The 72,089-nt window shown below is 38.3% G+C and overlaps 1 protein-coding gene across 1 annotated transcript; it reads left to right on the forward strand.

Annotated features, from left to right (window-relative positions):
• The first annotated feature begins 15,518 nt into the window (after window positions 1-15,518).
• Window positions 15,519-52,378, forward strand: LCA5 (LCA5, lebercilin). The gene is made up of 9 exons (XM_023755192.1): window positions 15,519-15,636; window positions 16,353-16,377; window positions 30,295-30,673; window positions 35,453-35,982; window positions 42,974-43,111; window positions 44,161-44,257; window positions 45,008-45,147; window positions 48,076-48,208; window positions 49,617-52,378. Exons 3-9 carry the CDS (start codon window positions 30,484-30,486, stop codon window positions 50,447-50,449), a joined length of 2,061 nt encoding a protein of 686 aa, XP_023610960.1. The 5' UTR covers window positions 15,519-15,636; window positions 16,353-16,377; window positions 30,295-30,483; the 3' UTR covers window positions 50,450-52,378.
• Window positions 52,379-72,089: the final 19,711 nt, after the last annotated feature.

Here is a 72,089-nt window from a genome sequence, read left to right on the forward strand (position 1 = left end):
TGGGAGCCGTGTGTCTGTGGGAGTGAACGGAATGGGAGGGATGGCTAGCATGTCTAGTATGAGTGGTGGGTGGGGAATGAAATTGATCCATATCACTGACTCTTGGTCAACATTATTTTAAAGAAGAAAAAACCAAAACTTAACATTTTTGCAATACCAGCTTGTGATTTATGCTTACTCCAAGTGGAAATCAGGATTGAATAAAAGACTTAAAGGTTCATTATTTTTGAACACAAATATTCATCTGGGATGTAACAACTAAGTTGAGTAAATTATAACAAACAATTTGCGGCTTTTCTCGAGTTAGTTCTATTATAGGATGTACTTAAGCAGTAAGTATATTTAGAGTAAAGAAGTTGAATTATGTTAAATGTTACTCTTACACCACATCACATTGAACAGTTTGGAAGCATGTTGAAAAACATACTTTTTTTTTGTAAAACTCAATATAGGAGCCGTGTCTACAATTATAAAATGAAACATTTGGCATGTTTGTTAATTCTAGTTTTATTTAATAACTTCCAAGGCATGTAAGTTTAAGCTTTTTTTTTTTTTTAAGTTAATGGGGAAATTTTGAGACGCAATACCAATATTTTAGGATTTTGGTCTTGGTGTTTGTATGAAATTCCGAGGCCTTGATTTAAATCTTTCATTGTACTGTGATTTCCTTTTAGATGTATTGCGCTAAGTGAAACTTGTCAAATAAATTTCCCTTTTAAAAACTGCAAAAAAAAAAAAAATGCACAGAGACAGATGCCATGGTCATGACATTGAAGTACAAGTAAGACAGGTTTGTTGGAGGCACTAATAGTTGAGGCTGCTGTGCAGGAACACCTGTTGCAGTAACCAGCTACTTTCTGATAATATTCTGCACTAGCCACACCACATGTAGCAACCATTCTGTAGACGAGCTCAACAGCCTGCATGGCCATAACTCCTTGACCAAGTAGGAATGGCAGTGAGGAGATCATGAAGCTAACTGTAAGGTCATGTCTGACCTGTGGTTAGACATGACCAGTGAGTACAAAACCAAGAAGCAAGCTGCTCCAGGTACAATATGTCCTAATGGGGGAGGGCTCACTTGTGATCTCCGCAGTGGTCAGATTTTTATCTGGTTGTGATAAGGGTAGGGGTGGATATGCAGGTAGCATACAGAAAAACCTAGATAAGCAGGAGTGACTCAATAAACTCCATGGCTGGTCAAACTTTCCATTCCAGTGTACATTCAAAATTTATTCTTTTCTGAAGTTGGTGTCAACCTCCTCTGTTCAGTTCCAACTTTCTTCCTGTTAGCAGTAGCTCCAAGGTCCAGCCTTCCCTGGTGGCCTCTTTGATTCTCCTCTCTTCAGCTAAATAGTATATGTGAAATACTTTACTGAAAACCCATGGTGATGACATTTTCTTAATGTTTGTTTTTCTATTTATAGTAGCAATGAAGATAGGAAACTTGCAAACTATAGAATTGTAGGAAACCAAAACAAAAGTTGTCCGTAGTTCTTATTCAAAAACATCCACTATCGACACTTTAGTGTATTTCTTTACACTTTCTTCTTACTAAGCACTTTAAATTAGTTTTTATTAAAGCAATATAAAAACTCAGAAAACCTTTTAAGTTATACAAATGTATCTAAGACTCCTTGCCCCTCCCCCCACACCTATGCCAAGTCTCACTCCCCAGAAATAAAAGGTTTAAATTTTCATCAGTAGCCACTGAATGTTTTTAAGGGATTTTTATTTGTTTATGGTGGTTACTCTCTAGCCTCCAATAATATATTTCATTACTATTTCTTGACTTATTGATTTTAGATGGTATTCATCAACTTGTTACGAAAGATGAGGAAATGAGAACACAGATATTCTTCCACCTGCCTCCTTCCTGATTTTTGTTATATTTTTTTAATTGTGGAAGTTTATAATGTTGATATTGTCTCATGACTTTAAGTTGCTGCTGTATGCTGTGTTTATAGACAGAGTCTGGAAATATAAACCCTGGGGAAGAGAGGGAGAGGGAGGTGGGGAGGAGCCAACTGCCTCCTCACTCCTTTAGTTAATGACGCTGTATCCCAAACTGATGTTTGCTGATGTTGTCTCTGAACTTGTACTATCTCTGGGCATCCTTTAGAGGAGTCCTCTTACCTATGAAGTTTTAGGCTGTGGTTTTCCATTCCTTTAATTGCTCCTTCAGTCTGATCCTATTTCGTTTCCATCTTCCAGAATTTTCTTAACAATTTCCTCAACTGCTATATCCATTCCATACTCCCATCCCTTAATGCTATGCTTTTAATCCTTAAACTTTTTTCCCCCCATTTCATTTATGGCCTTTCTGTTATTTCACAGGGACTTTGGGTTGGGCATGTGTTCAGTTCACCACTTCTAAACACTAGTAATAATTTCCCCCATATGGCAGTTGTTTGGTTTCAGCTATCTTATTATGAGCCTGATATCTTACTGATTGGATTAATTAATTCAGATCTTAATAAAACCAATGCTATAAGATCACATCGATATTTATTCAGATGCCAGGGACCTGAGCTCCTCCTTCTCCTTTGTCTCTGTCTTCTACTGTAGGCCCTGCCTCCTGTGTTTCTTCAGTTACATTAGTGATTTTCAACCTGTGTGCCTTAAGAATTTTTAAAACATGCAATACCTAACTGTTTAGTCAGGGGCATTGACCTCTTTTCCCTTAGATTGTCAAATAAAAAAAAATGACAACAGCCAACACATAGCCATCTGACGTAAACGATTCAGAGTGCTCGGCATAAAGCAGAGAATGAAATAGAAACAAACCCCATACTGCGGTGCTTATATTCTGGAAGGCAGGGATACGCTGTATCCTGTAGGGCTACAGCTATCAGCAGCACACATCTGGCCAACACAAGAAGGATAAAACGAGCAATGCTGCTGGCTTAGTAAACAGATCATTAAAACTCCTGGCTGGCTTATCAATGCCCCAAACTGTCTCGTAATGAATCACTGGGAAGTCAGAATCTCTTTGTCTGTAGAGCGGTGGCTATTTACTAATACCAATAATCACATTAAAGGAAGAAATAAATATTATAATACTTTTTAAAAAAAATTTGAGAACAATGCCAGTGTCCTACAATAGAGTAATGGTTAAATAAATTATGACATATCTGTAAAATGGAAATATGAGACTATTATAAATGATATTTATGAAGATTTCTTAAGAGAAAATTGTTAAGTGAAAAATCACAGTATTAAATTATATATATAGTTTGGCTTTGTGTAATAATTGAGCTGTTTCAGTTTAGTGGAGTATTAATAAAAATAGTATTTTTTAAAATTTATTATTATTATTTTTTTTGCCAATGGTTATTTTCAACTGTGCTCTGTTGAATTCCAGGTTAACATCTTGGACAGATTCCACACCTTTCTGGTTACTTTCAGGTTTCGAAGTGTAGCCTAGTTTTAAAACTTCACTCTCGCCCTGACCAGTTTGGCTCAGTGGATAGAGCGTCGGCCTGTGGACTGAAAGGTCCCAGGTTCGATTCCAGTCAAGAGCATGTACCTTGGTTGCAGCACATCCCCAGTAGGAAGTGTGCAGGAAGCAGCTGATAGATGTTTCTCTCTCATCGATGTTTCTAACTCTCTATCCCTCTCCCTTCCTCTCTGTAAAAAAATCAATAAAATATATTTAAAAAACAAAAAAACAAAAAACAAACAAACAAAGAACTTCACTCTCATTTCTGATTCCATTGCCTTTCCTTCCCCATGTGGTAGAAGTAGGGGAGGTAGTGCAGCTGGCCATGGTGGAGGGGTCAGTGGTGGGGAGGCCTCACTGGCCTCCCTCTGGGGTAACAGGTGCATGTCTGATGCCAGGGCCCTAGAGGAGGAGATGGCCTCCAGGAGGTGGAGTGTGGTTCCCTTGGAATAATGCTCAGATTTGCCAGGCCCCTCTGTTGCTGTGAGGAAGAGAGTAGACTTCCCTCAGGTCGACCAGCAGTTCACCCGCCCAGCTTCTTCTTCCCAGCATCCTCCTGGACAGCCCCATGCTCTTCTGCTTCTCCTCTAACTCCCCAGTCCTTCACATGGAATCATAAAACCTCAGATGTCCTTGCCATATTTTTTAAGGTCATGGTGAACCAGATTGGGGGTAGGAGCCCTCGTCTTCTTGTAGGTATATTATTTCTTTAAGCCTTATTGGCAGTGGTTGTTCTACTCCCACCTTCAGAAACTTTTAGAGTAGACATGCACATTGGTCTGTATGGATGCCCCACGAACAATGGAACACTCTCCCAAGAATTGCTTTAAACGCTTTATTCCAATGGCAGCACAAAGTTACAAAGGGGCTGCACCTCAGCAGGCATCAGTCAGGGAGTGAGATGCCAGTCCCCTGATCTTCGAGGCACTTTATGAATCTCTATGAATTCTCCTGGATTTCTTCCCCTTACTCCCACACACCTAGTCTTCCCTCTGCTAAGGTGAGGGCAAAAAGAGGAGTTTCCTAGGGTGTGGTTGATAGTGGTAAGGTTGGTTGTGCACTTTTTAATAAGCCCTGGCAGGAGGTTTTGAGTACTAATTCTTTATGGCTCCTTAGAGAATGGTCTCAACTTTGGGCAGCGGCCACTATTCTGGAGCAACAGGAATAATCCCACATCACATTCCACTTAGCAAAGATGGAAAAGGGAAAGGCTAGAGGCATTTTAAGTTGAATAATTTTTACCCCACTATTTGTATTGTTTAATTTATATTATCTGGGGGAAAAGTCTTCTTAAGTCATCCAACTATTACGGTTTTTCTAAATGTCTTGCGGTCTACCCGGCTTTGTTCCCAGTTATGATTTTGCTGTTTTAGATTGGATCAAGGCACATGAAATGACCACCCTGTTCTCCTTACCCTGCGACCTGGCAGATGCCATGACATCAGGCTCACTCTTGTTCTGTTGCTAAGAGCAGGCAACTGGCCACTATGCCCTTGATAAGAAGAAAGAGAGTGCAGTGGGGCCAAGCAAGCCGAGTGGCTCCTGCTTCCTGCTGTTGGATTTCTTACCTGAGCCTACACAGCCAGATCCTTCCTTCTTGTCTTAGATCCAACAGTGAATTGCATGGTTCCTGGTACGCAGCTACAGCCCGGACTTGCCACAGGTCCTGCTTTGCCTCTCAATTTTCAGAAAAGACATTCCTGTGCATGTCAGCTTCACTAAACTCTAATGCCAGGATCTGACCCATCACTAGCTTCTGTCTGTGTCAGTTCACCAAGGCTAACAACAGCCGTAAACAGCAATGTTTTAAAAATCATGGTAAAAATATACATAAGTATACATAAAATTTACCATTTTAACCATTTTTGTGTAAAATTCAGTGGCATTAAATTGTTCTATGACCATCACCACTGTCCATTTCTGGAAGATATCATCATCCCAAACAAAAATTCTGTATCTGTTAGACAATAACATCCCATTCCCCCCCTTCAGTCACTAGTTACCTTTATTCCAAATTTTGTCTTTATGAGTTTGCCTATTCTGGATATTTCATATAATATTATTTTCCCCCAAGGTTTACTAATCAGTAATTATTGAGTGCCCAGACTTTTGAAGCAGGAAAACAGAGATAATAGTTAAGGAAAGTATCTAAATTTATGTCCCTCACAACCCCTGACCCTAGAAAGAGATGCAGGGTTTTGGCTGTTGACTGTAGCACACTGTAGAGTACTGGGCTTCCCATGACTACCACCTTCATGATCTTTGTTATTTGTTTGTATCACTGATAGTATTAATTATGTCACTATTTAATTAAGGAAACTTTATATCACTGGAAAGTCAGTGTTGTTTATAAATGAAAAGAAACTGAAAGTTGATGGAATTTAAACATAGTTATTACATTTTAGCTAGATACTGTTGCATGCAAAGTTTTTTATACAAAAGTCTGCTCTTTAAAAAAAAATTGCCCAGCCAGTGTGGTTCAGTGGTTAAGCGTCAACTCAGGAACCAGAGGTCGCTGGTTCAATTCCTGGTTAGGGCACATGCCTGGGTTGCAGGCTCAATCCCCAGTGGGGAGCATGCAGGATGCAGATGATTAATGATGTTCCTCTCTCATTTATGTTTCTATCTCTCTAGCCCTTTTCCTTCCTCTCTTTCTAAAAATCAATAAAAATGTTAATAAAAAATTCAATGAAAACATTAAAAAAAGATTTTAAAAATTAGCAAGCATTAGCAATGTGCTAAAGACTGCCACCAGGCTGAGATTTTCTCTTTCCTGAATTTAGAAAGATTGGGATCCAGTTATTTACTACTATGTCTATAGGCCACTAAAATGATTTCAGGTACCACTAGTGTTAAGTTGGCGACACTACTTTCATAATTTTTGTCATGTTTTCCCTTGTGTTATCTGGGTCCTGCATGCTTTACTTAGCCTAACACAAGTTACTTATATAGCTGTAGTGAGAAGGAAATTTAAATATTTAAATTTTATAATTTCTTTTCCTTTGGAATCATATTTCTGAAATTAGTTTCTTATTGATTTAACTATCAAGAAAAAATTTTCAGATGCTGAAATCAGGGATTATTTTAATGTACCAAGGCATTAAAGATTTTTTTTTTTTTTTAAAAAAAAGGGGGGGGGGAGAAAGGAAAAGCATTTTACTTCCCTTTTAATAATTCAAGATTTCACTGAACTGAAAGTATTAAGGAAAAAAGTCACCTGAGTAATAAAGCATGCATCATTTTAATGGATTAAAGTTCAAATCACTGCAAAGCAGCTTATTTTTTATCCATCACCATGGATACAAAAGGACAGCTGAAGTGCACGCATCTGACATCACAAGCACGCCCAGGCAGGCCTGGGAGGAGAGCGTGCAGCCCCACAAAGGACAAGAAGAAAAGCAGTGACGGGAGGGGAGGGAGAGGCAGAGGGAACGGTCATTGTTAAGAGGATGAATCAGAAGTTCAGTTGGGAGGATTAAATAGGAGGAGGCACGAGGCCAACGGGGAAGCTTGGAGACTAGCAGTTGTTTACATCGACCCTTTAATGCTCCTTAGACTGAAATAGAACCAGAGGGAGACCGAGAGAGAAGGTATATCATCAGGTCACTCGCTACTCAAATGGCATTTGCCATGGTTTCTTTTTATGTTCTCCTTATTTGATGTTTAGGTTTTGATTTTAACGCATGTCCTAAAGCTTTGGCCTGCTTGGCTCACCTAATTTTAAAAATCAATCCCCAAAGTGGCTAAAGCCTCCAAGTAACAGCTTGAGAGAATCAAAGGAGCCAGTACCCACCGGACAATAGAAAGTCGCAAATATTGAGAAAAATGGCTATTTTAGGTAGCATGTTCTTCTTCATGAGCAGACACAATTTTTACTTTAGTTTTTTTTTAAATTTTGTGTTAATTTAAAATTCTGTTTCCTATCAAAGGCAGTGCATTTATTCCCAGGCTGCTGTGTGTGTATAAATACCCAGACTCTGCCGGGTTCGGGGGTAGCCTGGAAAAGGATTAACAGCCGGCTCTCTAGGGAGAGCCCTGATTTGTAGCATTTGCTGATTTCTGTGGTATAAACATTCTCACCACACCTGATTTCCAGCTGCAAGCCTGATGTCAACTGGCTTGTAGGGTTTTTGAAAGTGTAACAGTTGGTACCAGCGAGCTCTTAAACAGTGACTGGGTTCTGTGCCAGCTTTGACACCAACTAGTGGTGGGACCTTGAGCACCACGGTTGTTAAAATTGCACATTGGTTTGTCTTGATGGCTTGAGAGTGGATTCTTGGGGGGCTGCTCGGGAAGTGGGTATTTGGGATATTCTCAGCTCTTAGGGTTCTACCCTTTCACATCCACTTAAACTTTGCAGGGCCACCCTAACCCTTTCAAGGAGTATTTTAGATTTCTGTGTAAGGCACTGTTTGAAGAGAAGCTTCTATGATGAAGGGGGCTGGAGGGGGGGGGATCCGAAAACCACTTGAATAATTCATCTTAAAGACCCCCTTTTATTGATAAAAATTCATGATCTATGGAAACTAAAAATCAAAGGAACCAGTACCCACCGGACAATAGAAAGTGGTAAATATTGAGAAAAATTGGTGAGTCAAACACCAATATACTGATGTCTGTGGACAGTAGTGGACTTACAATGGTACTTTCTCTTTCTTGGTTAAAACTTAAACTAAACACTGGCTGAGAGAGTCAACTAGGCCTGAATAGAATTGTATCCACAGGATCAAAGGCATGTTTTTCAGATGAGAGAGAAGGATCTTAGAGACAATTTCCTTCAAGGGGTTTCAAATATGCCCAAAGGGTTCATCAGCGCCCCCTTGGAATATGCGTCGTGTGTGTGTGTGTGTGTGTATGTGTGTGTGTGTAACACGTGTGTACACTAAACAGGTTGTAATCCTCTTTTCAACCTTCCCATTGCCATCCCCTCAACAGAGAAACAGCTCTTATGTTTTAAATATGCCTCCGATGTTTTAAACAGTGAGCTTCTCTATACGATTTCATTTGTGGAAAGACTTCGCTGGGGTGGAGGGTGGGAGAAGTAAGCAAAGTGCCATTGGCTTTGTTTAACAAACCAGAAACCAAGCTTTAACCAAGTAGAATGCCTTGTCCCATGACCAGAAAGAGGCAGTCACGTCTGGAATTCAGGTCTCTAGGTTTTCAGACCGTCACTTCCCTTTTCAGAAGCGTGGCTACCTGAGACCACTGCTGCCTATAATACGCCTCAGGGTACGTGATCTAACCCTGTATTGTCAAATAGGGCAGCCACAACTCATATGTGAGTATTGAGTACTTGAAACGCGGCAGGTCTGAATTGAGATGTGTTGTGACTATAAAACATACACCATGTTCAAAGTGTTAGTTTAAAAAAAAGTGAAATATTTCATTGATAATTTTTAAAATATTGATTATGTGTTGAAAAGATAATATTTCAGATATGTTAAACAAAATATATTGTAAAAATTAATTTCACTTTTTAAACCTTTTTTAATGTGACTGTTAGATAATTTAAAATTAAATATGTGGTTGATATTATACTGGGCAATTCCCATTAGGCAAATCTGATTTAACCTCAGGGTCAGTCTCTTCTCCTATTAAAAGGGGAAAATATCTGCTTTTCCAGTTTCTCAAGGTTGTTTTAAAATCAAATGAGGTAATCTTGTGAAAGTGCTCTGGCAAGTGCTACACAAATATAAGGTCGTACTTCCAGGCATTTTAATCCTTGTTTGGTCACCTACAGGGTTACTTGCTCCCTGGAAGGTGCTAAAACTGTTATGGAGTTTTTCTTTTGCTGTTGTTTTATATGGTTTTTGTGTGTATGTGTGCTGGGGGAGAGGGGTAAAATAATAATGTAGGCTACAAACCTAATAATGAGCACATTTATTCAGTCCTCTCATTTCTATTCCATGTGTGTGCTGAGTCCATCAACTCATTAGCTTCAGTACTGAGCCCTACATATGCTACTTACATACAGTGAAGACCTCAGCTTGAGTCATAGACCTCAGAATCCTCCTGGGAAAGAACTTTTCCAAGGGGGAAAGAGTCAAGCACAACTATCTCAATGGAGAGCTCTCAGAGAAGACAGTGTCTGACGATAGCACAGTGACCATTATTCAAATCCATTCAAATCAGTTCTAGTTGGGTGCTAGAAGGGGTCAATGGGGAAAAGGGGGACATCTGTAATACTTTCAAAAATAAAGATAACTTTTTAAAAAGTGCTATCGACTGGATGGCTTAAACAACAGAAATTTACTTCTCCACAGTTCTGGAGGCTGGCAAGTCCAAGATCAAGATGCTGGCAGACCTGGTAAGAGGACCCACCTCAGGTTCACAGATGGCTTTTGTCTTACTGCATCCTCACGTAGCAGAGGGCAAGAGCTCGCTCTCTGGCCTCGCATAAGGACAGTAACCCCATTCCTGAGGGCTTTACCCTCATGACCTAATTACCCTCCCAAAGCCCCATCTCCTAATACCATCACACTGGGGATTGGATTTCAGCATATGAATTTGGGGGGACACAAACATTCAGTCTATAACAGCAAGTGTCAATTCACTGGGTCCCATCTAACAGTAAGATACAGGGTGGAACTAAAGTAGGTTTGCACTTGTATGTGAAACACAGTTTATTCTTGTATTATTATTTATTAATCATTGCTTGTTACTGGTCCCTTTCCTGAAAAGGTCTTGGCTGACCTTTCTGCTTCTAGTCTCACCCTGCATGATGCCACTGGGATAAGCTTTCTGAAATGCAGGTCAAATCATATCAGTCCTCTGTTCAATTCATCAATCACCACATATGGTTTGGGGATTAAATGTAAACTTCTTAAAAAGGCATTTAAATATCTAGCCTTTGCCCCCTCTCTGGCCATATCTCTGGCCACTCCCTCTCCTGGAGCACCCCCATCTTTCCCCATTATGTCTTCCCTAAACCTTACTAATGCCTGCATACATACAGATTTGTTTCTATCTTCTATATCTTGCTGTTGTTTATACAGTTTTTATGTGTATGTGTTGGGGGAGAGGTATCTTTCATGTAACATGAACTCTAATTCAGGAGTTACTTCCACCGGGCTGGCGTGGCTCAGTGGCTGAGTGTCCACCAATGAACCAGGTGGTCATGATTTGATTACTGGTCAGGGCACATGCCCAGGTTGCAGGCTCGATCCCCAGGAGCGGGCATGCTGGAGGCAGTCAATCCATGATTCTCATCATTGATGTTTCTGTCTCTCTCTCCCTTTCATTTGCACCTGGGACATACTTTTATAATCACCCTTTTTACACAGTACCTACAATCAGATAAACTCATCTTTCTTATTCATTGGACAGTAAGGGGCTGGAAGACAAGAACTTCATTTTTTATCTCTGTATTCCCCGAGGGCACCTAATAAGTACTCAATATGTATTTAATGAATGAACAAAGGTTTCCAACTTATAAATTTTCCATTGCAATTCTGCTATACCATTGTCTTGTTTTCACTGGAGAAATAGATGGCTATTTTATTACGCTAGAACACCAAAGTAGTAAAAACACTTTTTTCTTTACCTCGAATATTTATTGTCAATTAACAATACAGTCAGAATCTCCTGTGAATTATGTTCAGTTGAGAACAGGCAATTGTCTACTAAGAAAATTATATTGACATTCTTACTTTCAAATCTAACAATGTGAATACTAACAGAATTATGGTTTCATTCAGTGCTTTCCCACTGAGATAGCATTTGATCTGTAGATCAATTTGTTTAAAGATGTAATTGTGGAGTAACAAAATCTGAAAACATGTATTAAAAACATGCTCAGCCCTAGCCGGTTTTGCTCAGTGGATAGAGCGTCGGCCTGTGAACTGAAGGGTCCCAGGTTTGATTCCGGTCAAGGGCACATGCCTGGGTTGAGGGTTTGATCCCGTGTGGGGCGTGCAAGAGGCAGCCGATCAATGATTCTCTCTCATCGTTGGTGTTTCTATCTCTCTCTCCCTCTCCTTTCCTCTCTGAAATCAAATATATATATATTAAAAAAAACTTGCTCAAACCAACTTTTGGTTTAGTTCTTTTTATGCAAAATGAAAGCAAAAGCCCTGAAAATTCCAATAAACTCCATGAAATAGCGGTACATTAATGATTCACTAATTATGAAAGAAGAAAAATACTAGTATACATCTCAATGGTTTTGTTTCTTTCTCCACTAACAAAATAATTAACTTGTAAATTTCATCAAATGACCAAAGAAGACTTACCCTTTAAACAGAATGATAAAAGTATCAGCTTTCTGTACTGCAAAGGCAAATAATAACAGTTGGACTAAACTTGTTTTTTTGTTTGTTTTTAAATACATTTGTTAATTTTTTACAGAGAGGAAGGGAGAGGGATAGAGTTAGAAACATCGATGAGAGAGAACCATCGCTCCAGATACTGTTTAGAAGTTATTATGCCAGGGCTGGCCAGCAGACCCTGAGTGACAAATGAATGGATTACTCCGACACGTTTGCTATGAAAGAGAGGCTAAGGGACGTCCTGGTTATAGCAACCAGGCAGCCCCGATTGCCTGCCTTGTTAGCCTTTTATTGTAACAGCAGTTGGAGACAAAGTTTATCTTTAAGATACAATCAGTAGGGGAAGTAATCTTGGGAGAACACATGTGTTTGTAGTGTCCTTTAAGCAATGGCATCCAAAGATTAAGATTAAGGGTTCCAGTAAACACCCGGGGGTCTGCACATGAGCAGACTTGTTTGGGAAGGTCAAGGAATAATTAGGGACACCGCCTTTGACACTCCCTTAAGTCCCCCCTAAGTCAGAATTCTGATAAACAGGGCAGGCGGCCTTCCACACACTTACCTTTTCTCAAAATGTCCAACCAAGTCTCTTGAGCTCCCCAACATTATTATATGCTGACAATCTACTATTTACCTGGAATTTATTGTTAAATTTAAAATTTTCTAACAATATGGACACCAAGAAGTTAGATTTAAAATTTCTGAATTTTGTAATACTTATCATATATTTAGGTAAAATATATAAAATTGTGACAGTACTATTCTTTTTTGTTTGATTTTTAAGAATGGCATTAAATGAGCATTAGCTAAGGATATGGTTATTTATAGTATGTTCCTTTTAAATTATAATCATTGTAATTTCTGGATTGTCTACATCCAGAAAGTCTACTTATTATTACTTTGCCTATTAACTTTATGAAACTTCTAACAAATTATTCAAACTCTTTAATTTTTCCATATGGAAAATAGGAATAATTCTATTGGTAAGCATTTCTAGGAAAATTTTAATATTATCTGTATTATGCCAAATAGCATAAAACAAGGCAATCAAAGTTCTGTAGAAAATAATTAGCAAATAATAAATCTAATAATATTACAATATTAATGTAAGCCCAGGAATATTAAAAATATAGCTCCAAAATGTTTAATGATTGTTAGTATAATTTCTGTCATAAATATCATCTTTAAAAACAATAGTAAACCTGATTCCTGTTTAATATAATTTCAAGTAATCTTATATAATAAAAGGCTAATATGCAAATTGACCACATGGCAGAATGACCAGTTGCTATGACACACACTGACCACCAGGGGGCAGACGCTCAATGCAGGAGCTGACCTTGATGGTCAGTACACTCCCACAGGGGGAGCACTGCTCAGCCAGAAGCCCTGAGCTGGGCTCACAGCTGGCAAGCACAGCAGCGGTGGCGGGAGACTCTCCTGACTCCTCAGCAGCACTAAGGGTGTCCGACTGATGGCTTAGGCCCTCTCCCAGGAGGGAGAGGGCCCAGGAGGGAGAGGGCCTAATCTGTCCGTCGGACATCCCCCAAGGGCTCCTGGACTGCGAGAGGGCACAGGCAGGGCTGAGGGACCCTCCCCCAAGTGCACGAATTTCGTGTACCGGGTCTCTAGTAGTAATATAAAAATGTGGTTTTATTGGCCTTCCTTTTTTATTGAAAAAGGTGAATCCTATGTAGTATGTAGGGAAATGAAATGGCAAATGCTGTAATTTTAGAAAATTCTATGAAAATGTTTATAGTTTAATTATGTAAAATTCATATAAAAACTTGAAACTTATCTCATATTTTGCATAAACTTTTAAAAATAGTTCAATAAACTAGTTTTTACTTCTGTAGGTTTATAATTCTTTTGGTCTTGTTTCTTAATATATATATATTTTTATTGATTTCAGAGAGGAAGGAAGGAAAGAGAGATAGAAACATCAGAGAGAATCACTGAACCTGGCTGCCTCCTGCATGCCCCACACTGGGGATCGAGAGCCTGGGACCCTTCAGTCTGCAGGCCGACGCTCTATCCACTGAGCAAACTAGCAAAGGCTTTTTTTTTTAAGGTCAAATAAGTTGGTAGTCACTGTTATTCCAAATATGATAGAGTGAAAAGATATTGAAAATGTGTTACATACAATTAGATACTGTTTTAGAGACTACAGACCTTTTAAATACTTTATGGCTTTCCAGCAACTCTATTAACCTGTAGGTAAAACACATTAAAGGTATTAAATTTGAAACCAGGAATTGAGTGGAGGCAGGTTTGAATCTTGGCCCTACCACTTACTACTTTAGTATCTTGTGGTAGATTCTTTAACCTCCCTGAATGTTTTCTCAGGTATAATAATAAGTAACTATCTGTCATGAGTGATGATGGAATGAGATTATACTGACTAGCACCTGTGAGTGAATAAATTAGTTTCATTCTCAACTGACCTTGAGTGTTAACAACCCCCATTTGACTCTGGAGCGATATATTTTTTCACCTAAATACAACATGTTTCTTGACTCTTTATAGCAACTTCTTTTAAAGTAACCCACTGAGGCATTTATTATTTCAGAGGGAGTCAATAACCAGTGGGCTATTTTTAGAAGAGCATTAGCAGATTTAAACAAACTGGGAAAAGTACCTCAGTGCCGTTTTAGGGATGACTCATTTATTTTTCACTAACAGATAGTTGCTATAGTCTACCGAAAATTACATTTAATTTTGGTATTATTTAGGTGGGTTAGTCTGAAAGTCGAAGTAAAATATATTGAAATAGTGCAAAGTTGAGAAAACGAGGTCAAACAAGAGACGGAATGACCATAGTCAAGGTCAGAAGACTGATTAGAACGCATTTATTTGCCTTGATAAATTAGATTCTCTGCAGATGGAGGCAAAACCCAGTTCTGGAGAAATTAACAATGGCAAGAAAGGGGAATACCGTGTTAAACCATCTTCTTGACAATCAGAAAGGCTTAACCTAACCTTCACCGAAGAGATGATTTTCGACCTCCTGCAATCAATCAATGCAGTTTAAATGCACTGTCATGTTTTAAAGGGAAAGATACGTCATGCAACAGCTCTGAACAGGTTATTGGCACGCACCACAGATGTTTCCTTTTACAAATTTGTGTGCAAATGTTTCGAATGTCCTCCCACCTCAAACCTGTTCCAAAACCTAAAAACCACTTTCAAGCCAAATTCCCATGATCTAGAGGCAAGAGTATTAATGCACTAACTCCGCATGCTCCTGAAAATCAGCAATTTCAGGGCTCAGACCAAGAAGTAACTAGCTAGCTACGTATTTGTTTCCAATGTCTTCCGAATTTAAAGCCAGTCGACTTCCGAAAGGGGTTCGAGACTCGTGTTAACGTTTCGGTTGCGCAGTCTCCAATTTCCACGATTCACGAACCCCGGGCCCGCCGCGCGCGGCAACCTGCTCCCCGAAGCCGAGGCCCAGGATGCTCGCCTCGGAGTCTCGCTCGGCTCAGTTTAAAGGGCCGCAGGCTCCCTACGCTGAGCAGAGGCGCGAAATACCTCCCCGCTCTCGGTCGCCGCTAAAGCCAGAGCGGTTCAACCAATGGCCGCCCTCTCCTGTACGCCTCGTCCCGCCTCCCAGCTCCACCGAAGCCAATAGAGTGGCCACCTGGCAGCAGAGACCAATGGAAAGCCTGGGCGAGCATCATTGGCTGCGGCCCTCCCGCAGTGGCGTCTGGGCCTCCGCCCCCGTTACCCTGGAGCCGAAGTCGCCACGCCGCCGCCACCCAGGAGCTGCCGGCCCCGCCCTCCTCCGGTGTTCAAACCTCCCGCACCCGCCGCCCTCCGAGCCCGCCCCGCAGCCTCCGCCGCTGCCGCAGGGGCCAGGAGCCCACTCTCCGGCGTCCCGACGCTGAGGCCCCGGCGGGGGTGGGTCCCCAGAGAGAAGGCAAGGAGGTGGGACGCCGCGAGGGGGGGCAGGGCGGGTGGAGGGGGGGCTTTGCGGTGGGCGCGGAGACCGGGAGGAGTTGCGGGTACCGGGTGGGACTGGCGTGTGCGGGAGCTAGCGGTTCAGCGTGAGAGTGGGAGCGTGCTGGTAGAGTTGTTAAAGCGGGAGGAGTGAGAGGATTAGGGGCGCCGGAGGATTTGGGGGCGCGGGGAGAAGGAAGTCCTGGGAAAATAAGTGAAATGCCCGGCGCTGGGAGAGCGCCTGGAGGAGGGGAGGCTGACCCACAGGTACGGGATGAGGAACACAGGAGGCGGGGCTGCAGAAGGGTGGTTTTATTTGTTGGGTTCTAGAAGAGACGGAAGGAATTGCAGGAAATGTCGAGAAGGGTTAGGCGTTGTTTTTAAGACCCTAGAGGCCTGTGGAGATTGAAGATGGGAAAGGAGGCTGTGAGGCTTTTGGGGACTCTGGGTTCCAATAAATAAGAGATTAAGACTATGGTCAGAGTGGGAAGGTTCTTAAAGAGTGTGTGTGTGTGGGGGGGTGGGGGGGGCGGGGATTTACACTTCTTTTAGGGATGGAATGAGAGGAGGAAAGAGGGTTGGCCAAAAAAAAAAGTGGGCCTTCTTGGCATAGGCATTTATGTTGGCAGGACCAAGGAGTGAGAGATGCTAAAGGTTAAATTATTTTATGTTTTAATGTTATGTATCTAACATTTTTTTTTCAGTTGCCACGCAAGAAAATACAAACAGGTGAAGTTAATATATTTTATCTAACCCCAAACATGTAACAAACATAAAAGAGGTTATTAGATATTTTATGTTCTTTTTTTATGTACTGAGTTTTCAGAATCCCATGTGTATTTTGCACTGACGGCATATCTCAGTTCTGACTAGTTACAGTTCAGGTGCTCAGGAGCCACTGTACTGGACAGCACAGTTGTAAACTATCTGCAGTTGAATTATATGCCGTGGTGTGTGTCAGGAAGGAAACCAGTGCCCAGTCTCACATGAGTCGGCCAACAGCAAGCCATCCCCCACCTGCAAGTACTCTCAGCGGGGCTACTGGCCTGTGGAGCTCCTTGCAGATACATGAGGCTCTGTGCTGTGGCTGCTGGTGGTGTGGCCTCCATCGTGCCCACAGTGCTCCCTCCCGGAGTTTCCACAATCCTCACCCTCCTGAGCTCACTACATGTATTGTGAAAAGGAACACGGGCCTGGGAAACGAGAACATTGGTAGAGACTGAAATCCCTCTGGCATGGCTGGAGAAAAGGCTTGCCCAGGTGCGATGAGTAATCCAGCAGATACCCCCAGAGTAGCCCGGAGGTGAAGCCGCATTTCTCCCTAGATGTGGTCAGGAGCGGCCTGATTACTGGAAGCCAGCAGCTGTATGCCTTTTACTTTTGCACATGCTGCTTCCTCTTACTGCAATAAGGTCGTCTTCCCTCACCAACTGCCTTCTTTTACCAACCTCATCTACCATCCCACCTCCCTAAAACATAAACCTACTACCCAAATCATACTTGTGCTTAATCTCTGCTAGTACCTAAAGACTCCATTGAGTCCTTACTGCCTCTGGAAACCTTTCCAAACTCCCTTCTGTCCTCTAATCTTAGTTTTGAGTTTTCTTAGTCCCCTTTACTTCCCTTTATCATTAGTACTTACACTCTTATGTTACCTTTCTCTTCTTGGCTGGGAGTTTATTAATGGTAGGGGATCACTTGTGTCTTTTTTTTGTATCCCCAGCTCCATCCTTAATTCAGTACCTGACAGTAGGTGTTCAGTAAATATTTCATGAATGAGTGAATATTCTGTAATGTTTTCATTTGATTGACTAAACTTTAGGAATATGTACTATAGTTAAGAGGCTTTAATTTGACCCATTGTTTCAATGAAGTTAAGATGCTTTAATTATTTAAGAGGCTAATTATGCCTTAAATTTTAAGTCTAGCATTTACTGTGATCTGACCAAGAGTCTAGGAGACCATATTTAAAATCTAAGCATAGTTTGATTTTAAAGCAAGAGTAGCGTCATGAAAATAAATGTAGAATAAGGAAATGCTTTAGGAATATTCTGGAACATAGGTAGAGGAATGTAAAAATTTACTTGGTGTTATTAATTTCTAATCATTTTTCTCCTTTGTGGGAGAGAAGCAATTGCAATTTTAATGCAGCAATATTGTTTTTATTTTTATCTTTGGTTATTTTTCTTTTGGGGGAGAGCGATCTCCTTATTTATGTTTTTCGCTCTTTATTTTTATTATACTCACCTCGTTGCCTGTTGTGTGAGCTCTTTTGCTGGCAGCAGAGGTAGCCAGGCAGCAATGTTTTATACAAAGAAGCTGAACACAGAGAAATGACAAGGAACAGTTACTTGATTTTATACAAGTTTTTTTTTTCCCTCTCGAAACTAAACTTTTCCCTTTTTTATTGTTGACTCCATTACAGATGTCCTTCATCTCCCCCATTCCTCCTTTGCCTCCCTTCACCCTGCCCCCTCACCTCCTAGGTCAGTGATGGTGAACCTTTTGAGCTCAGCGTATTAGCATTTTGAAAAACCCTAACCTAACTCTGGTGCTGTGTCACATGTAGAAATTTTTTGATATTTGCGACCATAGTAAAACAAAGACTTATATTTTTGATATTTATTTTATATATTTAAATGCCATTTAACAAAGAAAAATCAACCAAAAAAATGAGTTCGCGTGTCAGAGGTGTCACAGGTTCGCCATCACTGTCCTAGGCCTTCACCATTTCATTGTCTGAGTTATGCATATATGCATATACATTCTTTGGCTATTATAAATACACTACTATGAACATTGGGGTGTATATATTCTTTCTGATTGGCGTTTTAGGATATATACCCAGAAGTGGTATCATTGGATCAAAAAGCAGTTCCATTTTTAATTTTGGGGGCAAACTCCATAACAGTTTTCCACAGTGGCTGAACCAGTCTGCATTCCCACCAAATCAACAAACAATAAGTGCTGGAGAGGATGTGGAGAAGATGGGCATTTTGGACTCTGTAGATTTATATCCTGAGTCATTTGAAACTGTGTATAAAAGGAGGCATTCTGATACTGAAGGAGCTTAATTTTTTTATGACCTGTTTTGTATGACCTATACTATTTGGGACATTTTTTAGGAAGAAAGTTTGTTTTTGGATGAAAAATGCCAAGTGTTAGATTTAATGTTTCCTAGCATTATCATGATAGCACTCTTGGCCATTTTTAGAAAATAAACACATCTTAGGAATTTAAATTGGGTAAGACTTACAGTTTTTCAGGGGTTTTCGTTGTTGTTGTTGTTGCTGCTTTTGTCTAGTTACCCCTGTACAGATAGGGAAAACAGATGAACAACTGTTAACCAATTCATTCTTGGTCACAAAGAATTAGTTTAAATTAGTTTGAAAACTATACATGGAATATAAATCTTCAAAGTTTTATTAATCTAACTTGTAAGAAAAAAATAATTTTATTTAGTTAACATATTGTGACTAGTTTATATTAGTTAAATAGAAGTTATTTTTGTAACTATAAGTGAAATTTATTTTGTCTGAAGCCCTATTAGGTCATCTTAGTTATTTAAAATTAACTCAATAATAATATTCCAACTTTACTGTGGTAATGGTTCTGAGCAAAACTTTTTTATTTTCTAACTTTTCTCTTGGGAATTTTAGAGATTTAATGAAGCTTTATGGCAATTATTTGAAAGAGAGAAGATATAACATTTCCTTTAAAGCAGAAAGGCAAATTTTATACAATGAAATTAGTAATATTCTATTTGGAATAGCATTACAGAATAATCTTTTATTCCTCAAAAAAATTAGTAAATGGTGTTGTAGTTACCATAGTGAACTAGACAGAAAAGATTTCTATTCTCATGATTCTTATATTTAGTGGGAGAGACAATAAATGTAAGATTATTTTCAATAGTAACAGGGTCTATGAAGAAAAATAGTAATAAGATAGTGACTGGACTCACTCTAATAGAACAGTCATGGGGGCCATCGTTGAGAAGGTGGCATTTGGGCTGTGAACAGGATAAAGAGAAGGACCCATCTTTGTGAAGTTCTAGGTAAATAAAGGATGCAGCAGCTACAAAGTCTGTGAGTTGGCATAAGCTTGGCATCTTTGAGGCACACAAGGAGGCCGCTTGACTGAAAAAGCTGATTGGGGGAAGAGTTGCATGAGGCAAGAATGAAGAAGTAGGCAGCAAGGTCTAGACCTTATAGGAATTTTCAAGTTCTATTAAGGAATATTTCAGGTTCGATTTAATGACTGTAGGAAGCCATTAAAGCAGGGGTCCTCAGACTACGGCCCGCGGGCCACATGCAAATACAAATATTGTATTTGTTCCCGTTTTGTTTTTTTACTTCAAAATAAGATATGTGCAGTGTGCATAGGAATTTGTTCATAGTTTTTTTTAAAATTATAGTCCGGCCCTCCAACGGTCTGAGGGACAGTGAACTGGCCCCCTGTTTAAAAAGTTTGAGGACCCCTGCATTAAAGGGTATTAAACAGGAGAGCATTGCCAGTTGATAATTGTATCAAATGGTGTTTTTCTAACTGGGGAAGCAAAGATGAAAGCAGACTATCAATTAGGAGATTGTTGCAGAAGTTCAAGTGAGAAAAAGATGGTGGCTTGGACTAAGTTAGTAGCATGGAGACGGTATGAAATAATCAAATTTGGAATATATTTGGAGATAAAAACCACCTGGTTTTACAAATAGTTTGGATGTGGAATATGAACTTAAGAAGGAATCCAGAATGATCATTAAATTTTCAACACAAGTAATTTAGTAAGTGAGGGTGCCATTTAATAAGATCAGAAAAGCAGGAAAGAGTGGTGGTAGAAGGGATGTGGATCATAATTTTGGCTTTGGGCATGTAAGTGTGAAGTGACTTTTAGATGGAGTTGTCAGTTGGAAGGAGGATATATGAATCTGAAAGTCGGGATAAAAGAAGTCTAGATGACATTACCTAAGGGGAGAGTATAGATAAAAAGTACCAATATGTCATGCCTTGTGCATTTCAACATTTAGAGATCAGGAATAGGAGGCAGATTTCACAAGGGGATTGAGAGCAGACAGCCAGTGACATAGTAAGAAAACCAGGGAAGCAGATGGCTATGGAAACTAAGCAAGAAAATAGTGTTTTAGGAAGGGAGGAATGATTAGTTGTGTCAAATGCTGTGAGGTCAGGGTCGAATAGGACAGAAAATTGGCTATTGGATTTAGCCAAGATGAAAGTCATGGTCTATTTTAACAAAAGGTATTTCAGTGGGGATGAAAACCTGACTAGTAGGGATTCAGAAGAAAATGGTTGGAAAAGAAGTAGAGATATTCTAGATTATAGATTATTCTTAAAAATTTAATTGGAAACTGGAGTTGAGAAATTGGGTTGTAAATGCAGTAGGACATGGAGTCAAGTGACAGCTTTATTAGAGCCTCTTTGTTGGCAGAAAGGATCCTGTAGAGAGGACACAATTGCAGGAGCACAATTTTTGAGATGGTGAGGTGGTGTGGGGAAGAAGACTCATGAGAGGTTTAGCTCTAAAAAGGAGCAGAAATGCTTCTTCAGTTTTAGCAAGGAGAGGACTACATTATGGGATAGTTGCAGATGGAGGTGGCTTCACAGGTGAGGTAATTCTCATATGATTGTTGATAGTGAAATATTGAATAGGTCACACCCAATTAAGATTCAGAAAACTTGTAGTCCATTTCAAGTTTTACTAACTTGGTTCTGAGATCTTAGATAAACTGTGATCTTGGGTAAGTCACTTTGTCTGTGGGCCTTAATTTCCTTAATCTATATAAAGAAAGGGATGATGCCCCAGAGTTCACCTGCGCTAAATTGTTATGTAATCTTATTAAGCTATTGTACTTTGTGTTTATAAGTTTATAAGAAACAGTAGTAGTTATTCTAATAGTTACATTATCTCATCTTTGTCTTTCTTTCAGTCTAATATTTCATGTCTTTTTTTTTTAACTTGTTAACTTGTGTTTGCCTATTTGCTTGTTTAAACTGTTTTTTTTCTGACAGCACTGTCAGCCATACAACGATGTTTTTTATAAGGACTAAGGACAACATTTTTAAAAGTGACTTTTCAAAAGTGCCTAAGTTTCTATTCTCTAGGAAGGCTTTGATCTTTGGGTTGCTATCTTTTCTAAGGAATACTACTTGTTTGTTGTCATGAAGAATTGTTCTCCATCACTGCGTCTAGTCCATCCTTTTTTTCTAGACAATTTTTATTTTTATTAAATCTTTATTGTTGAAAGTATTATATATATCCACTTTTTTCTCCTATTGACCCCTTCTAGCCTGCCCTTGCCCCCCACCCCAGGCCTAGACAATTTTTAAATGTGTAAATATTTTCTTTCATGACTGCAGGCCAGTTTACACATTTTTAAAATATTAGTGTTTAATGGAATTGCTGATTTCATATCCAATAACTAATTATAATAAATAATTAGATGGATTGCCACACACTAAAAACACTACAAAGTTAAATCTAAATTTGTTTGCTTACTTTCAAAAAATATTTTTTACTAAGAAATATTTCAAACATACAGAAGTAGATATGTTACAGTAGTGAAGCCATGTGTCTCTGTCACCTAGTTTACATATCTATTAACTCACTAGTGGCCCAGTGCACAAAATTCATGCACATTACAAGGGAATTAGAGGAAATATTGTAATATTGCTATTAGAAAATCAATAAAATGTATGTGAAAATCTTCCACCTGTCAGAGTCTGGGCACACCGTGGAACCCAGAGTCAAGTCCCTGCCCACACGTGCCTTAAAATCCCACAAGACCCAGACCTGGCTGGCCCCACCCTCATTGGGCGAGATCCAGACCTGGCCAGCCCCATGCCTGTCAAGCCCCGCCAGGTGTGTGTGGGGGGGTGCAGCCTCAGGTCCCCTGGCCCAGTGCCGTGCTGGGGGTGCAGCCTCAGGTCCCCCAGCCTGGCGCCAGGCGGGGGACACAGCCTCAGGTCCCACAGTGCATGCCGGGTGGGGGGCACAAACTAAGGTCCCCCGGCCTGGTGCCGTGGCGGGGGGGTGCAGCCTCAGGTCCCCCACCAGCCCAGCACCGGGGTGGGGGGTGCAGCCTGAGGTCCCCCAGCCCGGTGCTGGGGCGAGGGGGCGTGGCCTGAGGTACCCCATCAAGCCCTGCCAGGCACGGGCTGCAGCCTCAAGGTCCCCCTCCCCAGCGCCATGCAGCCTCAGGTCCCTGCTGATCGCTCATTACTGCTCATTACAGAGTCTGCCTCCGCTGTGGGCACAGCCATCTTGTGATGGTGTGAGGGTTATTTTGCATATTTCCTCTATATTAGATAGGATAGCCAATCTTATTTCAACCCTACCTTTACCTACTTCCCCCTAGGTTATTTTGAAACAAACCTCTGACATTATATAATTTTATCTGTAAATATCTCAATATAAATTCTCTAAAAGATAAGGATTCTTTTTTGTTTTGTTTTTTTTTGTTAATCCTCACTGAGGATAATTTTCCATTGATTTTTAGAGAGAGTGGAAGGGAGGGGGAGAGACAGAGAGAAATATCGATGTGTGGTTGCCTCCTCCACAGGCCCCAGGGATTGAGCCTGCAACCGAGGTACACGCACTTGAATAGAATCAAACCCAGGACCCTTCAGTCCACAGGCCAACACACTATCCACTGAGCTAAACCAGCTAGGGCAGATAGGGATTCTTTTAAAAATTAAACATAATATCATTATCTCTCCTAAAGCAATAGTAGTTCCTTAACATCATTAAATGTCCATTCATTGTTTAAATTTTCTCTATTATCTTATAATTTTATTTTCTTTATAGCTTGTTTGCATATAATTTGTTTCTGAAAATTATAATTTCCATGTTTAACTCTCTATTGAAGTAAGGTTCATAGGTTATAAGTGCCTGTTCCCTTTCTTAATATATAGATAACCCTCTCCATCTCTTCTTTTTCTGCTTGCATTAAAGAAACTGGTTTTTCCTAATAGAATTTGCCACAGTCTGGATTTTGTTACCTTGTATTTTCTGTAAAATGTCATTTACATTTAGAAATTTTATCAGAATCAGATTTAGTTTTTCCTTGTAGGGAAGCAGATTAGTTAAGAGGTCTCATTATGTCCTACCTGGAGGCACACAGTGTCTATTATTTCTATTCTGTGGTGTTAGCAGCCATTAGTGATCATTATTTCATTAGTGGGTACAAAAATGACAATATTTTAATTTTGTCATTCTAGTATTTTTTTTCATTTGTTAGGATAATTCTGTAAAGAAATACTTCCCATTAAAGCTATTACTATTTTGAGATACAACTTGTAACAAAATAGGCAAGATATATGTTTGATTTTTTTTTCTCTTTATTGTATCAATTGTCAGGTGAATAAGTTGGTTCCCTAGCATCTTCCAAGGCTAATTAGTTTTTTTTAAGTATTATATGACCTCATGGATTTAAATATATCTGATATATTTTAATCCTTTGCTGATATAATTCTTATTGATGGTGAAATCGTTTCATTTTTTGCTATTATGAGCTTCTTCAAGTTGGCTCTTGAGCCCTTTTGTCACTCCATCTAGTGTCTGATAGTTTCCTTGCTTTCTAGTATAACCACATTTTTAGATTTGTAGGTTCATCTTATATGTTTCTTCCCTCAAATGTAGAATAAGATATTTTACTAGGAGCACTTGTTTCTTTTAAAGGGAAATAGTATTTAAACACTACATCTGGGTGCTAGGAATGTTCTTTGCAATTCGTTTGTTCCTTATTTTAGGATTTTGTCAATGGACAGAGCTAGGAGATAGTTTTTCTTAATATAAAATCCATCATAATCCATACTTACACTTCTAATTCAAATTTGGACTACAGAGTTTTTAAAATCCCTTATTATTTTATTATTTTATATTTGTTTCTGCCTATGTTAAAAATCTAATTTCTGAAAATTATAATTTCCACGTTTAAGTCTATAAAAGTTATAGACAATGAAATATAGCTCCTATCCCTAAACTCTTCTTTCTCTCTTCTCCTAAAGCTGTTTGTTTAATCAGCTAACCAGCGGTAAATGTGGCTTTTTAGTTTTTAATTAATTGATATTTAACTAAATTAAAAATTAGTTCCTCAGTCTCACTTGCCACATTTTATGTGTTCAATAGTTATTTGTGGCCAGCTGCTGTATTAGACAGCATAGATTACAGAACATTTCCATTCTTGCTGAGAGTTCTGTTGGATAGCCCTGCTCTAGAGACCCCTCCCTTTTTAAAATTAGGTGTTTATTTTATTCTTGTGTTGTTAAAAATACAAATGACAAATGCTGGCAAGGATGTGGAGAAAAAGGAACTCTTGTGCACTGCTAGTGGGAATGCAGACTGGTGCAGCCACTGTGGAGAACAGTATGGAGTTTCCTCAGAAAGTTAAAAATGGAACTCCCATTTGACCCAGTGATCCCATTTCTAGGAATCTATCTCAAGAAACTAGAAATACCAATCAGAAAGGATATATGCACCCCTATGTTCATAGCAGCACAATTCACCATAGCTCAGATTTGGAAACAGCCTAAGTGCCCATCAGCAGATGAATGGATTAAAAAACTGGTACATCTACACAATGGAATACTACGCTGCAGTAAAAAAGAAAAAATCCTTACCATTTGCAAAGCATGGATGGCACTGGAGAGCATTATGCTAAGTGAAATAAGTCAGTCAGAGAAAGATAAATATCACATGATCTCACTCATTTGTGAAATATAACGAACAACATAAACTGATGAACAAAAACAGATCCAGAGACAGAGAAGCATCAATCAGACCATCAAACCTCAGAGGGAAAGTAGGGGAGGGTGGGGGTTTGGGGGAGAGATCAACCAAAGGACTTGTATGCATGCATATAAGCCTAACCAATGGACACAGACACCAGGGGGTTGAGGGCATGAGTAGGGGTGGGGGGCATTGGGGGATGAGGACACATATGTAATACCTTAATAAAGAAAAAACTGTTGAATTAGCAAATAGATGAATGTAAGAGTAATTTGATTATTTTAAAAAATAAAATAATATATAAGAAGTTATATCCTATATAACAAAACGGTAATATGCAAATTGACCATCATGCCCTTGCACAAGATTGCTGCACCCATGTGGTCAGAGATGGCCACCACAAGATGGCCAGCAGGGGAGGGCAGTTAGGGATGACCAGGTCTGCAGGGGAGGGAGGGCAGTTTGGGGAGACCAGGCCTGCAGGGGAGGGCAGTTGGGGGGGACTGGGCCTGCAGGGGAGGGCAGTTGGGTGCAACCGGGCCGGCAGGGGAGGGCAGTTAGGCGTCAATCAGGCTGGCAGGGGTGTGGTTACGGGTGATCAGGCAGGCAGACAGGCGAGTGGTTGGGAGTCAGCAGTCCCGGATTGTGAGAGGAATGTCCGACTGCAGGTTTAGGCCTGGTCCCTGGGATCGGGCCTAAACCAATAGTTGGACATCCCCCGAAGGGTCCTAGATTGGAGAGGGTGCAGGCTGGGCTGAGCGACGCACCCCCCCCCCCACCAGGCCTCGTGTATGTTTGTGTGTGTGTGCACGCGCACACACACACACACACACACACACTCTCTGAGTGGCCAGATTATTATGAGCACCTGACGTTTGTAGGCAATTTAGCTACTGAAGTAGCTAAAGTTGCTAGAGGGCCAGACCATTATAAATGGGGAAGCAGGTTGTTTACCACGACAGTAGAAATTATTTTTTTCTGAAGATACGGGTAAACAACTCGATTTAGCAGCTTTTGAACGTGGGATATATATATACACACGCACACTGAGTGGCCAGATTATTATGACCACCTGATGTTTGTAGGCAAATAAGCCATACACTGCATCGTATGGAATATGGAAGGTGAAGGCCTATTTGAACACTTTTGCTGTCTGCAGTTACCAAGATAAAATGTCTCCAATTCGCACTGGAACACAAGGATTGGACAGTCGAGCATTGGAAAAAGTCATGTGGTCCGATGAATCACATTTCCAGTTGCATCATGCAGATGGCAGAGTGAGAATTTGGCGGAAACAGCATGAAAGCATGCACCCCACATGCATGAGTACAACCCTTCAAGCTGGTAGGGGCAGTGTTATGGTTTGGGGCATGTTTTCCTGGCATGATTTGGGCCCTTTAATTCGTGTGGAAAAACGCCTGAATAGCACAACATACCTAAGTATCGTTGCTGATCAAGTTCATCCTATCATGTTGATGACGTATCCCAATGGAGATGGCTTCTTTCAACAAGGCAATGCGCCATGCCATGGTGCTCGTATTGTGCAGGAGTGGTTTCAAGAACATGAGGGAGACTTTACCTTGCTTAGGTGGCCCCCACAATCACCAGATCTCAATCCAATTGAGCATTTGTGGGACGAAGTTAAAAGAGCCATCAGGCAGCTGGTTCCACAACCACCAAATCTCACAGAACTGGACAGTGCTATTCATCAGGCATGGTGTCAGATTCCTCGCATCACCTTTCAACATCTCGTGGAGTCAGTGCCAAGAAGAATCGCCACAGTATTGAAGGCAAAAGGTGGCCCAACGAAATATGGATGGGGTGGTCATAATAATCTGGCCACTCATAATAATATATATCCCATGTTCAAAGGCTGTTAAATTGCATTATTTACCCATATCTTCAGAAAAAAATCCCTTCTACTGACATGGTAAACAACCTGCTTCCCTATTTATAATGGTCTGGCCCTCTAGCAACTTCAGTGTGAAATTATAGCTAATTTGCCTACAAAGGTCAGGTGGTCATAATAATCTATATATATTGGAAAATGGTAATATATTTTACATGCTTTTCTCCATATTCTTTTTCTTAGTATGTCCTGTCACTCCAGATTGCAGAGAATATACAAAGATAATCCTCATTCCTTAAATAGCTTCATAATACTGTACTTTGTGTGGATGGTTAAATATATGTAGCCAATTCCTTATTGATGGTCATTTTGATTGTTTTAGGCCTTAACCACTGCAGTAGTGCTGCAATGAATAGTTGTAGTGCTGTCTAATGTATGTCTTTTTTCACATATTATTAGAACCACTATATTTTAACACTAATTTCCTCAGAGGGATTTTTGTTTCTTCTAATTATTAAAAAACTAGTAGCCCAGCACATGAATCCATATGCCAGTAGCTTGCTGCCACCCTCCTGTAGCTCCCCTCGGCCCTCCCTCCCCATGTCTCCCTCCCTCATAGCTTGCTGCCCTTCCCCCTCCTCTAGCTCTCCACTGCCCGCTTGTAGCTCGCTGCCCCACCCTCCTGCTGACCCGTGATCCGGTCATTATGTGGTCGGTCATTATGTAATGACCATTTGCATATTACATCTTTATTATATAGAATATACTAATTATAAAAGAATCTAATTTCATTTTATTAAAAAATAAAAATATATTAAGAGAGAGGTAAAATCATCTGAAATTCATGTTGCCCAGACAGACAATATTTTGGTGTATATGTGTACCCTTTGCTTTGAAAATATTTTTCAGTTCCTGAGTTCAGATCGAATACTATTTATTCATTGAATATGTTGAGATCCTATTGTATATACCTGTTTAAGTTTTTCTTTGCCATAATAGTATAAACATTTTGCTTGTTAACACAAACTTTTTGTAAACATTTCTAACAGCTGCATGATATTATGCTGTATTGATTTTTACAGTATTGTTCTTTTTAAAATTTTATTTCTCATCACCATTTAGCCACTCTATGCACTCTTCTACCTCTACCCACCCTTCTTCCTCCACCCTGCACCATCACTACACTGTTGTCCATGTCCATGAGTTCTCTCTCTCTCTTTTTTTCCCCTCAATCTCACTACCCCCTTCAACCCCACTCAGAGCTGTCTGCCTGGTCTCTATCTATATAAGTCTGTCTGTTTTGCTTGGTAGTTAAGTTTGTTCATTAAATTCCACAACGAGTGAAACCGTATGATACTTGTCTTTTTCTGACTGGCTTATTTCACTTAGCATAATATTCTCCAGGTCCATCCATGCTGTCACCAAGGATAAAATTTTCTTCCTTTTTATGGCAGGGTAGTATTCCATTGTGTAAATGTACCACAGCTTTTTTATGCACTCATCTACTGATGGATCTACTGGGCTCTTCTAGATCTTAGCTATTTTAAATACACTGCAGTGAACTTAGGGGTACACATGTTCTTTGGAATTAGTGTTTCAGGTTTCTTTGGCTTAATTCCCAAAAGTGGAATTGCTGGGTCATAAGGTAGTTCCATTTTAATTTTTTTGAGTTAACTCCACAGTGGCTACACCAATCTGCATTCCCACCAACAGTGAACAAGAGTTACCTCATCTCCACATCTTCACGAGTACTTGTTGTTTGTTGATTCATTGATGATAGCCATTCTGACATGTGTGTACAATATTGTTCTTAATTATAGTACAGTGGTTAGACATTTAAGTTGTTTCCTTTTTTTTTTTTAAATCCCGACCCAAGTATATATTTTTATTGATTTGAAAGAAGAATGGGGGAGAGAGAGAAACATCAAACCCTCAACCTTTTGGTACACACGTGAAATGCTCCAACCAACTGAAAAGCCCTGCCAGGGGCGCCCCCACCCCATTTTTAATGTATTTCATTAAACATTTCACATAATCCCTGACGGGTTTGGCTCAGTGGATAGAGCATCAGCCTGCGGACTCAAGGGTCCCAGGTTCGATTCCGGCCAAGGGCATGTACCTTGGTTGCAGGCACATCCCCAGTGGGGAGTGTGCAGGAGTCAGCTGATCGATGTTTCTAACTCTCTATCCCTCTCCCTTCTTCTCTGTGAAAAATCAATAAAATATACTTTAAAAAAAAATAAACATTTCACGTAACTTTTCCCCTATTTTTAGGGTTATTGGTATCTGGGAATAAAATTATTGGATCTAAGGTTAAAAGCATAATTAAAGTTTTATCTTGCCAAAATTTTCCAAAAAATTCTGTGGATTTTGATAGCAGCATGAAGTGTTGTTTTGAAAAATCTTTGATAATTTGATAGGTTTAAAAAGGTATTTGAGGTGGAAATTTTTATGTGCCTATCATTTGTATTGCCTGATATGGGTCTTAACATGTTTTTGCCCATTTAACTTTTGGGCTCCTATTTTTCTAATAAGGTGGTATGAGTATTTTCTTACGTGTTAATAATGGTAACCATTTTTCTGTCATGTTGCAAATGTTTTTCAAGTGTTTTAATTTGATTAACATTTACATACTTCAGTTTTACATTTTTATGTAGTCAATTTTAGATATTTTTCCTGGTTCTTATTAGTAGGCTTGTTCTTTACTACCCCTCCAAAGAAAACAACTGGTTATTTGATCATTATTCACCTCATAAAAATCAGCATTTGCATTTAGTACAAATCTTAATATTCAAGGGGGTCAAATACAATTAATATTTGTCCAGAAGCAATTATATGTCAGGCATTTTACATGTTCTCTATCATGAGTATGACAGTTTGTCTTTTCTTCAAATACTGTAAATATCTATGTGTGAAAATATAGATGATTCTATTATAGCCTCTTGAAAATTGTAAGTAGTATATTATTTTGCTTTTAGTATCTATCATGATAATTAACTATAAAAATGTATTTCACAAAATATAATGAGTTTTCCTCCCCCTTCCTTAATTGTAGGGGAAAAAGTGTTTCTTCTGGTTGCTAATGTGAATTGTGGACTACAGATACATAGAGAAAGCAGATTGCACAGACGTGAATATTTTCACCAGGATCTAAAGACTAAATAATTTCTCTTCAGGCTTGTCATGGATTTTTCTGGACAAAGGGATCTGTGAAATTATGTGAATAGAGACTTTTTTCAAAATCATGGGGGAAAGAGAAAGTCCAGACACTGACCAAGAAAATAAGGCAGATAAACACCATTACTATTATTGTTCATCTTATGTTGAAACTACACCACAGTCTTCTGGCCGGTCATCGCTGGTCAATCCCTCCTCACATAGTAAGAAAAAAAATTCTAAAAGACAGTTTTCGGATAGCGAAGTCCATCACCACGGTAAGCATTTTGTAAGAGAGTCCAGTAGACCTAGAAGACTCATTTTAAGGACTTAAGGAAAGCTTGCATGAATAAAACTCTTCTATTAATATGTTTATTAATATATGCATGGAAATGGGCTGTTTACAGTTTGAATAGATTATATTTTTGTAAATTTATATAAATGTTGCTTATGGCACTGTATTAGCTTTTGTTATATTCAAAGTCATAATATATACAGAAGAAAGAACCATAATTAAGGCTCTTCATTTTGTTTTCTTCCTAAATAAATGCTTATTTTGGAGTTTTAGAGGTACTATAAAGGCAAAAAAAAAATCAAAATTTTTGTACTTTTGTCTTCAGTTTTAAGAAGTTGTGAAAAGCATCGATATAAAGTGGTTAAGAGGCATTTTAGATTTGAGTAAAATTACTTCCCCTGGGTAATATAGTGCTACTGCAAAAGTTCAGACTTGAGATCACCATTCAGTTTTCTATTAAACTGTGTTATAATGGAAACAAGATTAATAATTATAAATAAGTTTTCTTATTAAAGTGTTACTAGTCTGGAACTAGTATTAATACACATTTGACTAGATAATATTGTAGAAACTCTTCATTTTAATAAATCCCTGGTCAAGAAAACCCCAATGTATACTTAGTAACAAAATGTGTAAGGACTACAAGTATGCCATAAAAATGAGCTAAGTGAGGTGGTTATAGTCTGTGCTAATAAATGCAGCACAGATGTAACAGCAGTAGCTTAGAATGGTGAGAATTGAGATTGCAAGGCAAGGAGTGGTGACATTGGAATCTGAAAAGGAAAACAGTAGCCAGGTCATGAAACACCTTGAATCCTATGCAATATATTGATTGTTTCTGTGGGAGAATAGCCATTGAAAAGATTTAGGCAGGGGTATAATTAAAATTACCTATATAAATTTTTACTTTGAAAAAATAATATTTGCTTTTTAAAAGCAATAAGAACACATGTTTCTTTCAAAAACAACCCTTTCATGGACCCCAGATTTAGCTTCTCAGAGATGTTCATATTTTTAACAATTGGGTGCTCACTCATCCTATGTTCTTTCCCTTCCTCCCTCCTAACCTTGTTTTTTTTTTTTTCCTTCTGCAGGATCTTAGTCTCTTCCTCTAGCCATTTCAGTGTGTGCCTCCTTGTTTTGATTTTGTGGTTGAGATCATTATCTGATATTAAACTTTTGCTCTACATAATTAAGAACAAACAGACCTTAGGGTTGAACCTTGAGAAATGTGTATTTATTCCCAAGAAATAATTTATATACCTAAGGAATTATTGGTAGGAATATTTGGATTGTTCAGTCCTCCCCCAGAGTGTTTTGGAGGCCACCCAATTAAGGAGTCGGAACTTCTTAAGCCTTATCTTATTTGAGAAGATAATTGAGACAAAGCTGTGAAAAAGTTCTAACATCACCTATAAAAATTTCAATTATTGTCTTCCCTCTGACTTGCAGTTTTCTGCTTTGCATTGTCTTCTGAATTAAAATCTGTGGTAGTTTAATTACATTAGATCTAACAATAGGACTAAACTTATACCTTCCCTTAAACACTAAGTTAATTTCCCTTGGTTAACGTTGCAATCACCAGTGTAGACTAAACTAAGAAAAGAACAAATATGATTAAAACAGTTTCTTGGCCCTGGCAGGTGTGGCTCAATGTAGAGCATTGGACCCATGCGCTAAAGAGTCACGGGTCCGATTCCCGGTCAAGGGCATGTACCTAAACTACAGCATTTTGAACACTTGAATTTGTGGGTTTGCATGTTTTTGGGTGTTTTGTTTTTTAATTTACTTTTATTGACTTCAGAGAGGAAGGGAGAGAGAGAAAGAGAAACATCAATGATGAGAAAGAATCATTGATTGGCTGCCTCCTGCATGGCCCCTACTGAGGATCAAGCCTGCAACCCCGGCATGTGCCCTTTACTGGAATGGAACCCAGGACCATCAGTCCTCGGGCCAACTCGCTATCCACTGAGCCAAACTGGGTAGGGCTGGGTTTACATGTTTGATAGCAATTCTTTCCTTTCTCCTTTTCCAGCATATTTTATTATTTTAAAACTAGAGGCCTGTTGCATGAAGAGATTCGTGCAATAGGCCTTTCTTCCCCTGGCTGCCGGCACCGGTTTTTTTCTGGCACCCGGGACCCAGGCCTTTGGTCTGGCCACAGCGAGGCTTCAGGCTTCAGGCTTCAGTCTTCAGTCTTCACTCCGGCCAGAGCCTTCAGTCTTCGCTTTGCGCCTGCGTATGCAAATTAATCGCCATCTTTGTTGGGTTAATTTGCATAGTTGCTCTGATTGGCTGGTGGGCATAGTGGAGTGACACCAATTTGCATGTTTCTCTTTTATTAGTGTAGATATAAAACTGCTCTATCAGAAGTTGGATGTATAATGATAAAATGTAATAATAGTTTAGGACATGCATGTTTGTATATTACACATTTATTCTACTTCTTGCTTTTATCAGTAAAATATATTAGGATTTTGGTAGATACATAGTTTACCCTTATTATATGTTTTTTCAATGTCATATTTTATTTTTAACTCCTGGACGAAGAAAAAAAGCATTATTTCCTCACCCTTCTTTTGGTGGTGACTTACGGTGCAGATAAAGAATGATATGGGAGTCAGTCAGATTCTCAGACCTGTTAACACTACATTTGATCTTGGTAGTTTCAAAAATGGAAATAAAAAAGGTAGATGAAAGCTGGTATTTTTTACTTCAGGTTAAGTATACTTTTTCTAATCACTTTGTAGTCATACAAATAGAATATGCTAAAAGTAAATGTTCAGATTTTTAGTATGTCAAAAGTTGGTTGTAGAAGCCCTTTCCATCTGACTGAACACTTGAAGTAAAATGTTAGTAGAAAGTTTTTATCCTGATTTTTACATAGGCTTCAACTTTGAAATAAAACAAGTTTCTATTTATAGGAAATCTTGTTTGCTGAGCAATATAATGTTATACATAAAAACCAGAGATTTGGAATTATTAAAGTTCATCTTTTGTACAATCATTTTTATGTATAAAGTTTCTGTCCTTCCAAGAGCTGAGTACATATTCCATAATAGCATATAGACACCAACTCTCTGTTAACTTGGTATGTTAGAAAAGCAAGAACCTTGAAATGATGGACTCTCCAATTTAAAATTGGAGCATTGCTGTCCAATGGAAATATAATGCAAATCACAAATGCAAGCCATACATATAATTGTATATTGTCTAATAACTCACATTTTAAAAAAGGTGAACTTAATTTTAATATATTTTATTTAACCCAGCATATCCAAAATACAGTTAATATAAAACATTGTATGTGAAATATTCTACATTCTTTTCAAAGGCAGAAGTGGCTTAATTCCAGGCTACATTTCACAGCTATGGTATATTTCAGTTTGCACCACCCATACTTCCCATTTCCCAGTAGCCGCATGTGGCTAGTGACTACAATATTGTATAGTTTCGAAATTGCAAGTAGCTTTTCCTTTATTTCTTTTTATTACCACTTCCTTTGATGTATTTAAGCATTATTAGAGCTGGAATCCCAAATTAGTATGTATGCAAACACTTTCTTTATAATCTTTTTAATGAAACTTTATAATGTTAAATTGTAAATGCTACTTGTTAATCTTTGCTTATTTACATAATGGAATCAGGGTCTTCCTGGCTGGTGAGATGGGTAACGAAAGGTTGGATTTTTTAGGGGGTTTTTGTTGTTTTTTTACTCTGGAATGCATTTTCTTCTTGAAAAAATGCAGTCACCTTGGAGATTAAAGTTCATTATTCTTAACAGTGACAAATATCCAGAGCCTCTGGAAAAGGGAGGCCTAAGTTTAGTGAACTTTTATAAAAATAACAACATTACAGATTTCTGTGATATGTTGGGATCTCTAATATGTATACTTTAAGGATTTCATATCCTTATATTTTTAGAATGTAGTATTTAGTTTTTATTTTGTTCTCAAATTATGTCAGATGTTTTTTATATGAGCATCACACAAAAGAAAGCCCCTGAGAAAGCATTTAGAATCACATCTGTACTGCTGAAGTATTTTTTCATTTTCAGTCACTAATAAATGGGATTAAGTTCTTATTACTGGCAGAGAATATTTGTGGAGAACTTTGTTTTACAAGCATACTTCATTTAATCTTCAAAACAGCATAATTATGTGGTATTATCCTCATTCTGTGGTTGGGGAAAATAGACCTGGGAAGGTTTATTGAACTGACCAAGGAGTTATTAGGTGGTAAGTCTTAGTTACAAACCCAAATCTTCTCACTGTTCAACATGTTGTCATCCTCTTCACCAAATAAAAAAGCAGAATTCTAATTAATTTAGAGAAAACTTACATTTTCCTATTTCGAATACCTTGGCACAAATGACTTGAATATCACAGTTTTGTCCAGTGTTTATTAGGCACCATGCTAATGCTCATGAAGCCCATGTTCGAATTTCTGACTTGTCATCTTCTTATAAAGTTAAAAATGTAAATGCTGATATTACCATCCTTTAAATTAATGTCAAACAATTCCTTATAAACTATTGTTATATCATTTTTATGGATCAGAATATTCTTTACCTTTCTTTAAAAGATTCCAAACCTTTCTTAATAAAAACATTATACTAAGAGCTCTAAATAACTAAATATTATAAAATCAGATTTTAAGGAACAAAATAACTAAATAATATTATGGATCCACTTGTTAGAATGAAAAATAATATATTTGGTACAGCTTCTTTCACTTCACAATATTACTGTTTATTTTTTAGCCCCTAAGAAACCAAGTCCTAAGGGTCCATCAAACAGAAAGGAAGTCCGAGTGGGATTTCGCTCCCAGAGCCTGAATAGGGAGCCACTTCGGAAAGATACTGATCTCGTTACAAAACGGGTTCTTTCTGCAAGACTGCTAAAAATCAGTGAATTGCAGAATGAAGTGACTGAACTCCACATCAAGTTAGCTGAGCAGCTAAAAGAAAATAAGGCTTTGAAAAGGCTTCAATACAGACAGGAGAAAGCCCTGAATAAGTTTGAAGATACAGAAAATGAAATATCACAACTTATTACTCGTCATAACAATGAGATCACAGCACTCAAAGAACGCTTACGAAAATCTCAGGAGAAAGAACGGGCAACTGAGAAAAAGGTGAAAGATGCAGAAGGTGAACTATTTAAGACAAAATTTTCCTTAAAGAAACTGAAAATGATCTCTGAAGCTAGACACCTACCTGAGCGAGATGATTTGGCAAAGAAACTAGTTGCAGCAGAGTTAAAATTAGATGACACTGAGAGAAAAATTAAGGTAAAATTTCTACAGCTTCTACCTATGTTGTATTATTTTTCATTAGATATTTAATGTGCTCTATTAAGATTGCTTATTGCAGTTCATCATTTGAAGACTTTTTTAGTATTATCTTCTCAGTAAGAAATTAGGAAAAATTTAACCTTATATATTGAAGAGAAAGATGCAAAAGATTAAGGGCCACATGTTAATAGATGAATGTTTAATTCTGTGGGTCATAGTAATTTGGGGGAAATACAGTATTTGGTTATCTGATTGTTTCTCTAAATTGAAAATACTATATAATAGCTGTAGTGTATGAAACCGACATTTTGGAGCCATTGTATAAGAAATGCCACATATGTTCTGTTTTTACTCCTCAACATTTCTGAAAGACATCTTTTGGGCAGGTGTGCCTCTACTCCCCAAAATGAAAACTGATATGAGAGGTAGGTGGAAGAATGTTGAGTTATTAGTCTGAGAATACAGCAAATCTTTATAAATTCTTTTTTCTTGAAATGAAAGAGGAAAATGGTACTATCCCATCACTGTTACACAGGAAACTTATATTAGACTAGAGGCCCGATGCACGAAATTCATGCAAGAGTAGGCCTTCCTTCCCCTTGACTGCCGGCACCAACTTCCCTCTAGCACCCAGGACCTGGGCTTCCCCCTGCCACCTGCAAGCACCCGGGACCTGGGCATCCCTCGCAGCCCTGGCTTCGTCCAGAAGGATGGAAGGAATTCCAGTCTAATTAGCATGTGCTTATATTATCATAGATACTACCTTCTAGAAATAACATATCAAACAGAAGCCCTGAGTTAGGACTTAGAATTGCTAAGAATTGCCACACAGTTTGGAAAACAAAGGTAAGGAAAAGGTATGAGAATAATGCCTGCTGAGAGAGCTGTCTGAGGAAGGACAAGTCAGAACTGTAAATGAATTAACTTTTTGCGATGTATTTAATACATGGCTGAAAGGGTATTTTTTAAAATCATAAATGGAAGTTAGATTTTGTCAAATGCCTTTTCTGCATCTATTAATATCATATCATTTTTAAGCTTCAGTTTGTTCATGTGGTGCAACACATTAATTGATTTGAGGATACGGAATCAGTCTTGCATCCTGGGAATAAATCTCACTTGATCTAGGTGTATGACATTTTTAATGTATTGCTCAGTTTTGTTTGCTAATACTTTGTTGAGGATATTTGCATCTATGTTCATCAGGGATATTGACATAATTTTCTTTTTTGTGGTTTTGGTGTTAGGGTAATGCTGGCCTCATAAAATGAGTTCGGAAGCCTTCCCTCATCTTCACTTTTTGGAGTAGTTTGAGAAGGATAGGTATTAATTTCCCTTTGAACCTTTGGTAAAAATTCTCCTGAGAAGCCATCTGATCCAGGGCTTTTTTTGTTGGGAGTTTGTATAGTAAGGATTTGATTTTGATAGTAGTTATTGGCCTATTCAGATTACCTGTTTCTTCCTGATTCAGCCTTTGAACATTGTATGTTTTGAGGAATTTGTTCATTTCATCTAGGTCAAGTAGGTCAAACTTGTGGCTCTCGAGTTTGACATGCTTGGTCTAGGTTGTAAAATTTGTTGGCAGATAATTGTTTCCTATTATTTCCTTATAGTCTTTTGTATTTCTGTGATATCAGTTATCACTTCTCCTATTTTATTTCTGATTTTATTTATTTGGCCCCTCATTTTTCTTGATTAATCTGGGTAAAGTTTGTCAAATTTGTTTGTTTTGGGAGAATCAATACTAGGTTTTCTTGATTTTTTTTTTTACTCTATTTTGTTATTTCCAATCTGATTTTTTTTTTTAAATATATTTTATTGATTTTTTACAGAGAGGAAGGGAGAGAGATAGATAGTTAGAAACCTCGATGGGAGAGAAACATCGATCAGCTGCTTCCTGCACATCTCCCACTGGGGATGTGCCCGCAACCCAGGTATATGCCCTTGACCGGAATCGAACCTGGGACCTTTCAGTCTGCAGGCCGACGCTCTATCCACTGAGCCAAACCGGTTTCGGCTCCAATCTGATTTTTAAAAAATATATTTTATTGATTTTTTTACAGAGTGGAAGGGAGAGGGATAGAGAATTAGAAACATTCATGAGAAAGAAACATCGATCAGCTGCCTCCTGCACACCCCCTATTGGGGATGTACCCGCAACCAAGGTACATGCCCTTGACCGGAATCGAACCTGGGACCCCTGAGTTCACAGGCCAACATTCTATCCACTGAGCCAAACCGTCAGGGCTCCAATCTGATTTTTATTATTTCCTTCCACTACTCATTTTGGGCAAAGTTTGTTCTTTTTCTAATTCCTTTAGGTGTAAGGTTAGATTGTTTGAGATTTTTTTTTTCTTGAAGTAGATGTGTCTTGCTGCATATTTCCTTCTTAGAACTATTTTAGCTATGTCCTATACATTTTAGGTCATTATGTTTTCATTTTCATTGTCTCAAGGTATTTTTAGTTCTTCCTTGATCTTGTTACTAAACCATTCATTGTTTAGTATTATGTTATTCAGTTCCATGTGTTTAGTGTGTTTTTCAGTTTTCTCCTTTTTTTTTTTTTTTTAACACTTGGAGTGGGGGAAACGAGTTAAGTCGGCTCGCGTGAATTGCGCGTACTCCGCGGGAGCCGTCTTTAACTCGGTTCATATAGATTTGCGGTGGAGTGCGGGAAACGTGTAAACTCGGGCCGATTGTAACTGCGTATTACCAAATATTTGTTTGTAATCCACCCTTTTGGTGGATGGAACAAAACCAAAAGACAGAGCCATCTTATATTTTGGTGGGAAATTCACCCCACACCGGAGTGTTAATATATATATATTTTATTGATTTTTTACAGAGAGGAAGGGAGAGAGATAGAGAGTTTGAAACATCGATGAGAGAGAAACACCGATCAGCTGCCTCTTGCACATCCCCTCCTGGGGTTGTGCCCACAAACAAGGTACATGCCCTTGACCGGAATCGAACCTGGGACCCTTCAGTCTGCAGGCCGATGCTCTATCCACTGAGCCAAACCGGTTAGGGCTTCAGTTTTCTCCTTATACTTGATTTTTAATTTCATACCATTATGATCAGAGAAGATGCCTAACATGTGGTCTATCCTTGAAAATGCACTTGAAAAGAATGTATATTCTGCTGCTTTGGGGTGAAATGTTTAAAAGTATCAATTAAGTTCGTATGGTCGAATGTGTCATTTAAGATGACGTTTTGTAGTTGATTTTTCCTTCTAGATAATCTACCCATTGAAATCAGTGGGGTGTTCAAGTCCTCTACTGTGACTATTGTTGATCTCTCCCTTTATGTCCCTCAATATTTGCTTTATATACAGGGTGTCCCCCCAAAATGTGTACACACTTAACAGTTGATAGTGCAGTTGATGTTTCTTTTCAGACTTAACCCATTGAAATCAATAATTATTCTAAGTGTGTACACATTTTTTGGGGACATCCTGTATTTAGGTGCTCCTACATTGGGTGTGTAGATGTTTACAAGAGTTATATCCTCTTGTTGAAATGGCCCCTTTATCATTATGAAATGCCCTTCTTTATCTGTTTGAATAGCCCATGTTTTAAAGTCTATTTTACCTACTACAAGTATAGCTACCCCAGCTTTTTTCACTTTCATTTGCATGAAATAACTATTTCAATCCTTTATTTTCAGTCTTGGTGTGTCTTGCAATCTGAAGTGGGTCTCTAGTAGGCAGTATAAGTATGGGTCTTGTTTTTTGATCCATTTAACTACCCTGTGCCTTTTGGTTGGAACATTTAATCCATTTACATTTAAAGTAATTTGTGATAGGTATGTACTTTTGCCATTTTGTTCATTGTTTTCTGATTGTTTTTGTAGTTCTCCTTCCTTTCTTATTCTCTTGTATGTTGATGACTTTCTGTTCTGTTGTGTTTGGATTCCTTCTATTTCTTGTAGATTTTTGGTTTGTGGTTATCATGTGCTTCATATATACCAAGCTATGTTTATTTCTGTCTATTTTCAGTTGAAATCACTATATGTTTTATTCACCTCCTCTCCATTTATGTGTTTGTTATTATTTTTTTACTTCTTTTGTGTGTGTCCCTTAATTTGTTGTTCTCATTACACATGATCTTCCTTCCCACTTTGCCTCTTAACCTTTATATTAGCTTTGTAGTTGGTTAATCTACTGGTTACCAAGTGTCTTTTTCAGTGAGAAATTTTTTCCTATATTATTCATATTTTGTATCTTTCATAAGTACTCTAAAGAAGTTCCTTTAACATTTCTTGTAATACTGGTTTAGTGGTGACAGACTCCTTTATCCTTTTCTTGTCTGGAAAACTCTTTATCTCCCTTTCTATTCTAAATCATAGCCTTGCTAGTACAGTAATCTTGGTTCTGCCAGTACCTTCTCATCTGCAGTTTGTATTGAAAAATCTGCTGATAGTCTTATGGGAGTTCTCTTGTATGTAAATAATTGTTTTTCTCTTGCTACTTTTAATATTCTTGCTTTGGCATTTTACTCATATGTTTCATGGGGGCCTTTTTGAACTTCTTGGACTTGTATGTCTATTTTCTTAGCCAGGTTAGGGAAATTTTGGTCATTATTTCTTCAAATAAGTTTTCAATCCCTTGCTCTCTCTCTTGTCTTTCTGGTACCCTTGTAATGCAAATGTTGGTATCCTTTATGTCCCAGAGTTTTCTTAAACTATCTTCATTATTTTTTCCAATTATTATTTCTTTTTGCTTCTGATTGGGTGCTTTCTGCTACCATGTTACAGTTAGCTGATTCAGTCCTCTTTCATCTAATCTGTTGTTGTTTCCCTTCCCCAATATATTCTCATTTCTGTTACTGTATTCTTCATTTTTGACTGGTTCTTTAATGGTTTTTATCTCTTTGTTGAGGTTCTAAGTTCATGTATTCTTTCCCTCAGTTAATTGAGCATCCTTGTAACCAGTGTTTTGAACTCTGTATTGCTTTTCTTCTTTTTGTTTAGTTCTTTTTGTGGACTTGTGTCCTATTCTTTCATTTGGGACATGTTTCTTTGTCTGCTCATTTTGGTTTCCTCCCTTTGTTTCTGCTACATTTCCCAGATCTTTATTTTTTCCTTCTTTGTGCTACTTTGGGATTAATTTGTTTTTTGTCCAGTCCATTGAGGTGTAAAGTTAGGTTGCTTATTTAAGGTCTTTCTAAATTCTTAATGTATGCATTTATTGCTATAAAGTTTTCTTTCAGAGCTTTTATTGCATACCATAAGATTTGGCCTGTGCCCTCTCGCAGTCTGGGACCCCTCGGGAGATAACGACCTGCTGGCTTAGGCCTGCTCCCGGGTGGCAGAGGGCAGGCCCAATCCCTAGGTGCAGCCCCTGGTCGGGCTCAGAGCAGGGCCGACTGGGGAGTTGGGGCACCACCCCCTGTCATACACAGAGCAGGGTGGATCGGGAGGTTGCGATGCCACCCCTAGTCATGCTCAGGGTAGGGCCGATTGGGGGGTTGGGGCACCGCCCCCTGTCACACTAAAGACAGGGTCGATGGGGAGGTTGCAGCACCACCCCCTGTCACACACAGAGCAGGGCCAATCAGGGGGTTGGGGCGCTGCCCCCTGTCACTCACAGAGTAGGGCGGATCAGGGGGTTGGGGCGCCGCACCCTGTCACACTCAGGGCAGGGCCGATGGGGAAGTTATGGCTCTACCCTGTCACACACAAAGCAGGGCCCGTGGGGGGGGGGGCGGGTTGGGGCGCCGCACCCTGTCACACAAAGAGCCGCAGGGCGATCAGGGGGTTGGGGAGCTCCCCCCTATCAGGCACAGAGCAGGGATGATCAGGGGGTTGGGGCGCCTTCCCCTGTCACGAACAGAGCAGGCGGATAGGGAGGTTGTGGCCCCGCCCCTGTCACACACAGAGCCGCAGGGCGATCAGGGGTTTTGGGCGCTGCCCCCTGTCATGCTGATCCCGGTGCCGGGAGGCCTCGCGGCTCCGCTGATCCCAGTGCTGGGAGGCATATTACCCTTTTACTATATAGGATAGAGGCCTGGTGCACGGGTGGGGGCCGGCTGGTTTGCCCTGAAGGGTGTCCTGGATCAGGGTGGGGGTCCCGCTTGGGTGCCTGGCCAGCCTGGGTGAGGGGATGATGGCTGTTTGCATCTGGTCACACCCCCTTCAGGGTGGGGGTCCCCACTGGGGTGCCTGGCCAGTCTGGGTGAGGGGCTGAGGGCCGTTTTCAGGCTGGCGGACGATTGAAGCTCCCAACCGCTCCTTTTTTTCTTTTTTATTTATTCTGGGCCAGCTTTAGCTCTGAGGCCTCGGCTGCTAAAAGCAGGTATCTGGTTTGTTTGGGTTCTATAATTGAAACAATGTTTCACCTCCAGCTCTGAGATCCCGGCTGGCTGAAAGCAGGTTACTGGGGTTTTGTTTAGCTTCTATATTTGTAACAATGTTTCAAACTGCAAGCTCAGAGCCCGCCGGCAGCAGCAGGCGGGGAACGTTGGCTTCCTCCGTCACTGGAGCAAGCAAGCCTCCTGTTCGCTTCAGTGCCTGGCTGCAGGCCGCCATCTTGGCTGGCAGTTAATTTGCATATCGCCCTGATTAGCCAATGGGAAGGGTAGCAGAGGTACGGCTAATTACCATGTTTCTTTTTATTAGATAGGATATTTTGCAAGGTAATCTCTGTACGTTGAATAGTGCTGTGTAATTACAGTTGTCTTCGTATCTGTTTGGCCAATGATTCTCATCACATCCTTTAAACTTTCTTTTGCTCCCAACTTAAATCACTTTTCATGTACGCTTAAGAAATTATTTATAAATCATTGTGAAAAGCAAAGAAAGGTATAATAGCTAAGTATTAAATTGTTGGTCAGTCTATTTTATAGCTTATTTTGTTTATGAACACTAATCTCAGCTTGGTTTCCATGTTTTGTACAGTACTGCTAAAAAAATCACTTTGATGCTAAGTGCATTGTTTTATTGTTGAATTATTTTTAAACACTTTTTAAAATGTGTACACATATCATAGGAACTATCAAAAAACCTTGAACTGAGTAGTAACAGTTTCCAACGACAGTTGCTTGCTGAAAAGAAAAGGGCATATGATGCTCATGATGAAAATAAAGTTCTTCAAAAGGAGCTACAACAACTGCATCATAAGTTAAAGGTAAGCATTTTATTTTAAATCATTATATTAAACCTATAATATTTATTAGATGAAAACTTAATATTTTATACAGTGGTACAGTATAATTTACAAAATTCCAATATCATCTTCAGCACTTATAGAGACAAGGTTTGTTGTCCACCCACCATGGCTCAGTGGTTTAGCTTGACCCATGAACTAGGAGGTCTTGGTTTGATCCCTGGTTGGGACACATGCCCTGGGTGCAGGAGGCAGCCAATCCTCCATCATTGATGCTTCTGTCTCTCTCTCTGAAATCAATAAAAACATATATCATTACTGTATTCAATGTTTCATTTTTGACATAACTTATTTAAGTTATAAAATCCTGGAAGAAAATTATGGAAACTAGAGTTTTTCTGTCACATGGTTGAATAATTCAGTGTTCTTCCTCAGAAACCCCATGCTTAATTATTTTTAAAGTTATTTTAAGTAATGCCCTTTCATTTTCATAGTTTTTAGAGGAAATATTCAAATTAGTTACTTCGTTAAAACAGGTATTCTTTCCATTCTCTCCTGAGCTCATTGATGGGTTGAAATGTGCAAAATTTAGTGTTTAGACATTACCTTGCATAGAATTTTTACTCTTTTAATCAAATTATCAGAGAAGGCTATAGTCCCAAAATGAACAAGAATACTTTTCTTTTTTTTACAAAAAGATCTAATTTTTAACTTAATAATTTATAACTCACATTTGAGAGACACTAATTAAATTCCTTGTCTCTGTTGCTGAGCCTGGAAGACAGTTTAGGTAGGACAATACTATCTCTATCAGGTAGGAATGGGTAGAAAATTAATTTGGCCTTATTTTCTCTCATTTTTTTAACTATTACATACTGGATTTTGTAGGGAGAATCATTGCTCTACCCTAACCTGAAGGTCCTAGAGACATTCCTTCCTATAGTTAGGTAGTTATAAAGGGAAGCTGAACTAGATATTCCAATTGGTAAGTAAAGTACCAATTGACAACATGAGGATTTTTGTTTTAAACTGAGAATATATGTCCTTAATCGTATTGGGTTTGTTTTCAGGAAAAGGAGAGAGAACTGGATATAAAAAACATATATTCTAATCGTCTACCAAAGTCTTCTCTAAAGAAAGAAAGAGAACAAATATCAAGAAAAAATGGTATAGTAGCTGTTATTGTTGAAAAACATGTGGTAGCTGTTACTAATAAAATAAATTCTGAAATGGAAGGCAAAGGGGAAAGAACTTCATTGAAATAAAATTTAAGTTTCCTTTAAACTACTGACTAGTTTAATATTAAATAGTTTTCAGAAATTCTTTCAACTTTATAAAGTTTTTCTGAGTTCACAAGTTATATTTTACATAACTTATAAAAAATTTTCTTTATAAGCATACCCCAAACTAGATATTATAATGTAATGAACCTTCATTTACGTATCACCTCTAACAGCTGTACATTTTACTAATTCGATATTATAGTATAATGAACCTTTATTTACATATCCTATAACTTTAACAGTTATACATTTTGCTAATTGTATTACTTTTCCCCAAAGTATTTTAAAGCAGTCATTTCATTCCTAAATATTTTGTTATTGTTATGCAAATACATTTATCTTATCTATTTTTAAAAATAAAGGTATAATTTCCCTCTTCTGTAAATTACAAAAAGTTAAAAACATAAATTTTGAAAATGCTTTAATAGGATTTACCTGTCAGAATTGTTTGCAAGTTATGTAATTGCCAGTAAATCCTAGAAACAAAAATATTAATGTGAGTAGTCTTGGAGCTGAGCAAAATATGCATTATCTCATTTAGATGGTAAATATACATACGAGCTGAATTCCATATATCTTAGCACTGTTTAATACAATTAGAAAAACTCTTTTATAATTTTCATGGTGTTTCAAGCTGCATGCCAGAGTGATTTTACATACCAGTGTACAAAAGGAGTGCAAACCAGTGAAGACTTCACGCTGGAAGAATCTCCTATTATTCCACAAACCGTTATGTGTTATGAAAACAAATGGGAACCCGAACTTCTTCCTTTGGTGAGTTCAGCAGTATGATTGGATACCCAATTCAGGGTTTGAAGTTATTCCTACAACACAAAATCAAACGTTTTTAAATTTCAGCAGTGACACTAATGCTACATCTGTAAATATGCAACTCGCCTTTCAAAGAGACAGATAACGTATACATGTATATTTTATTAAATTGCTGTGGATTGACTCTTAGTTCACATTGCATCTTTCAGATGCTTCAGAAAGGTTGATTGTACCATCTGGGTTGGAAGTAGAAGGGAAGAAAAATTTACCAAGTGTCTTACCTTGTGTGTACCAAAATAGTCCCTCAAAATCCTTGTTTTTATGTTTAAAAGCAAATTATAGTAGCTTTCAAATGATTTATTAGAATTTGACTGCATTTAATTTGGGGGGCCTTCTATGTAATAGAATGTTGGAAGTTAGATGAAAGCTGAGCAAAGTAATTGCCATGAATCTGACTTTATACCATTCAAATTAGAGTGACATTCCGTGGGTCTGTGTTGGACCTTCATTTCATAGGACTTAACGTTCTGAATACCAGAAGGTACTTTTCTCTAAGAGGTTTTTCTCTTTAGTTTGAAATCCAAAGGAAACATGTAGCAGAGAGCCATCGTATTTTACATAATCCTTTATTTTTGGGCCTTTTGTAAGTTTTCCCATGACCCCGAGATCTCTTCTTGACAGGATGAACTTTGTTCCTATGAATACTCTAGTTTTTTATTTTGTTTTACAATTTAGACAAGTTAGCTCTATCATTGAGACTAGACATCATGTTAATTTTTCTTTTCAAAAGGGTAAAATATGGAATAACAAAGTAATTATTTTTTAAACATTTTTATTGATTTCAGAGAGGAAGGGAAAGAAATATAGAAACATCAATGATGAGAGAGAATCTTTGATTGGCTGCCTCCTGCACGCCCCCTACTGGAGATAGAGCCCGCAACCTGGGCATGTGCTCTTGACTGGAATCAAACCCAGAACCCTTTAGTCTGCAGGCCAACGTTCTATCCGCTGAGCCAAACCATAATTCTTAACTTAAATTTAAGAGAATAAAAATATTTGGTGTTTAGAAGATTGAGTAGCAGGAACAGCAACTTGATATAGTGAAAAGAGGATAGCCTTGGAATTAACACTGCTTTTTAGTTAAATTCTGGTTCTGACTTTTGAGTTGTATGGCTTCTTGGAGTTGCAATTTCCTAATTTATACAATGGAGGTGTGTTACCTTTTAGGGTTGTTGTAATAACTAATAATGAAGTTTATGAAGCTCTTTAAGGCTGATCCTAACACTTTTAAAGGGCCTCAGCAAATGGAAGGAAGTTAAAGTACAGGCCAAGTTGCTTGTAGAAAGAGACTCAGAATACAATGGCTCAGATAGAGTGAAGGTCAATGAGTGGTCCAGAATAGGTAGACAGCTTTATTTCCTCCTTTGTCTTACTGCTCTTCCATCTTAAAGAGTGTAGTTCTCTTCTCTATGCTTAAAAATGGCTCACCACCCCTATGAGAAGGAGGAATAAGGAAGTAAAGGGCAAGCAGCTTTTGCTTTTATACATGTGATCAGAAGTTGTATACATAGTACTTCCACTCCTACCTTATTGGTCCTGTCTAGCTGCAAGGGAGGCTACTCAGTGTAGTCTCCAGTTAAGCAGCCCTGTTCTCTGCTAAAACTCAAGTATTTTGTAACTAAAAGGGAGGAGGGGAAGATGGATACTAGGGGACAGTACTCAACTAACACAAGTCTACTAAAAATACTAATAGACATTTTACTCTTAAGAAAAATTACACACCTGAAAGGGGCATCAGAAACTAGGAATTTAAGTTGATATTTTTATTTGATTTAAATATTACAAATTTATTAACTGAAGGCTTTGGGCCTAAAGGTATAGGTGAGACTCAAATCCTAACATAAACTTGAGTCAGTAATTGTCTCTGCCTGTGTTATAATTCAGCACCATCTCTGATGGCCTTTATATTTAGTTAATAGCTTTTCTGGTTAACTGAAGTAATCAGATTTTGTTGTGAAATGTACAAAGCAAGGATATTTCTGAAACTTGTTTCTTCAGAATTTTATGTAGGGTATTGACTTATACTAGAGCAGTGGTTCTCAACCTGTGGGTCACGACCCCTTTGGCGGTCGAACAACCCTTTCACAGGGGTTGCCTAAGACCATCCTGCATATCAGATATTTACATTATGATTCATAACAGCAACATTACAGTTATGAAGTAGCAACGAAAATAATTTTATGGTTGGGTCACAACATGAAGAACTGTATTTAGCACTTGGGTTGCGGGAAACGAGTTAAGTCGGCTCGCGTGAATTGCGCGTACTCCGCGGGAGCCGTCTTAAACTCGGTTCATATAGATTTGCGGTGGAGTGCGGGAAACGTGTAAACTCGGGCCGATTGTAACTGCGTATTACCAAATATTTCATTTCAATCGAACCCATACTTCAAAAGATATAGGCATTTTAACGCGCCATCTTATATTTTGGCGGGAAATTCACCCGACACCGTAGTGTTAAAGGGCCAGAAGGTTGAGAACCACTGTACTAGAGGCTCGGTGCATGAAATTTGTGCATGGGTAGGGTCCCTAGGCCTGGCCGGCGATAGGGGCCAATTGGGACCTTCATGCCGCGCCGCCCCCTGGTGGTCGGCACACATCATAGCCATTGGTTGAAGTCCCAGTCAGTCAAACTCCCGAGGGTACAATTTGCATATTAGCCTTTTATTATATAGGATTGGTTTTGATATAGCTTATAAATGCTTCTTTAAAGTAAGAAACAAACCTGTGTGCTTTTGCAGCATCTTTCAAAGGATGTTACTTCTGACTTACTGAAAAACTTGCTTTAATTTCTCAGTTGGTATTACACTTAATGGGAGAGAAATCTACAATATTTAAGTAACCTCTCCTTTTTTTTTAAACAATGTGTAATAGGACCTGAAATCTCAAGAGAAAGATGAGCATGAAGAAGCAGGAATTCTAAACCCAGTTGAGGAAAGAGAAGAAAATTTTGTTAAAGATCAAAGAAGCCATGTTGTAAAACAAGAGGTTGAGAAGCTGGAGGATGGTGAGTTTGTTTAAGCAAGTGATGAGTCAGCATCCCTTGGGAAAGGGCTAACATCCCCTAATGTCTTCCAGCTGAAGAGTGAGTTGGATATACAGAACAAGAAAAGATTGATACAGTGGTAGGGAATAATGACAAAGTTACCTTCAAAAATTCAGGCGAAGGGAAAAAATTTACTTGTATATTAATTAAAGTTTGATTAAGATATGACTGAAGTACAACTGCTTTATTGTCTTGACCTTGAAACTCTCTAGTCTAGTGTGTAGACTAGCCTAAGCATTAAAATTAATGAATTGTGAGGTCCTGAATATATTCCTATAATTTTTCATTGATTTTAATAAGTTAATCTTTAACATGTTCAACCATTAGTGTGGAAGTTTAGTGAACCAACCCACATGATTTCAGATACTATACATGATGCTCAGGAATAAAATTATTTCCCTCTGGATAAAAGGTCTTAAAGGTATAGATGTATTTTATTATGTAGTAGCCGCTTACAGAGAAATCCTTTTTTCCCCTCTTAAAGTTAATGGAACATAAAATTGTGAGTACTGGTAATTGTTACTTAAATTAGTGTATAGATTTAAAACAATGTAACAGTTGAATAGAAGCTATTTTTACATCACTGTTGGCTAATCCAGAAAGGATTATGCTTTCACATGTTAAACTATAGAATAGACAATTAGGTGTTCTGTTCATTCCTTTCTAGGTACCAGGAAAAGGAATAAAGTAATAGACTGTCACTTTTCTTTGTCCTTTTTGACTTATATTTTTCCTGGAGTTCATATGGAATGATTTCTTACATCAGTAAGAATGTTTGCCATTCTTACATATGTTAATATTTTTATTTGTTTACCTGGAAATCATTTCAAAATTATAGCAAAGTAGCAATAGCCAAAGAACTGTTTTTCTCCAAAATAAGGACAGTCTCTTAATATTTCATTCCAGTATAGTTTTCAACCTCAGTAAATTTTACTTTGATACAACCCATTTCTCTAATCTGCTGTCTACATTTGTTTTATCAGCTGACACAGTATTGTCCTTCATAGCATTTTTAAAAATATTTCATGAGATTGATACTACTGATGAATACAGACCCATTTTTTAAAAAATAGAATGTTCATTTGTAGTTTATCTGAAGCTTTCTCTTAATTAGATTCAGGTTAATGCATCTTCTGTCAGAATATTACGTAAGTGATGTATCTGTCTCAGGATATGACATCCATTTTTTAAGTTTAAAATAAGTCTTCCCCATCCATCCCACCACCGTCCTTATGGTGTCCATTTTCAATATACTGATAATGCCCAAATTAAATAAAGACTGTTGTTTTGTAAAAGATGAGAGTTGAGGTTTTATGTTTAAAAATATTGACTGTTATAAATTTCAGTTTTAAAATTTGATTTCATACAGAATGGGAAAGAGAAGAACTTGCTAAAAAGCAAAAAGAAAAGGCATCTATGCTGGAGATAGAAGAAAAGCCAGCATTGGAAACTGGAAGATACCAAGTGGAAATGTTCCAAATTCAAAATATTGATGAAGAGGAAGAAGACAGACTAAAGAGAGAACTGCTGCTTGCTAAACTGAAGGAAATCAGCAGAGAACAAGAGTCTCTGAATCTAAAATGTCCTTCTCTGCCGTTGCTACCTGATTTGGAATCTAAGCTGCACTCCCCAAAGAGAAGCCCCAAACCATACCTGTTCTCTGACTCCTTAGAGAGATTCTTTAATGGGCATCATTTACAAGACATCAGTGTTTTAACTGCAAAAGGAGATGGTCAGACTCCAGGAAGTATCAGAAGCCCACTCTCTCCAAATGAGCTTGTATTTGGCAGCTATGTGCCTTCATTTGCAAACACAAGGAAGTCCAGTCCATTTAGTCAAAAAAGTAGCCTTTTGGATTTCCAAAGAAACAGTATAGAGAAACTTAGTAGTAAAGGCAGTGCAGATTTAACCACAAGAAGAGAGAAAAAAGCCAGTCTGATGGAACAGCTATTTGGTACCAGTGCCAGCAGCACCGGGTCCTCTAAAAGCAGTGACCGGAGTTCTCTCGCTGCCAACAAGGGAGACTCTGACCCTTTAAATGTTCTCCCTGGGGACAAAAGCAGCAGGGGTGGAGAACTTGATGAAGATGACTTTTTCCTCAGTGAAGGAAGAGGTTTTAATCCAAACAGACACAGATTAAAAAAGGCAAACCATAAGCCAGTTGATTCTGTAGAAGATGAAATTGAAGAAGCACTGAGATGAGTAACTAGGGTATACATTTTTTTTTCCAATTTTAAATACAATATTTTAATAGTATATGTTATAAACATTTAGACTTTTTAATATTGAAAAGTTCTTAAGGAATGATTTTAATAGATAAATACCGTGCAAATAAAAATAAGTAGAGTATATCACACCACTTAGCTAGTTTGCCAAGTATGAAGGAGGTTCTTTTGAATGAAACCAAAAATAGAGATACATATCTTAACTTCGTTTTTACTTTATTTACATATAGTTTCTACCTTTTAAATCAGCTCTTTGGGAAGTTTAACTCCATTGGAGTTTATTTTCTATTTTTAATTCCTATTTATTTATTTGTACTTAGCTCAGTGAGGATATAACCAAGAATAGCCTCCCTGCTGATTATTGAATGTAAATTAAGGGTGAGAGACTCTGTTGGAAGTGTTGAAACTCCCAGGTGGCGGAGAACGGGTGCTACTTCGGAGCCTCGTCTTTACTGGGTAGGGGTGCAGGTCCCTTTCTTATATGGCAAGTCAGAGCTACTTTTAAGTGGAAGCTGTCAACATTGGGATTTCCCATTCCTTTGGAAGGAACCAGAGTTAAGCACTACTCATTTCCCAATTATAAGTCCCATAAATCACTTCCTAAAACTGCTAACATATTAGGTTCAATTCAGAAGACGTTTGTTTGCATGGACAATTCTCCTGACATGGCTTCCAGTGTAAACAGTAATTCCTCTTCTTGTTCTCCTAAATTATTTAAATCTGAGATTTCATTCTACTATAGAAAGATTTTCAACTCAATTATGTTTCCAAAGTAATTAACTTGGAAATTTTAAAATATATACTATGAAGATTTGAACTTACGGTCAAACGAAAGAGAGAATGGTAGTGTAATACAATTGCAGTTAAAGGAGTTTTAGAAATGGGATTTCTGACTTGCAATGTAGGGGGATGTTTTACTATTGAAATGCATTTGCTTTAGTCTTTTGCTCTTTGTAGCTCACTTTATCTACAAAAGATTTTATGACCTTGGATTATGCTGGGTATGGTTGGTCTGTAAGTAGTAATACATTACCAACCAAGGAGAGATTTCTGTTAACACTTAAAATGGCAAGTGGTAGAAATAGTGTGTTGAAGGAAGAGTAAAAAAATGTAGATTGGCACTTATTCTAAAGCGAGGTGGTTTTTTTATTTTTTCACTCAGTATGATTTCTAATGCCAGGCATACATACTGATGAGGGTGCAAGTTTTATCTTGAGTCCTTATAAATGCTTATTATTGACTATAATTTCATAACTGTTTGACACGACGTACCTGGTTAGGTCTCTAATTAAAAGATATACCAGCTGTCTTTTAAATTGTATTCCTATCATTTATTGGGAATTGAATCTCCCAAAAGTGCTAAACTGTATTTTTAAATGTTTTAATAAATACATTTTTATATCTGATGTAAATACACACTTTGTGTAGTCTAATATATGTGAACCACAATATTGTAATGCAGTTCTTGATAAAATATTATATTAATTTTGTTCATAACTGCTAGTTTTTCTGCCAAAAGTATTCTAATATTTAGGTTACTTTGTCTTACAAGCTTTTTAAAAAGCATTTTGGTAAAGTTTTATATTCAGGTCATTTTAATTACTCTCTTACTTTCCTCTACCTGGTGTTTTCTAGGCTCTTTAACCAGATGCAAAAGACAGAATTATTAAATTTAAACCTAAAATTAAGTCATAGACTTAGAAGCATTATGGTCTGAAGCATTAAAATTGGAGATTAAAATGTATAGAACAGGTTTTTCTTTATGAACAAACCATAGAGAATAAATCATTTATTTCTAAATGTCAAGTGAAATTTGTTATTTGTACTCAGAACTTTTACTAATAAAAGTTAAAAACTATAACTTGTTGTTTGAGTGATACTTTAGGTCCCTTAGGAAATATATAATGGAAACAGGGTTAATTTTTATTTCATTATTCACATTTTTTAGCTGAATTTGCCCTAAATCAGATTAGTATGCTAGTCTTATCAGATAATTATAGTTTTAATTAGCCTTTTTACCCTTAATAGCTATCATAATGACAGATATTCCTCACAATATAAAAAAGTGGGGGTAAAGAACTAAATTGAGTCATAAATTTATTATATGGCTGACTTGCTGCTGTTTTTATTCTCTCCATCTCATATTCAGACATACTAAAACCTTATCCCTTGTTGGTTATTAGTTGTGTATCTGCCTGATGAAAAGGGGATGGGAAACTTGTATTACAGTAACAAAATGGACTTTTTAGGATTAAAGAAGGTACCAAAAATTGTCAAGGAAGGATCTGCCTTTAAAGCTTTTTCCTTTCTACACAGTAAATGCTCCTTTCACAAGAAAGTCCCCTATTATATCATTTGAAAGTGCTCTTTTAGTAAAGAGCATGTATTCATTCATTATGAGTGCTTCCTGGGTGTGTTGCACTGCATTAGATGCCAGGAGAGTAAGACAGACCTGTCCACTGCCCTCAGAGTGGATGCAGAACATGCTGGGCCACCCCTGCCCACCCCCCATCCTCCCTGAGTGTCTTTGGGTTCCTCAGCTGTTCAAGATTTCTTGAAACACTTTTTAAGGTGGTTTTGAGAAATAAGTGAAAAACTTAGGTTAATGTTTGGCTGGGTGTCTGGTGTATCATAAGCATTCAGTAAATATCAGCTATTATAGCTAATTACTAGTCTCTTTCAGGACATAATTTTAAAAATAAAGCATAGACTGACTTCTGGTCAAGAAAATGAAGTAGGTAAATGCTGTCCTGATTCCTCCCATAACCACATCAAAATTATACAACCACCATCATTGAGAACCACCTGAAGACAAGTTAGAGTTCTATAGCTAAGGTAATAAAGAAGCCACAACAAGCGTAGTAGAAGGAGGAGACACACAGAATGGCAGGCTCCATACCCATGGGGCGGTAATTATGAAACAGAAGGTACAGCTTGGCTGCAGAGGCATCCCTAAGGAGCAAGGATTCTCAGTTCCACATCCTCCTCCCCAGCCCAGGGCCCCAGTGATGGGAAGAGGAGTCCTCATAACATTTGGCTGTGAAAACCTGTGGGGATTGCTTCCAAGTGAGATGAACAGTTGGAGTACCAGGCAATCCCAGGCATACGGATTAACTCACAGCCTCACTGGCTCTGGGCTCCAGTGTAGGACAGCAGCTTAAACAGCATGGGCCTATAGGGAGGAATTGAATTGACTGGCTTCAGGATGAGGGCTAAAAGGGCAGGCAGGGCTCAGGGCGGCTCTTTCTAAGGACAGAGGTGCTAGCAGGTGCCATAGCTTTTTGGTTTTTTGTGTGTGTTTTCTGAGTCCCCCCATCTCCCCCTCCGCCCCACTCAATCAGCAGGTGCAGGTGGGTGCCAAATCTGAGCCTTCCATTAACCTGGCTAATCCCACCCCACCTACCTCATGTTCCCTGACAAACCACTTCCAGCAGCTTTCCCCACACACAAGTTGCCTGCCTTGGCTCACACTGTAGACTTTCCTAAAATCAAAGGTTCATAAACCCTAAACAAGCAGCAGCTGACTATGGCGTGCTCTGTACCTCTTGCTAAACAGCCCCAAGACTGGCACAAGGGGGAAGAAGCCTTAACTGGTACAATAACTCCCATTTGGTGGCCCAAGCCTGGCATTATCTGCAGTTAGTGTTGCCCAGGTATGTAGCTTCAACTAAGTAGCCACCAACCCAGCACAAGAGGCTGCTGGCCTTAACTCACATTGTGGTGCCTACCAAAGGTCCGACGCAGGGCACCAGTGGCAGCTGGCTTCACTTTCCAACATAGCCTCTCCCAAGGCCTCCAAGCCCAGCCCAAGAGGCAACCAAACAAAGATAACTGTAGCTCCTTCTAGTCTCAAGCCAGGAATAGGCAGCTGACCTTGGCCTGTACCAGAGCCCCTCTCAGGAACTTCCAGAACCAACACATCCATTGGATGGCTTTAGGTCACAGCAGAGCACTACCCATCTCCACAAAAGATGTGTTTGAAGGGCAGACTCCACTGGCACCATAGCCCCACTAAACTGAGTCCTGCTCTGTGGGGTAAGCCCCCACACAACAGCTTGTCTGCTATAGTCACAGCCAGTCAGCCTGAGGGTCAATGATGTGGCAGCAGCAGACAAGCTCAACTAGAGCAGGAGGACACAACCCACCTGAGAGATACTGGAGCACCTGGTTCAAGTAACAAGGAGACTCTATCACTGAGCTCACAGGATACCTACTACTGACATTGCAGACGGATCACAAGAATTCTCGTTTCGTATTACATAGTGTTTTACAAAGTATCATACTTTAAAAAGATACTAGCTTGTAAGAACTTGTAATAAATAACTTCAAAATGCAATGGGTATTTAATTTTAAAGCATGCCTTTAACATTTATGTAAAATGTTTTTTGTACTTGTTCAATAGAAACTTCTCTGGCCACTGGGTAAAGCTAGCAATAAAACTACTGGTCTGCAATGTGTTAAGGTCACTCTGCCAAGACAGGGAGATGTAGCATATCTACCTAATACATAGAAACAAACGCAGGGTGGTAGCTAAAATGAGGAGACAAAGAAACATCCCAAATAAAAGAATAGGACAAAATTCAAGAAAAAGAAAGGAAATGGAGACAGTAATCTACCAGATACAGAGTTAAAAACACTGGTTATATGGATGTTTATAATGAACTTAGGAAAAAACAGATGAACTCAGTGAGGACCTCAACAAGAAGAAACTGTAAAAAAAAAAAACAAACCAGTCAGAACTGATGAACACAAGAACTGAAATGAAGACTACATTAGAGGGAATCAATGGCAGATTAGAGAAGCAGAGGCTCAAATCAGCGATCTGGAAGACAATTGGGTGTAGAGGAAAACACTCAATTGAACAGCAAAAAGAAAAAATACTTGAAAAAAATGAGGATAGTTTAAGGGGTCTCTATGACAACATCAAGCATAACAACATTCATATCACAGTGGTACCAGAAGAAGAAAAAAGATAACAAGGGATTGAAAACATATTTGAAAAAATGATGACTGAAAACTTCTCTAACCTGGTGAAAGAAATAGACACACAAGTCCAGGAAGTTAAGTCCCAAACAAAAACCCAAAGAGGTCCATACTAAGACACACTGTAATTAAAATGTCAAAGGTTAAGGACAAAAAGAGAATGTTAGCAAGAGAAAACAGTTAGTTATATATAAGGGAGCTTCCATAAGACCATCAGCAGATTTTTCAACAGAAATTTTGCAGGCAGAAGGAAGTGGCATTAAATATTCAAAGTGATGAAAAGCAAAGACTTACAACCAACATTACTCTACCCAGCAAGTCTATCATTTAGAATAAAAGGATAAAGAGTTTCCCAGACAAGGAAAAGATAAAGGAGTTCATTACCACTAAGCTAGTGTTACAAGAAATGTTAAAGGTAAAAATATGAATAAGAAAAGATAGGAAAGCAAATATAGGAAAGAAAAAAACAGTAAGCAATAGGTTAACCAACTATAAAGTTAGTACAAAGGTTAAGAGGCAAAGTGGGAAGATCATGTGTAATTAGAACAACAAATTAAGGGACACACAGAAAAGTAAAATAATCACATAAATGTGGAGGAAGTGAGTAAAATATGTAGTGATTTTAGAATGTGTTGAAACTTAAGCAACCATCAACTTAAAATAGACTGATATAAACATAGCTTGGTATATAGTATATATGAAGCACATGGTAACCACAAACAAAAATATACAAGAAATAAAGAGAAGAAATCCAAACAAACTACAGAAAGTCATCAACATATAAGAGATGTGAGCAAAAGAATAAGAAAGGAACAGAGAACTATAAAAACAATGAACAAAATGGCAAAAGTACATACCTATCACAAATTAAATGTAAATGGATTAAATGCTTCAATAAAAAGGTACTAGGTGGATGAATGATCAAAAAACAAGACATACTTATTAAATACCCATTGCAAATATGTTTCAAATATGCCTACTAGAGACCCACTTCAGATCGCAAGACACATCAAGACTAAAAATAAAGGGATGGAAATAGATATTTCATGCAAAGGAAAATGAAAAAAAAAGTGGGGTAGAAATACTTATATCAGACAAAATAGACTTTAAAACAAGGGCTGTTTAAACAGTTAAAAAATGGCATTTCATATGATAAAGGGATCAATCCAACAAGAGTATATAACTCTTATAAACATCTACACACCCAATGTAGGATCATCTAAATATATAAAGCAAATATTGATGGACATAAAGGGAGAGACTGACATTACTATTCATAGTAGGGTACTTGAACAACCCATTGACACCAATGGGTAGATCATCCAGACAGAAAGTCAACAAGGGAACAATGGCCTTAAATGTCACAGACCATATGGACTTTTAATTGACATATTTAGGACATTTCACCCCAAAGCAACATTCTTTTCTAATGCACATAAAACATTTTCCAGAATAGACCATGTTAGGCCACAATACAAATCTCAATATTTAAGATTAAAATCATATCAGGCATCTTCTCTGATCAAAATAGTATGAAACTAGAAATCAATCGCAAGGAGAAAACTGAAAAATCATACAAACATGTGGAGGCTAAATAACATGCTACTAAACAATAAGTGAATTAACAATGAGATCAAGGAAGAAATCAAAAGATACCTTGAGACAAATGAATACACAAAGACCAAACATCTATGTGATACAGCCAAAGCAGTTCTAAGAGGGAAATTTATAGCAATACATGCCTACCTCAAATAACAAGAAAAATCTCAATCTAACTTTACACTTAAAGGAACCTGAAAAAGAGAACAACATTGCCCAAAGTGAGTAGAGAAAGAAATAAAGATCAGAGTGAAATAAATTAAATAGATTTAAAGAAACAGGATATTTATGAAACAGAGCTGGTCTTTCAAAGATAAACAAAATGATAAAACTTTAGCTAGGTCATCAAGAAAAAAAAAAAAAAAAAGAGAGGGTCAAATAAATAAAATCAAAAATGAAAAAAAAAAGAAGTGACAACTGACACCACAGAAATACAAAGAATTATAAAGAAATAATAAAAAGCAAATATATGTTTAGAATTGGAAAACCTTGAAAAAATGGATACATGTTTAGAAACAATCTTCCAAGGCTGAATCAGGAAGAAACAGATAATCCAAACAGACCAATAAGTACTAACAAAGTCAAATCAGTAATCAAAATATTCTCAACAAACAAAAGCCTGTATCACATGGCTTCACAGGTGTATTTTGCCAAACTTTGAAAAAATAATTAATAACTATGTTTCTCAAGATAGTAAAAACAATAATGAGCAGAGAAAGCTCCCAAGTGCATTTTATAAGGCCAGCATAACCCTGATACCAAACCAAACAAAGAGTTACCAAAAAAGAAAATTATGTACCAATATTCCTGATGAACGTATATGCAAATATTCTCAATAAAATATTAGCAAGCCAACTTCATCAATATATTTTAAAGTTCAGACACTATGATCAAGTGGGATTTATTCCAAGGATTTCAGGTTGGTACAATATCTTCAAATCAATTAACATGATATACCACATAAAGAAAACGAAGGTTTAAAAATCATATGATCATATCAATAGATGCAGAAAAAATATTTGACAAAATATTTTTAAAAAACACACCTCTCAGCAAAGTGGAATAGAGGGAATATATCTCACGATAATGAAGGCTATATATGACAAACCCCACTCTAAGATTAATTTAGTGAAAAGCTGAAAGCTTTTTCTTTAAGAACAGGAATAAGACATAGATCAGTGATGGCAAACCTTTTGAGCTCAGCGTGTCAGCATTTTGAAAAACCCTAACTTAACTCTGGTGCCGTGTCACATATAGAAATTTTTTGATATTTGCAACCATAGTAAAACAAAGACATATTTTTGATATTTATTTTATATATTTAAATGCCATTTAACAAAGAAAAATCAACCAAAAAAATGAGTTTGCGTGTCACCTCTGACACGCGTGTCATAGGTTTACCATCACTGACATAGATGTCCAATTTTATCACTTTTATTCAACATAGGTTTGGAAGTCTTAGCCACAGCAATCCAACAAGAAAAGAAATGAAAGGCATCCAACTTGAAAAGAAAAAATAAAACTGTCATTATTTGCAGATGACATGATACTGTATATAGAGAACCCTAAAGATTCTACCAAATAACTACTAGAACTGATAAATGCATTCAGTAAAGTAGTAGGATACAAAATAAATATCCAGAAATCAGTTGCATTTTTACACACCAATAATGAACTATCAGAAAGGGAAACTAAGAAAATAACCCCATTTATAATTATATCAAAAAGAATACAATACTTGGGAATAAATTTAACCAAGGAGTTAAAAGACCTATACTGGGAAAAGTATAAGATATTGAAGAAAGAAACTGAAGAAGCTACAAAGAGATGGAAGGTTCATGGGTAGGAAGAATTCACATCATTAAGATATCATTATTGCCCAAAATAATCTACAGATTCAAACAATCCCTATCTAAAATACCAGGTATTTTTCACAAAACTAGAACAAATAATCCTAAAATTTATATGGAACTACAGAAGACCTAAAATATCCAAAGGAATCTTGAAAAAGAACACAATTGGAGGTGTCTTGCTACTTGATATAAAACTATACTTCTAGCAAATGAAATACCATGTTCCACAGGAGAAACAGTTTGAAGGCAAGTTTTTTCCCCTCCTGCTGAGCTTTTCTCAAATTTTGACCCACTCTTTGCCAAATATTTAAGATCTAATGTACCTTCTTCAGGAAACCAAGGGTTATGTTCTATAACATCAAGCAAAAACTGTAAGAGAATACCTTCTGAAACTTTAATTCCTTAAGCATGCAAACCAAAAGTCTACAATAAAGTTTCTTACTTTTTAACCGAATTCTGCCCCATTAGCCTGGCTAAAAAAAAAAAAAAGACATTCCCTCCCTACTTACAGATCAAGATTTCTGCAGCTGACCATGGGCTTTGCATGTGGTGAAATTCCCCACCTAACCAGTGAAATCTTTTTCCCTATCTATCCGGTGAAATCTTCGTTTTTTGCTCTAGGCAAAGTCTTTTCCAGATTTCCCTCACCGAGGTGCCAGATGTGAGTGACCCACGTCCCACATGGTTCAGGGTTTGGGCTCTGGAAGAGGGGCCACATGCAAATGACAGAGACGAGATAAGAAATAATAATTTGGAAAGGAAGGAGCCAGGTGGGAGCCTAGGAGGACTCCACTTGGGCTCAGGCCCTGTCATCCTTTTATTCAATTTGGGATACACCTATAGCCCTTAGGCAGGTAACAAGCAAACTATCTTATCAGTAAGGATGTACATGACTATTGGGTGGGGAAGTTGCTTGGTGCATAGCTCTGACTTTTGCCAGGGCTCAAGGGTCACCAGCATTCCGGGCTCCTTGTCCACATCTCTCTGCTAGTGAAGACAATAGGTGGTTTCCCACAATATTATAGGACTATAGTAATCAAAACAGCATGGTACTGGCATTAAAACAGATAAATAGAGCAATGGAGCAAATAGAGAGCCCAGAAATAAGCCCAGGCCTATATGGTCAATTAATCTATGACAAAGAGTATACAATGGGGCAAAGAGAGTCTCTTCAATAAATGGTGTTGGGAAAAATGAACAGATACATGCAAAAAAATGAAACTAGGTCACTTATATCATATACAAAAATAAATTTAAAATTGATTAAAGACAAATGTAATACCCCAAACCATATAATCCTAGAAGAAAATATAGGTGGTAAACTCTTTAACATAGTTCTTATCAATTTTTTTGGGGGGTGGGGGGGGGCATGTCTTTTTAGACATGGGAAACAAAAACAAAAATAAACAAATGAGAGAACATTAAATTAAGAAGTTTTTGTACAGGAAAGGAAACAATCAACAAAATGAAATGACAACCTAAATGGAAGAAGATATTCACGAATGATACATCTGATAAGTGGTTAATATTCAAAATATATAAGGAACTCATACAACTTAACACCAAAAAAACAACAATCCCATTAAAAAAGTGGGCAGCGGACCTGGAGATATTTCTTCAAAGGAGACATACAGATGACCAAAAGACATGAAAAAACCCTCAACATCACTAATCAGGGAAATACAAATTAAAACCATAATGAGATATTCCTCACATCTCTCAGAATAGCTATCATCAGTGAATCAACAAACAAGTTCTGTCAATGAAGTGGAGAAAAGGGAATACTTGTACACTGTTGGCGGGATTGTAAATTGGTGCAGCCACTATATAAACCAGTATGGAGGTTCCCACAAAATTTTAAAATAGAACTATTATATGACCCAGAATTTCTTTGGGTATTTATCCAAAGAAATCCAAAACACTAATTTGAAAAGATATATGCGTCTCTATGTTCATTGCAGCATTATTTATAATAGTCAAGATATGGACACAGCCTAAGTGTCCATTGATAGATGAATGGATAAAGAATATGTGGTGCATATATACAATGGAATATTACTCAGTCAGAGTAAAGAATGAAATTTTGCCATTTGCAACAACATGCATAAACCTAGAGGTTATTATGCTAAGTGAAATAAGTCAGACAGAGAAAGACAAATACCATATTATTTCACTTATATGTATGATCTAAAAAAAACAACAAAATAAATGAACAAACAAAACAGAAACACACTCATAGATACAGAAAACAAACTGATGGTTGCTAAATGGGAGGGGGTTGGGTGGCTGAGTGAAAAGGTGAAGGGATTAAGATATACAAATTGCAGGTTATAAAAAGTCATGGGAGTGTAAAGTAACATGGGAATATAGTCAATGATCTATATATATAAAACCCTAATATGCAAATAGACCGAATGGCAGAACAACTGAACAACTGATCGCTATGATGTGTGTTGACCACCAGGGGCACACGCGGAACATGGTGGGTGTTGGCCACAGCGGGATGGTGGAGCAGGTGAGCTGAGGTGCCAGACCAAGGCGGGGCACCAGTCGCTGTCATTAGGGCAAGCCTCTGATGGTTATTGAAAATTCTTTGGTCCCGCACGCTGCAGTCCTGCCCGACACTTGCACCTGCTGCTGACGCCGGCCCTGCTTACACCCTCTGCCAGCACCAGAGCCGCCGTTCACACCCATTCGCACCCGCTGCCAGCACCTGGCGCTGGCCCAATCACTCAGAAGGGGCCTGACAGAGGAGTGGAGGATGGGCCGAGACCCGCCCCTGTGCCCACCGCAGCCTCGCCGCCCACAGTTCCTTTCAAGGTGCACGAATTCGTGAACTGGGCCACTAGTATTGTAATAATTATGTATGGTGTCAGATAGGTACTAGTCTTATCGGGGTAATTACTTTGTAAGTTATATAAAGTCTTAATCACTAAGGTACACCTGAAACTAATAATGATATTTAATGTCAACTGTCATTTAAAAAAATAAACAAAATAAATAAAAAATAAGTAATTTAAAAATGAGGAAATAGATAATAGGTGTTATATATAGTACACTGTACTTTGCACAAGATACAAGCAAAAAACTCTTCTATATCTCCAAGTTAACTATCCTAAAACATCTTACTATATTGTGCCTCTTAGGTCTGCACTTAGAACTTTCCTTTTTCAGCATTAACTGTGCAGTAAAATTGATGCGCTTGTGTCCGGATCTACAGAAGATTTTCTGAAGACTACTTCAGTGACATAAGGAGAGGAGAGAGTTAACTGCCTTCCAGCAAAAAGTGATGAAATCCAGAAAACACAAGAGTTTATAATTATATATTGTAACAGTTTGTATCCCAACTCTCCCACAATTTGGATAAGTCACAAAACCTCTCTGTACCTCCCTTCCCCGTCTATAAGGCGGAGCTAATGGCAGTACCTACATTATGGTGGTTGTATACATTAAATGAGTTGATACATGAAAAACACTTACAACCATAAGTGCTCAAATTATCATTTTTTTTTATCTTTTGGACAGGTAATCAAGAAAAGGTGGAGAGAAGTGATAAATGTTGAATGCCAGGCATGGAGTTGGTGTTTTTATATATGTACTTTAGCTCATTTAATTCTCATATTTTTTCTAAAATAGATACTTATTACTACTATCATTTTATGGTTGAGGGTAATAGATTGTAAGCTGTAAGTGACAGATTACACAGGTAATAGAATACATTCAGTAGTCTCAATTTAAGAAGTCCAAAGAAATAAAAATATTTTAGGAAGAGTTTTGTATTATTACTCATTAAATGGTGAGAGAAACCCAAATAAAGCTAGCTTAAGCAAAATAAGGAAATTATTTTTTACTTGAATATGGAAAGCTCAAGAACTATGATTTGATCTGGAAGTTCAAATATTAGCACTTATGCTGTCCCCCTCTTAGCCTTGCTGGGTTTCACTTCCAGATAAATTTTACATTTGGTAAAAATATTGTAATTGGCAGCCTCAAACCCACTTCATCCCTTTAGCTGGCACCTGCCTTAAAAAGAGAAAGTCTTTCCAATATCTCTGGCAAAAGTCTGGTTGGCTAGTTTATGTTCTGTGCTCAGCTATAGGGCTGGTGGCATTGTGCAGGGGAAGGTGGACTCCCTACTCCTACCCGCCTTCATGGAATTATCAGGTGATCTGTGCCATTTTCCCCTAATGAAAAAATGTTGGACTTACAAAACAACATATTTACCATACTTCCCAATTAAAATATTTTAAATTAATGGCTCTGTGGAAAAAATCTGAAAGGCTCTTAATGGAATAAGCATTTGTTACTCAACATACCTTATTCCAAAAACAAGCCATTTCTGTAATAAGATATAATTATACCAGGGGGTTGCAGTATGAAGTTCATTTTGTTACTGAAGGGTGAGATGAATGTACAAGACTTTTAAACTGAACTTTAGAGTTCATAGAAAAGGCTTAGAGATCCACATACATATTTTTCCAGACTACATGCTACAACTGTGAAATATACACTGAGTGTCCAGATTATTATGACCACCTGACGTTTGTAGGCAAATTAGCTATAATTTCCCGCTGAAGTTGCTAGAGGGCCAGACCATTATAAATAGGGAAGCAGGTTGTTTACCACGACAGTAGAAGTTATTTTTTTCTGGAGATATGGGTAAACAATGCGATTTAACAGCCTTTGATCATGGGATATATATTATTATGAGTGGCCAGATTATTATGACCACCCCATCCGTACTTTGTTGGGCCACCTTTTGCCTTCAATACTGCAGTGATTCCTCTTGGCATTGACTCCATGAGATGTTGAAAGGTGATGCGAGGAATCTGACACCATGCCTGATGAATATCACTGCCCAGTTCTGTGAGATTTGGTGGTTGTGGAACCAGCTGCCTGATTGCTCTTTTAACTTCGTCCCACAAATGCTCAATTGGATTGAGATCTGGTGATTGTGGGGGCCACCTAAGCAAGGTAAAGTCTCCCTCATGTTCTTGAAATCACTCCTGCACAATACGAGCACTGTGGCATGGCACATTGTCTTGTTGGAAGAAGCCATCGCCATTGGAATACGCCATCAACATGATAGGATGAACTTGATCAGCAACGATACTTAGGTATGTTGTGCTATTGAGACGTTGTTCCACATGAAGTAAAGGGTCCAAATCATGCCAGGAAAACATGCCCCAAACCATAACACTGCCCCCACCAGCTTGAAGGGTTGTACTCATGCATGTGGGGTGCATGCTTTCACGCTGTTTCCGCCAAATTCTCACTCTGCCATCTGCATGATGCAACTGGAAATGTGATTCATCAGACCACATGACTTTTTTCCAATGCTCGACTGTCCTATCCTGTGTTCCTGCGATTGGAGACGTTTTATCTTGGTAACTGCAGATAGCAAAGGTGTTCGAATAGGCCTTTGGCTTCCATATCCCATACGATGTCCAGCTAATTTGCCTACAAACGTCAGGTGGTCATAATAATCTGGCCACTCATAATAATATATATCCCATGTTCAAAGGCTGTTAAATCACGTTGTTTACCCATATCTTCAGAAAAAAATCACTTCTACGATTGTGGTAAACAACCTGCTTCCCTATTTATAATGGTCTGGTCCTCTAGCAACTTCAGTGAGAAATTATAGCTAATTTGCCTACAAACATAGGTGGTCATAATAATCTGGCCACTCAGTGTACATACCCAAATAAATGTACATAGTCTATTTCAATCTGGAACAAAACAAAAAATAGAAATGGGTAATCAGGTTAGTGTAGAAAGAACATTGCTTTTGGGTTGGGAGTTGTGTTGGAGTTTGCCATTTACTAATTACAACTTCGGTCAAATAATTTAACTTTTCTTAAGTTTCCTTAAATGTGAAATGAGACCAATCATATTTTCCAAGGTCATCATATGGATTAAAGGAGTTGATTTTTGAGAGAAGAGAGGTAAAATAAAGAGGCATGTAAGCAGAGAGAGCATACCTATTAAGCATTTTCTTTCATTTCTATATTGACACCCCAACCTTTTTAAACAACAGAAGCTAGCTGGTCAGTATGGGCTTTTAAAAACTAAACATGTGATTTCACCCTAGAAGCTGCCACCTTTGAAACGGCTTCTGTCTTTACAGGCCCCGCAGAGGTTAGTCTTCCATAGAAGGCATTAGGCTGCTTTGGTGGACAAGCAGCCTGTGGGAGAAGCAGTTCGTACACATAGTTTTGCTTCAGAGGCTGTTTCCATGGAGGAGCAATAGCTAGAAATCGGGAGCTCATACTGTGGTCTGAGGCAGGCCAGGAGAATTCAGGATGAGGCTTCCCTGCCAGCGGAGCCAGTGAGAGCCCTGCGCAGCATGGCCAGAGGCGGCTGCCTTTCTTCTCTCGCTAAGTGACCTGAATATCAAATTTTCAGATTCCTGAACCAGTTGCTGTCGATCCTGGTTAGGTACACTTTCAACACAATCTGTAACAGGACATCATAGATTTCAGGTTTTTTTACCCCCGATAAAAACAATCTGATTCAGCCTACATAGACCATCATGGAGACTGAAAAAACTGGGATATCTGTAGAAACAAAGGTTTATTAAAGTCCTTGTTCTTCCATAAGAACTTCCCCCAATTTTAAATTTAGCTTCATAGCCCTAACTGGTTTGGCCCAGTGGATAGAGCGTGATTCCAGTCAAGGGCATGTACCTTGGTTGCGGGCACATCCCCAGTAGAGGGTGTGCAGGAGGCAGCTGATTGATATTTCTCTCTCATCGATGTTTCTAACTCTCTATTCCTCTCCCTTCCTCTCTGTAAACACACACACACACACACACACACACACACACACACACACACAACAACAACAAAATATATATTTTAAATTTAGCTTCATTATTTCTTCTAATATCAGTGATATCTGTACTATTTACTCTCCTAAGCACTTACAGAGGCGCTTCTTCAAACGATCAGCACAAATCTGTAAGTTCTTACTATCTACAATATTCTTCAGTAGAGAAATAGAATCAATAGAACCAAAGAACACAGGCAGGAAAATCTGTTAACGTCATCGCCTCAAACATCGTCACCAGGGGCCAGATCCATGAAGCCCATAACTCTTACGTCTCGTTTTAGAATAACTACACACTCCTTGGTCCTAGGCAGAAAATAATTTCCCTGGACTATAACCACAGTTTTCCTCTTGAAGAATAGATTCAGCCTCCTTTAAATAGACAAGTTTGCCTGTAATTTCAGGTAGCAGTTCCCAAAGTGCCCCCTGCCAGAGTCCCAGCAGTGTCCCCGGAGAATTTGTTACAAATGCCAATTCTCGGGCTTCCCTCCAGACCTCCTGAATCAGAACTTCGGGTCGGAGCCTATTTCATAAAGGTCTCCAGATTCTGACGTAACTCAAGTTTGAGAACCGCTGCTCTAAGACAGCACTAGTAGGTGGTGTGAGAGGAGCATTCTGTTACAGACAGAAATGGCTACCTGTGGGGTTCTGCAGATTCAAATCTAGCTTGTGCTCACAGTGTGCAGGTGTCACGTATGGACTCCCTCACACTGCACACTGCCGAGACTAGAAAACACACACGCTGTCTTTTCTCATGGCTACACCCAGTTATAGTCGGTAACTCAGTTTTCTGTTAATATGTCAGATCTGAACTTGCCAGGAACAACCAGCACCAAAAGAATTGGATAGATCATGTGGCATTCCTCCATCATAGCCTGTAATCCCCAACCTTTAAAACACTGTCCTGCAACATTTCTTTAAGAAAAACTAATCAATGTAGTTTAAATTTGATTTTTGTGAGCTGCATTTTCTTATAGTAAACTTCTTAAATTGAAGTTAAGTTTTCCCTTTGCAAATTCAGACTCTTACCCTTCCCTTTTTGTTTTTGTTGTCACAAATCATACCTATTTGTGTTGAGTTCATTTTTAAATTGCAGTAGCTATTGTTTTCTTCTCTCTTTTTAAATTATTTTATTTTAATGTTATTTTTTCCATCACCACCTCTATGCCTTCTATGCCCTCTTCCACCTCTTCTTCTGCCTTCACTCCCCTCCCTCCCCCACCCCTGCCAATCACCAATGGTTTTACATTATTTACATGGCCAACACATGGAAACAACCAAAGTGTCCTTCAGTAGATGGTTGTATAAAGAAGATGTCATAAGAAAAAAATGAAATACTGCCATTTGCAACAACATGGATGGATCTTGAGCATATCATGCTAAACAAAATAAATTAGATGGAAAGAACCATATGATTTCATTTATATGTGGTGTATAAAACTGAAAGTAACAAAGACAAACAAAAAACAAAAACTCAGACACAAACAACAACATAGTGGTTACCAGAGGGGAAGGGGATAGGGGGAGTTGGTAAAGGGTAAAGGGGTCAAATGAATGGTGAGGGAAGGAGATTTGACTTTGGGGAGTAAACACAATGCAATATACAGACGATGTATTACAGGATTGTACAATAGAAACCTGTAATTTGGTTAACCAGTGTCACCCCAATAAATTTAATAAAAATATTTTTAAAAAGTTTTTCTGAAGTTTGAGATAATGTGTCAGAGTGTGTGTGTGTGTGTGTGTGTGTGTGTGTGTGTGTCTGTGTCTGTGTCCGTGTACTTAATGGAATAGTGTCTGTGCTTGAGGTTTAATAAATATTAAAATTATCTAAAAGGAATTAGCCTATATGCAGGAAATATATTAAATAAAAGAAAAATTAGAACTAAGTATTCAAATTTCTCATGTGTCTACTCCTTAGCATCTGTGAAGACAAGAAAAGGTGTTTATCGACAAAGTGGGCCACGTTTTAATAATGCTGGCTGTTGTTTGCTAAACAAAGTCTCTGTCTGTCTTTCTCTGGCTTCCTTGATTTATGAGTATATTATCAAAAGAACTCCACCTCATCTAGACCTATTCTGTGTAATCTGTTAAATATGAACAGATAAAGATGGTGCCAAGTGTTGAGCTGCGTAAAATAGTGGTGGTGACGTGGGTAGAAGTGGTGGCTGGAGATGGTGGTGGTGATGTGATTAACTGTATTTCCAAATGTGTACTCAAGAAAATCATATTTCTCCTGGACTTAAATCTCGCACAATACATTGCCACTGGAAAAATGTACATTTGGATGGGCCATTGAAAATGTAGTGGGATTGCAAGTTTTGAATTTTTCTCTAAAGTTGTGATTATCCCAGTGTAATTTTGGCCCTGGGACTACTATCTCTTAGAGCAGTGGTCGGCAAACTCACTAGTCAACAGAGCCAAATATTAACAGTACAATGATTGAAATTTCTTTTGAGAGTCAAATTTTTTAAACTTAAACAATATAGGTAGGTATTTTGTTATTAACTTAATTAGGGTACTCCTAAGGCTTAGAAAGAGCCACACTCAAGGGGCCAAAGAGCCGCATGTGGCTCGCGAGCCGCAGTTTGCCGACCACGGTCTTAGAGTAATTAACATATTGGTTCTGACACCCCCACAGCAATCATCACTTTACCAATTTCACTGTTGCTCGCTTATTGCTAAATATGTTCCAGAGTAAAAGTTCTCATTTAGTTATGAAAGTCTTTCCTTAAACCCCGTCACCAGTAGGGGTGCTCATGTTCGGCTGTGGCTTAATTTCTGTCTCTGTTTTTAAGTATCTTTCTGATTAAATGCAAAGTGTGATGGAGACCAGCAGCATAATTAAATTGGTATATATTGTCATTGTGTCTTTCTTTTTAGCAGCTGAAAGGTTGCTAGGATACTCTCTTAAAGATACAATTCTCTTGATTAACTGCAAAACTCAGATTGCCCAAGTAACAGCTTTACTAATTCATAAAAATACAGGTCAGGATTGCATTCAAATTTGTAGCACAATGAGTGCTATATATCTCTGGATGCTTTTAGCTTTACAGAAATGTGTTTAGATACACTTACGAAGGATGTGTTTTGAATAACAATTTAATGGATGGGAATTAGTCGCTTTTATTTTAGGGAGAGCATTCCTTTGTGTTGTACAATGTATATGGATTTGGAGTTGAAATAATTCTTAATTTTAAATTACCACTATGAAACACCTCTTCTATTGTATCTGTAGCACTGTAGAAATCCTATTGCTGTTACGATGATGATTATTTATTGGTATATATAATTTCAAATTTTCACATAAAGTATGATCATTATCTCAGGTTGATTTAATAAAATAAAACCAAGAAATGAATAAAGAAAAACTTTATAATAGTTTGATGTGATATAGACAGTTGTTTCAGAGGTTAAGGACTATAAAATGGCTTTAACTGATTGGCACTTCTAACAATTGTTTCATGGCCAGCAAGTCTCAAAATAGCTGTCTAAATCTACTCACTGCCCATCATGCAATTGCCCATGTATTTATTCATTCAACATGAGTTTGTGGAATTTTTATTATATACCATAATGCAACTTAATAGAAGTCAAAAGAGAATTTTTAGATGACATAAGATTTTCATTTGAAACAGTCATTTTTATACTAATGTTGAAGATGGATTAAACTGTTCAGGAATTAGGCCCTGGTCAGGTAATTCAGTTGGTTTGTGTCATCCTGATATACCAAGGTTGTGGGTTCGATCCCTGGTCAGGGCACATACAAGAAGCAAGCAATGAATGCATAGGCAGCAAAATACCAGACATATGTCGTAGCAATATCTTTGCCAATACAGCTCCTAAGACAATGGAAACTAAGGAGAAAATAAACAAATGGGACTACATCAAAATAAAAAGCATCTGCACAGCAAAAGAAACCATCAACAAAACAACAAGAAAGCCCACTGCATGGGAGAACTTATTTGCCAATGTTATATCCAACAAGGGTTTAATCTCCAAAATTTATAGGGAATTCATCCACCTTAACAAAAGGAAGATAAACAATCAAATAAAAAAAATGGGCAAAGGATCTAAATAGACACTTTTTGAAAGAGGACATACAGAAGGCCCAGAGACGAATAAAAACATGCTCAAAGTCACTAATCATTTGAGAGATGCAAATCAAAATGACACTGAGGTACCATCTCACACCTTTCAGAATGGCTATCATCAACAAATCAACAAACAACAAGTGCTGGCGAGGATGTGGAGAAAAAGGAACCCTCCTGCACTGCTGGTGGGAATACAGACTGGTGCAGCCACTGTGGAGAGCAGTATGGAGTTTCCTCAAAAAATTAAAAATGGAACTCCCATTTGACCCAGTAATACCACTTCTAGGAATATATCCAAGGAATCAGAAACACCAATCAGAAAGAATATATGCACCCCTTTGTTAATAGCAGCACAATTTACAATAGCTAAGATTTAGAAACAGCCTAAGTGCCCATCAGCAGATGAGTGGATTAAAAAACAGTGGCACATCTACACAATGGAATACTACACTGCTGTAAAAAAAGAAGGAACTCTTACCATTTGCAACAGCATGGATGAACCTGGAGAGCATTATGCTAAGCAAAATAAGCCAGTCAGAGAAAGATAAATACCACATGATCTCACTCATATGTGGAATATAATGAACAGCATAAATTGGTGAACAAAAATAGATCCAGAGACAGAGAAGCATCGAACAGACTGTCCAACCTCAGAGGGGAGGCGGGGGGCGGGGGTAAGAGAGCAACCAAAGGACTTGTATGCATGCATATAAGCATAACCCATGGACACAGACAGTAAGGGGGTGAGGGCATGTCTGGGCGGGAGGGGAGGGGGGTGCTAGCCCAGGAGAGGTCAATGTGGGAAAAAGGAGACATTATGTAAATACTTTAAACAATAAAGAATTAAAACAGACACACACACACACACAGAGACACACACACCAAGATCTGACACGAAAAAAAAAAGAAATAGTTACTGTTTTTTCTCAAATGGAAGTCAACTAGCATTTCCCAAATAATGACTGTCATCTTGAATGAGTCTGGAAAATACAAAGCTAAGCACAATGAAGCACGCTTCTCTACCGCAAGCTTCTCAGAGTCTGCACTGCACCGTTACAGATTATGAATCTCTGAGAGGAGCATGTACCACGTTCTAAATTTGCTACTAACACCATTCTCTTGGTATTTAATTAACACTAAATAGAGAAGAACCCGTTATTCTAACTCAGATTTCCTCCCATTAGTAGCTTCTGTGTTTGCCTAGATTTTATGTCTTTATTATTGAAATGAAAATGTCATTGGGACATGTCTACTGTAGGTCTCTTTCATTTTTCTTGGTAGTCTGTGTATCAGAGTTTAGTGCACAACATGGAAATTACTCTAGATATTTTGCACAGAAAGGATTTAACACCAGGAACAATGTGCTTATGTAAGTAGAAGAACGGGAGGAGCAGGCTACGGATTGGGCTCTGAGCCTGACTTCCAGAACACTGCCTGTCGGGTCCACCTGGAGCTACACTTCTGCCACAACCAGAAGGCCACCCGACTTCGAGCACATGTTAGCACAGCTGCAATCCAGGGAATTAAAAGCCAGATGTGGAGGCCACTGTTATCACAATAGCTGGACACGGAGCCCAGAGTCTGGTTCCTGCTGCCTTTGTAGTAGCTGAGACCATACTTGAACGTTTTCATTGTCTTGGTTACCAGCAGAAAACATCCCCCAAACTGAAGGAACATAGCCTGCACCTCATTACATCCAGAACCTTAGGTGTGAACAAATCTGGGGAATGTCATTTTTAGCTCCCCAGTCTTCGGAGCTCAAGAAAACTATGGCTCCCTGACTAGTAGAATTTAGACTATTGGGATGAGCTAGTCTAATGGAAGGCAGATGCTCTAGTGATTGACCGTGTGATGGGTAGGGCTCCAGAATAGTCCCCAGGATTTATTTTCTTTCTCTCACTAAGCAATTCTGCTTACCATGAATGTTCTGGACCAAGGCTATGTAGGTCAACAATCTCATTGATTCCTGTCCACTCTTTTTTTCCTTGTCCTTTCTCACAGCACTTCAAAGCTGTTCCCAAAACAGTTCCTGCTGCTCTGGTCATCAAAACAGTGCTCAAATCCAGTAAATAGAAATAAAATTTGCGAGAGCAATTGCCTGATTATTCATGAGAAACATGCTGAAGGACTCTATTATTGAACAGTTACAATGTTCTGGCAGAGGGTTTCCTATATATGGGTCAAGTTCCTTTCTGTAACTGATGCAGTACCCAAGCCCTGTCTCCCAATACTCAGACCTGACAGCAGAATCCTGTGA

This window comes from Myotis lucifugus, unplaced genomic scaffold (genome assembly GCF_000147115.1).
Source record: "Myotis lucifugus unplaced genomic scaffold, Myoluc2.0 scaffold_71, whole genome shotgun sequence".
In the NCBI taxonomy this organism is placed as follows: domain Eukaryota; kingdom Metazoa; phylum Chordata; class Mammalia; order Chiroptera; family Vespertilionidae; genus Myotis; species Myotis lucifugus.

Excerpts from the sequence above, each read along its gene's own strand:
- LCA5 (XM_023755192.1), top strand. The coding sequence starts at position 30,484 with ATGGGGGAAAGAGAAAGTCCAGACACTGACCAAGAAAATAAGGCAGAT. Across the intron at positions 35,983-42,973 it reads ACACTGAGAGAAAAATTAAG|GAACTATCAAAAAACCTTGA; the intron begins GTAAAATTTCTA and ends CACATATCATAG. Across the intron at positions 43,112-44,160 it reads AACTGCATCATAAGTTAAAG|GAAAAGGAGAGAGAACTGGA; the intron begins GTAAGCATTTTA and ends GTTTGTTTTCAG.